The 66,251-nt window shown below is 43.3% G+C and overlaps 1 protein-coding gene and 1 long non-coding RNA gene across 2 annotated transcripts; one reads left to right on the top strand and one right to left on the bottom strand.

Annotated features, from left to right (window-relative positions):
* Positions 1-12,084: 12,084 nt before the first annotated feature.
* On the bottom strand, positions 12,085-52,717 carry SNF8 (SNF8 subunit of ESCRT-II). The gene is made up of 8 exons (XM_077459790.1): positions 52,565-52,717; positions 42,363-42,413; positions 38,830-38,968; positions 32,439-32,543; positions 21,897-21,969; positions 21,674-21,815; positions 18,309-18,383; positions 12,085-12,667 (listed from the first exon to the last, which is right to left on the bottom strand). Exons 1-8 carry the CDS (start codon positions 52,625-52,627, stop codon positions 12,530-12,532), a joined length of 786 nt encoding a protein of 261 aa, XP_077315916.1. The 5' UTR covers positions 52,628-52,717; the 3' UTR covers positions 12,085-12,529.
* Positions 52,718-52,738: 21 nt separating this feature from the next.
* On the top strand, positions 52,739-63,339 carry LOC143935714 (uncharacterized). The gene is made up of 2 exons (XR_013263575.1): positions 52,739-52,839; positions 62,729-63,339. It is a non-coding gene; the product is annotated as an uncharacterized LOC143935714 (long non-coding RNA).
* Positions 63,340-66,251: the final 2,912 nt, after the last annotated feature.

Raw genomic sequence — 66,251 nt, 5'->3', positions numbered from 1 at the left:
CGCATAAGATCCGCTGTGTTTCCCTGCATCCCACTGCTTGGAAGTCGCATGGCATAAATGCGATCTGCTGCGGGTGTCAATATTAGATTAATGACATCCCAAAACACATTGCAAAATGCAGTGCGATTGCCATACAAAGCCCAGGTGTGAACACCCTTGCAATGTGATTTCAGGTGCGGAGAAAAAAAGGGGCCTGCACCATTTTGGCACGGATGCGATTTGAGCCATACAAAGTGTGAATCACATGCAGTGTGAACCAAGGCTAGCACAGCACCGGCTTGCCTTTTCCCATGTCCATAACCCCAACATCTGCACCACTTCAGCGCCCGTACCTTCTATATCTCTTATTGACTTGAGCAATTTTGACATTTCCACTATGGGGCCTGTTAATTTGGTGATAACTTAAAGGTGAACTCCAGCCTTCGCTTACATCTTGCCAAGGCTCCTCTCCTGTAATAACACTGCTTATGCTGATTTCATCGCACACTGTTTCTCACAGGGTGCAGCAACTTGGAGCCTGTCTCATTTCCTGGATGGAACACATCCAGCCTCTTCCTCCTCCACCTTTCTGTTCCTGGCCCCACCCCCTCTCAATTATTGGCTTTCGGCTGTTTCAATCATGGAGGCTCAGAATCGCATGTGGACGTTACCTATTTTCAGAAAGCAACAGGCAGCACCACATCAACTATGACCTGCCAATGTTGCATAGAGAAGCACAAAGACCTAGTGATCATATCACTGAGCCCCAATATAAAGTATGGCATCAAAACAGGTTTTATTTAATAATTAATGAGAGAGGAGTAGGAACCAGGCAAAATAGGAGCAGATTAAATGTCAGCTTTAAGATAATCAAGTAATACGTACATTTCTTTTGGGGGGGGGCTTTCTTTTGGCAATATTGTTTTGCAAAAATTAGAATTGTTGTAAATAAAAAGTATACATTTTATACTATAATGTCTCCCCTTTAAAACAATGTTTCTTGGTACAAAGCATGATATTTATTTACTGATAGGTTTTTGTTTTGTTTTTTGCACTTTTTTTTTTTCTTTAACCATTTGCTTACTGGGCACTTAAACCCCCCCTCCTGCCCAGACCAATTTTCAGCTTTCAGCGCTGATGCACTTTGAATGACAATTGCGCGGTCATACAACACTCTACCCAAATGAAATTTTTATCATTTTTTTACCACAAATAGAGCTTTCTTTTGGTGGTATTTAATTACAGCTGGGAGTTTTATTTTTTGCTAAACAAACAAAAAAAAGATGCAAAAAAAAATCATGTTTTAATGGTTTGTTATAAAATTTTGCAAACAGGTAATTTTTCTCCTTCATTGAAGTGCGCTGATGAGGCAGCACTGATAGACATAGTTAAGGCGCCACCGATAGGCACAGATAAGGCAGTACTGATGGGCACAGATAAGGCGGCATGGATGGGTGGCACTGATAGGTACCACTGATAGATGGGGCTGATGGGCACTGATAGGTGGCACTGGTAGATGACACTGATGGGCATGGATATGTGTCACTGGGGTGCAGCACTGTTGAGGCAGATTGTGGGCACTGCTGGGTGGCACTATGGGCACTGATGGGGGGGCACTTATTTATTCATGAGGTGGCAGGGGGCAGGTGGGCACTGGTAAGCTGGCCGTGATCGGGACTAATGTCCCGATCACGGCCGCCCGTGTTTGGCTTTTTTTTTCTCCTCGTGCTGACAAAATAGCCGATTACCGGCTCCGTTGTATCACATGATCAGCTGTCATTGGCTGACAGCTGAACTTGATAAAAATGTTCTTCAGCAAGCAGCATACATTCCACATTAATAATTAGCTACCAAGATTAGTTTGTGCTGTAAATTGCCTCCAGAATTGCTTCTTTCTTCTTGCCAGAGGCTGCCTTTTTGTGGAAGTTCAGAGCCCCTGAGCAACAGTAAATCTTAGGCTGTCAGCAGATTGGCCTCTAGTGGCTCTGATTTTCAGCACAATGCCAAAAAAATAGAAAGCAACTGAGCATGTGCAGAACACGGTGAGACAATTTATTACTGGTTAGTACAGTATAAGCATTTATTTTTAATGTTTTACATAGCAATACCTGTGAACAGGCCCAGCCTAGCTGGACTTAATTTTCTGACTAAAGTTCCACTAATTAGTGATAAGTGGTTAAATTGGAATGCATTTTTTTTTTTGTAAGTTTACTTTTACTGATCTCCATGCAGAGCAAAGGTTATACCTTTGATATAATATATCTGAAATAGAAAATGTAAGGCTCCGCTCACCTCATCGTGTAGCGGAATGAATGATCCTGCTTATACAATTTTGGGTGTCACATAGGGCCAGCCCATTTGAATGGGCTGCCCGCCGCGCCTTTGTCGCCCAAATAGAAGCCCCTGCTGCTTTTCGGGTGACAAGCTTCACGTGATTTTGAAAGGTGCGGTTTGCCAAATTTTGCACGTCGCATAGAGCCAGATCATTCGCTTGAATGGGCTGCCTGCCATGCCTTTGTCGCCCATAAAGAAGCTCCTGCTTCTAGGGTGATGAGCTTCACGCAGTTTTGAAGGGCACCGTTTATTACGCGACAATCTTGGCAAAATCGCATCGCATTTACTGTGCCATTAAGGGATAGTGGCACTCAATTGCATGTTGTGCAAAGTATGAATGGAGCCTGAAGAGACAAATGCATTGCATTACTTGCACAGTGACATTTGCAGACTATTAGCAAGTGTCATTTTACACAGACGGGGCTTCATTATGACTGCCAAACCTGCTACATGATGCATAGCAAGTTCCAACCATTGGAAGAAGAGCTAGTGGTATGTACTGCCGGTAATAGCTGCGGTTATAGGCAGAGAGGATCAGGGCATAGGAGATGCACTTTAAAAACGTAGTTGGAATTTTTTTTGGAGGAGATGGAGCCTCTTTCCTGAGTCCAATAGCCTACCATTGCACAGACTAGCAGCACAACCATGGTAAGGTACAAGGCTGGGTCTACACTAGCTATAGCAGGGGGTCCGGTGCGTGTCAGTTCACTGTTACACTGAATCAGGTCCAAATCTTTGCCTGAGTTTGCACTCAATGGTGCCAAAGATGCACAGGACCCAACTGCGATTTGGACCACGGCCGCCCTGGAGCTGTGTGAACTGGCTCTATTGAGAGCCGGTCATGCGAATTGGATGCGGAGAAAACCCCTGCATTCAATTGACATTAGTGTGAACCCAGCCCAAGGCTGGGCCTGTCATAAAAAAAGATATAAAATAAAGCAAAATTATTCAAAACCTAGCTAAGTATTAACACTGCTGGATCCACAAATGAGGCAGCTTGCTGGAATAAAAAAAAAAAGAAAGAAGCTTGCCTCAAATATGTACACGGTCATTATAAATTTAGAGGGAAAGAACCACTGTCAAGGTTTACCCATCTCTATAACGGAGGGTAGAAAAACAATTGGGGCTATTTACTAAAACTGGACAGTACAAAATCTGGTGAAGCTCTACATAGAAATTAGTGGAGGGCTCCCCCACCAGATGATGGCATTAAGTGCTCAAACCTTGTAGGACTCTATGGCCCCTTTCACACAGGTGGACTGCTCAGGTCTGCCTGTCAGTTTTTCAGGCAGGCCGGAACTTGACGCTCAATACAGGTCTATGGAGCGACAGATGTCAGCGGTGACATGTCTGCTGACATCCGACCCGCTCATATCCACTAAAGTGTGATGGATGGAAACCCTATTTTTCTATCCGTCTATCGGATCGGATGAAAACTGACTCTACGGTCCTTCTTCATCCGATTCCCCCATAGAGGAGAGCGGCGATCTGACAAGACTTGTCATCTGCCTTCTCAGCTGGGATCGACGGAGAGATCCCTGCTGAGCAAAGCAGAGCCCGTACAGGGACACCTACATGTGAAAGGGCCCTTTAAAGTGGCTTTTGTGTATAGCTCTACATAGAAACAATTCGGCTTCCGGGATTTATTGGCAAAACTTAACTGAACAAGCTGAAGTTAAGAAGCAGATTGACCACCATGCATAGCTCCCCCAGGTTCTGAGTTCTACAGTTTTTGTAAATCTCTCCCCAATGGCTTTGGACCCTATCAGTGGTAAAAGCTGCACGTGTTCTTCCAGAATAAGAATGAGGCAATAAGAGTCAAAAAACCCAAAGAAGTCTGGTGGCAATAGCAGGTCCCTGGCAACTGTCAGTAGCTTTCTCTGAGGCGCCTACAAGATGGGGCTTCAGACAAGGTCCTTTCGGCTCAGAGCCACTAAGTCACACGCAGAACATACAAGGAGACATGCACATTAGCACTGTTGCTATTTGACCATACAAACCTGCACCTCCTGGGATAGAGCTGAGGCGGAAGCCATGCTTAATGATGCTAGGGAAGCTCTAATGATGCCAGATTCCACCTGCTGATGTAACTGGATGTACTTTACATGCATGCTATCAACTGTAAGCAGTCACAGCATAGAGTGAAACAAGAGCCCAATAGAGACCGAAGAGACGTAATAGCCAGATCAATAGAGAAGGGAAGAAAAATTAGGCAAACTCACCACCCCCTGGGTCCCTGCTACAGAGTGACCCAGTGTAAGGTGGTGGTCCATGTATTATGTCACTCAGCAACCATCGCTTCAGAGCATGGGTAGTAGCCCAATGTAAACTTGGCTGCTAAGGCTTCAGCTCACGTAGGCCTTAAAGCTGCAGCCAGAAGGAGTGGAGTGCTAGAGTCCACACCAATGGTGAAGAAAGTCACCTAGACTCCTAGTAAGAGCCATACGCTCCTCTTAGTCTCAGGTCAGCACTGACAACCTAGGAAAAGGGGAGTTCATGCTGCCATCAGGAACCCTCAAAGCATTTTACATGTCAACAAGCCAGCCCGAGCTAGTAGAGTCCCTAAAGCACCAGTGTTGCAGCATGTACTGTGCCATACGCCATCAACCATGTCCGGAGATGCTATAGGCCTGGCAGGTCAATACAAAGCACCTGTATAAGATACAGGACACAGGGAAGCAAGGAGAATAAAAGTACCCAGAACCTATTCCTATCCCTCCCACGAGAGACAGGATGAAAGGGGGGTGTAAACACCACATCTCCAGGACAATTGGGGTTACCTTCTCTAGTCAGGATGTCTCCCGCCAGAACAGGGGTGCTGTCTGCCTGGGGGAGATTAACAGAGCACTCAGCCATATATGCCCCCCCCCCCCCCCCCTCCCATGAGCAGGGCCGGTGCTAGACTATTTTAGACCTTAGGCAAAAGCAGCTACTTGCAGCCTCCAGACTGTCTTGGCCATCTCCACGTCCCTGACAGTGCTGTCCGGACTCCTACAGTGTCCTCCACTGTGCAGTGGCGACCATTCCAATGGTGTTTAATCATTGATGAGCCTTCCTGTGTTTTACATTAAGTGAGTTGCTACAATTAGGAGTTTATTAACCACCTTAATACAGGGCACTTTCATCCCCTTACAAAAAAAGGTCAATGCCCCCACCTATAACTGGTCGTCACGGCAAGGAGCACTGGGAGGGCAAACACATGTCAAATAAAACCAAAGAATTTCCAAGCTCAACTTACCAACCAGCCTGCAACCAACCAAATTAACCTGTCTAACAGTATGTGTATAAAAACAGGGGTTTAGTTGCACATGATTGCAAATACATGTGTAAGCTGCAGGCCCCGGCAAGGCACCTTGTATCCTGCAGATCCTACCTCTAACTTTTAAGAGTCTCCACAAATGTGGGGGAGCAAATGTAATCTGATGGATAGAGGAAGGGCAGATAACTGGAGGGAGCCCATCCCTCCATAGGGGCAGGCACACAGCGAAAACCCAGCACACTGCACAATGCCAGGAAAGTGTGTTGCCTAACCAATATGTCAGCAATACAAAAAAAGGTCACTGCCCCCCACCTATAACTGGTCTTCATAGCAAGGACCACTGGAAGGGCAAACGTATGTCAAATGAAACCAAAGAATTCACCCCGCTCCTGCCCAGGCCGTTTTTCATCTTTCAGCGCTGTCACACTTTGAATGACAATTGTGCGGTCATGCAACACTGTACCCAAATTAATTTTTACATCTTTTTCTTCACATAAATAGAGCATTCTTTTGGTGGTATTTAATCTCCGCTGGGATTTTTATTTTTTACAAAAAAAAGAAAAAAGACTGAAAAGTTTTTCTTGCTTTCAAAATTTACTGACAGAAACAAAGTCATTTTTCTCCTTCACTGATGTGTGCTGATGAAGCGGCACTGATGAGGTGGCACTGATAGGTGACACTAATGGGAGGCACTGATGAGGTGGCACTAATATGTGGCAATGATGAGCACTGACAGGCAGCACTGATGAGGAGGCACTAATATGTGGTACTGATGGGCAGCACTAATGGGAGGCTTTGATGGGCACTGATAGGTGGCACTGATGGGCAGCACTAATGGGAGGCATTGATGGGCACTGATGGGCAGCACTAATGGGAGGCACTAATATGCGGTACTGATGAGCACTGATGGGTAGCACTGATGGGCAGCACTAATTGTAGGCATTGATGGGCAGCACTGATGAGTGGGCAATGAAAGGGTGCACTGACTGGCATCACTTATGGGCACAGATTGGTGGCGCTGATGAGAACTGCTAGGGCTTTCCTGTATATAGTAAAAGTAGGGAAAACTACTCAAGAGACTCATCAATGAGGAGTAAAGCGGGTTTAATAAAAATCAAAAATTGCTTTAGTACATAAACATACATAAAAATACATAAAACCCCAATTACCTTCACAATTTCATAGTAAAAATTGACAACGTTGTCAGTTATGCCGCGTACACGCGATCAAACAATCCGGTGGAAAAGTCCGCCGGACAATCCCCCCCCCGCGTGTGGGCTCCGGCGGACTTTTTTTTTTTACCCAAAAGTCCGGCGGACTAAGAAAGTAGTTTTGCACCAAAATATGTCCGCCAGCTTATACGGCCGTGTGTGCTAGTCCGCCGTACTTTTGAAATGAACGGACTTGCCCACACACACACTCTTTTTCACCTTTTGTCTTAACACTTATAGAGTAGGGAAACCAGTGGCCATGTCTGCATCCTAGGCAGACGAGGCTGAGCTGGGGGGGACTACAAGAGTCTATTTTATCTAACTTAGTTTAGCAGTTGATTTAAAGCAGGAGTCTCCAAACTTTCTGAACAAAGGGCCAGTTTACTGCCCTTCAGACTTTGAGAGGGGCCAAACTGTAGCCAGTGTGAGTAGAAAATGCCCTGGCACCAACGGGAGTAAAGAATACCCCATCATTGACATTAGTGGGAGGAATATTGCCCCGTTACTTGTATTAGGGGAAGAAATGGTTTATTGGTGTCATTGGGATGAATAGTGCACCATTGTTTGTATCAGGGGAAGGAATAGTGCCCCATTATAGGTGCCAATGGGAGGAATTAGTGCTGCATTGTTGGTATAAGGGCAATGAATAGTGCCACATCATTGGTATCAGTAGGAAAAACAGGGCCCTTCAGTTGGTGCCAGTGGGAGGAATAGCATTCCATCATTAGAGTCAGTGGGAAGAATAGTGCCCCATTGTTAGGGTCACTGGTTGTATTAGTGCCCTTTTTTGTTATCCATGACAGGAACTATGCCCCATTGTTAGTGTGGAAAGACTAGTGTATCAGTGGGAGGAATAAGTGTCCCAAGGGCCTGATAAAGGCAAGCAAAGAGCCACACCCGGTCCCCGGGCCACAGTTTGGAGACCTCTGATTTAAAGAGCAAGTTTGCTTCTGGAACATGTTACAAGTTCCACCCCTTTTTCGGGTGGGTCATGTACCAGCATTTGCAACTCTCCCCTACCTGTGACAGTTTGCCAGGGATCATTCTCCCTGCATACGCTGTCACTATTTGAAAACAGCCTGTCTGTGCAGGACTCCGCCCACACGGCTGTGTCATTCATTCCCTTTCTGCGTATGAATGCCTAGAGCAGTGTTTCTCAACTCCAGTCCTCAAGGCGCCCCAACAGGTCATGTTTTCATGCTTTCCATTACTTTGCACAGGTGATTTGATCAGTTTCATTGCCTTGGTAATTACCACAGCCAATTCGTCTGAGGGAAAGCCTGAAAACATGACCTGTTAGTGCGCCTTGAGGACTGGAGTTGAGAAACACTGGCCTAGAGGCACCTTGTAGTTCATTGATTCTTCCTGCTCCCAGGTAACTGTCTGCCCCATACAAGGTACAGTCAGACAGTTATGCTAAGAGTCTGCAGGAGCTGGATATTGCACCCTAGATCTGCTGATGGCAGGTGCAATGCTCTCCAGGCTTCTTGGAGAAAGAAAAAATAATTAATGCACATTTTTTTTTAACCTGCAAAAAAATGTGCATTTATTTTCATCTGTAAAAAAAGTGCATTTATTTTTATTTTTTTTAAAATGAACTTATACTTTAACCAGTTGTCGACCAGCGGGCGCGGCTGCGTGAATCGACATACTGGTACGTCACTTCTTTCACTGGATTTTGCGGGCGACAATGATCACTTACTGCACAACATCTATGGAGGAGCAGCATTGTCACCCTCATACAGGACTACAGAAATTCTACTCCATCTCCCCTTTTTTAATAACATAGGAAACGGTGTTCTGTAGTTCTCAGAACAATATAACTGATAAGAGTTTAGCACAGACAGCAAGCACTGTAAGGGCCGGTTCACACAGCGGGCGAGGCGACACGACTCGCCTCGCCTCGCCTCGCTCCCGCAAGTCGCCCCCGTTCTGTACAATGGAACCGTTCTGAGAGGAGCGACTCGAGTCTCTCCGACTCAGAAAAAAGGTTCCTGTACTACTTTTGGGCGACCTCGGGGCGACTTGCATTGACTTCTTTACAGAAGTCATCTGCAAGTCGCCGCCGCAGGTCGCGGCGAGGCAAGTCGGAGACGCCTCGCCTGCTGTGTGAACCGGCCCTAAGTTAACAGATATCTGGCAGGATCAATGGATACTTTTTTTTTTGCACTTTTACCAAAGGGGAACCAATAGGAAAAAACAAATTGTTATATGTATAGCAGTATTTCTTGGATGATATGTTATTGTGTAGGAGACTAAAAATGCATTAACCACTTGACCTCCGTAAGATTTACCCCCCCCCCCATTCACGACCAGGCCATTTTTTGCGATACGGCACTCCGTTACTCTGACAATTGCACGATTGTGTAACATTGTACACAAATAAAATTTATCCCACAAATAGAGATTTCTTTTGGTGGTATTTGATCACCTGTACAGTTTTATTTTTTACACTATAAACAAAAAAAAGACTGACAATGTTGGTGGAAAAAAAAAAACACTATTTTTAAAATTTCTGCTATAAAACATATCCAATAAAACAATTACATTTCTTCATAAATTTTAGCCAATATGTATTCTGCTACATATTTTTGGTAAAAAAAAAAAAAATCCCAATAAGCGCATAATTATTGGTTTATGAGCACATTATACAAACTATGGAATATATTTTAGAAATTTAATTTTTGTAATACTAGTAATGGCGGCAATCAGCAACTTATAGTGAGACTGTGATATTGTGACGAGCAATCAGATAATAACTGACACTTTTTGGAAACCATTGACACTAACACAGTGATCAGAGCTAGAAATATGCAGTCACTGTACTAATGACACTGGAAGGGGTTAACATCTTGGGTGAGCAAAGGGTTACTTGTGAGCTTAAAGTGGTGTTGCCACCAAAAAAAAAAAAAAAACAAATAGCTTAAAATTCATAAAAAAAGTAAAAAAGAAATAATTGGAAAAAAAAAAATTTTTTTACTCACCTCTAAGCGCCACACAGTCACCTGGGACCTGTCACGTGTCCCAGATAACTGTGCGGCGTATCACGGCGCACGGCGCCACTTCACGCACAGCCAGGTGCCCACAGTAAGAATACAGGCACCACGAGCGGAGCGGGGAATGAGGGGGGGGGGGGCTTCGCTCCCCCGCATTGCTGGACCCTGGGACAGGTAAGTGTCCAATTATTAAAAGTCAGCCGCTGCAGTATTTGTAGCTGCTGACTTAATTTATTTTTATTTTTTTTAGGGGGCACCCCACTTTAAGCCTGTGTTTTTGTGTACTGTGTGTGCCACTTTAACTAGAAGAGATGGATTCCAAACCCTGCTTTGCAGGAACACAGAATGCACCCCTTGCCCCCTGTCAGAATGGAGATCTGCCTTGTTTACACAGGCAGAGCCCCGTTCCGTGTGGTTTACAAATGATCTGGAGGGTGAAGGACATCAACTGCCTGGCACCCGCAGATCGGCTTCTGCTGTGAATAAATCAGTGTGTGTGCCCCCTGCAGGATCACACACTGTGTGTATATATATTTATTTTTAGACACACAGTATCTAAAAGTATATATAACTTTTATATACACAGTATATAAAAGTGAGTACACCCCTCACATTTTTGTAAATATTTTATTATATCTTCATGTGAGAACACTGAAGAAAGTACACAATACATTCCATTAATCCTACACAGGCTCACCCAACACTCTGTTTAGCTGATTAACTGCTTGCCGCCCGCCCACCGTCAAATGACGGCGGGGCGACTCTCGTTCTGGGGTGACGTCATATGGACGGTGTCCCAGAACGAGCACGCGGCGGCCACACCGTGTTGCTATGACACGGCGCGACCCCGATCTCTGGAAAGAGCTGCGCCCGCGGCTCTTTAACCATGTGATTGGCTGTGTCCAATCACAGCCGGTCACATGTAAACACGGAGATGCCGGTAATCAGTGCTCCTCACCTCACACTGACAGTGTGTGCCGAGGAAAGCCGATCAGCGGCATCTCCACGCAGGGGGACATCTAGGAATGTAATTGGAGCACTGATCAGTGCCCTGATTACAATAATTGTAATTGTCACAAATCAGTGCCCACCAATGCCAGCTATCAGTGCCCATCACTGCCCACAAATGCCACCAATGCCCATTAGTGATGCCAGTCAGTGCTAGAAATCAGTGCTGCCCATCAGTAATGCTCAGTGTTGCCCATCAGTGCCACCCATCATTGCCCATCAGTGCAGCATATTATATTAGTGCCTCCTCATCAGTGCCCAAAAGTGTCACCTCATCAATGCCCACCAGTTCAGCCCATCGGTGCCGCCTCATCAGTGAAGGCGAAAAATTACTTAGTTTCCAAAATTTACTGACAGAAAAAAAAAAAGTAAAAAACATTTTTTTCCAAATTTGCGGTCTTTTTTTTTGTAAAAAATAAAAAAACCGAGCAGTGATTAAATACAGCCAAAAGAAAGCTCTTTTTTTGTGAAGAAAATGCTAAAAAAAAAATTGGTACAGTGTAGCACGACCGCGCAATTGTCATTCAAAGTGCGACAGTGCTGAAAGCTGAAAAAAGGCTTGGGCAGGAAGGAGGTGTAAGTGCCTGGTAGGCAAGTGGTTAAACACACTGCTCCATTACTTGTGCCTTACTTCCTGGTCAGTCTTTAGGTCATGACACAGGAAGACGTTGACTAGCTGATCTCATTAGCGCACACACCCTGCAACACCTACCCTCAGCTGGTGAACTCCTTCCAGTGTGATGACCTAAAGTCTGCCCGGGAAGTAAGGCACAAGTAATGGAGCAGCGTGTTTAAAACAGCTAAAAAAAAAAAAGAGTTAGGTAAGCCTGTGTAGAAGCCTATGTAGAATTAATGTAAAGCCGTTTTATTTTTGCAATACAAGTACATTAATGCCATACTGGGAGCTGGAATTTAGAAGAAAAAAAAAGTGAACAAAAAAAGTGAACTTCGACTTTTTAAAAGTTATACAATGACAGACACATTCCAGCACTACTGATGCCATGGAGGTCACCATCACGTCATGCCTGGAACATCATAGGTGTGCCATCTATTTTTCTGTTTTGAATGTTAAAGGCTGCAGTACATCTGCCAAAAGGAAAACGCTGATGAGGGAAATCTTTCCCCGAGATACATATGGGAGCATGATTCAACTTGCTGACAACCAAAATATCACTTTGGGGAGGAGTTGTACTTTTACTATGTAGAGCCCCAACATTTAATTACAGACAAATATGGTGTCCTAATCTGCAGGCTGTGCACCTAGGTTCTCAGTAACCAATAATAATTAAAAAAAAAGTTTTATTATTACAATATTTTATTGTAGAAAGTATAGTACAGTGGAATACAAGTTTTTTTCTTTTCTTTGTGCAGACTGATGGGGGGACCAGTTTCTTCAGTAAACTGTATACATTCCAGAACAATGAATTTCCAAGTGGCCCTGCAGAAGGTACACTTCCGATACGTGGCTGGTTCAGTCTGTAGCACAGTAATCATTACATAGGAGAAAGGCCACTATTTGGCTGTGATTGAACTCCACTAATAAAATGTCCTCTGTTCTATCAGTTAAACGTCTTATTTGCACATGTAAACAGGGCTGCTAGATAAAAATGTCAGATACATCTGCTCCAGTCCCAGTCAAAAGGGAGAACACAAAAAAAAAAATCTGCTTCCTTCAGAGGCGGTTTGTTTTGTAAGACAGAGGAGTATGAGGTAGTGGAGATTTCAATGCCCATTTGCAGGTGTCATGGTGGTCCCTCGCTGGACTCCTCTGGAGTACTTCGGTCAGAATAAAGTTCAGTAAAGAGACCTGGTAGCCAATATTGGGGGTCTCCGGCCGCCTGCAAATCTAGCCATGCCAAGCCTTCCTTCAGTAAGTGTTCCTAAATGGTGACAAACAGTAAGATTACATTACCACAAAAACAATAAAAAAATGTTTGAATCAAATATTTTTTATTAATGCTCTTATACACAACAATACACACATCATACAACCCAAATACATATTAAAAACACACAAACACACCATAGTCGCTTACAATCATTAAATCATACAATTCTTAGGCCACAGCCACACAGATGTTTTTTTTTAGTAAATGCTTTTTCAATTGCACGCTAAAAAAAACTGAGAAGAGAGTCGCTTGTTTGGAACCTCCTCTGTTTAAAAAATATCTTCATTTAATGAATACTAGGGATTCTCTGACTGGACAAGGGTATATTTTGATATCCGCTCTTCCTCTCCAGGCCGTCCAATCAGAAAGAGAAAGAGCTTTGTATTAACTGAAAAAAGATACAAGATGTTTTCTAAATGGAGGAAGGGCCGAGCAAGCAAGTTCTTAGAGACCTGGCACACCAAAAGCTGAACTGCATTCTCTGAACTTGGAAGCACTTTATATTAAGACAGCCAGATATGGAGAAACATGAAAAAAAACCCTAGAAAAGAAAGAAAACAAAAGTCACATTTCAGGAACATTCATGCAGCCAGTAGTACTGTACAGGGGAGGTTAGATACAGCCATGTAAATGCCAGCATGATGCAGGCCTGATTGCCCCTTCATAAAATTAGTCTGGAGGGAATGGGTGACAATGGTTTTGCACAGAACAGCCCAGGTCCTCCTCCTTCTCGGATCCCTCACCAGCAATACTGGCCCCTCTCTCCTGTTGAGTACCCCTAGAGCAAGCAGCTTGCTCCCGAACTGAGACACAGCTCCCTGTCTGTTCAGACATGGAGCAGTGGCCCACCGCACCCGCTTTCTCTCTCATTGGCTGACTGTGATTGATAGTAGTGGGGGGCCAATGGCGACACACTGCTATCTCAGCCAATGGAGGAGGGGATCCCAGGCAGCTGAGAAACTCCTGCAACATTGCTGGATCTAGATGGGGCTCAGGTAAGTATTACAGGGCCTGAGGGGAGCTGCTGCACACAGAAGGCTTTTTATCTTAAAGTAAATGTAACTATTATTTTTTTCTATAAAAACAACATACATGTTACACTTAGCTCCTGTGTACAGTTGGTTTTGCACAGAGCAGCCCGGATCCTCCTCTTCAGTGCTCCTGACCCCTCCCTCCTGTTGAGTGCCCCCACAGCAAGCATCTTGCTATGGGGGCACTGGAGCTGAGTCACAGCTCCCTGTGTCCATTCAGACATGGGGCTGTGGCCTGGCCTGTCCCACCTTCTCTTTCTTCTGATTGTTTAGTGGACTTTGAATGACAGCAGCAGGAGCTAATGGCACCAATGCTGCATCTTAGCCAATCAAGAGGGAGAGTCCCGGATGGCCGAGACACTCGTGGACATCTCTGGACAGAGATAGGGCTCAGGTAAGTATTGAGGGGGGGGGGGGCAGCTTCTGCACACAGAAGGCTTTTTATCTTAATCCATAGAATGTATTAAGATAAAAAAAAAAAAACCTGACTTTACAACCCCTTTAAGAGTGCACCCTGCATTTGGCTAACATATTACATCGAGCTCTGAAGGTTGCTGGAAAGCAGAGGTTGGTAAGTGAAGGTAATCAACCAGACTAACTGCATTCTATGCAGAAGCCCCCTAATACTTACTTGAGCCTCGTCTCGATCCATCAATGCTGCAAGAGAGTCTCAACTTTCTGGGACCCTACCTTCTCACTGGAGACAGCAGCGGGCACCATTGGCTCCATTTCTAAATGGACACAGAGCAGCAGCTCAGGTGCCCCCATAGCACGCTGCTATGAGAGGGGCCAGGAGGGCCGACAAAGGACCTGGGCTGCTCTGTGCAAAACCATTGTACAGAGCAGGCAAGTATGATTTTTTTATTTTATTTTTTAACCACTTGCCGACCGCCGCACGACGATATACGTCGACAGAATGGCACGGGCAGGCATATGGGCGTATATATACGTCCCTGCCTTCCCGCGGGTGGGGGGCCCGATCGGGCCCCCCCCCCCGGTGCCAGCGGCGGTCGGTATCCGTACAGGAGCGATCCGGGATGAGGGGGCGGCCATTCGTTCATGGCCACCCCCTCTCGATCGCTCCTGACGAATGGAAGTGAGGCGTGACATCACTTCCTCTCCTGTAATGTAAACACAGGCAGAGGAAGTGATGTAATCTCTCCTCCGTGTCGGTATTTTTCGTTTCCGGCACCGAGGAGAGAGGATCGGTGAGTTGCACCAACACGACACTACACAGTAGAACATGCCAGGCACACTCACACCCCCCCTTCACCCCCCAATCACCCCCCCAATTACCCCTGCCCCCCCAGTCACAGTGACACCAATTGCATTTTTTTTTTTTTGCATTGGTGTCATTTGTGACTGTAATAACTGTTAGGGCAGTTAGTGTTAGCCCCCTTTAGTTCTAAGGTACCCCCCTAACCCCCCCAATAAAGGTTTAACCCCGTGATCACCCCCCCGTCGCCAGTGTCACTAAGGCTGGGTTCACATTGCAGCGGTTTATGAGAACGGATGTGATTCGCACCGCACTGCAGTGCAAATCACATCCGATCTCTGTGCGATTCGAGTTCAGCCATACAGATAGTATGGCTGAATTTGCGTCGCACCCGCCGCAAATTCGCACGGGACCCTTTTTTTGGTCCGCAGCAGAATCGGATCGCATGGGTGTTCACACCATGCGATCCGAGTTTGCAGATCGCACTGCGATATGCGAACTGATCTGGGGGTGTCATTAACATTTCACTGACACTCCCAGCAGTTCGCATAGGGCAGTGTGAACTGCCGCCGGGAGGCATGCGATGCGGGAACCCGCCGCGGATTCGTGGCGTTCCCGCATCGCTCCAGTGTGAAGCCAGCCTAATAAGCGATCATTTTTCTGATCGCTGTATTAGTGTCACAGGTGACGCTAGTTAGGCAGGTAGGTATTTAGGTTCACCGCAGCTTTTTATAGCGCCAGGGACCCCCATATACACTACCGCATAAAGCCCCCTGATTGCCCCCTAGTTAACCCTTTCACCAGTGATCACCATATAACTGTTACAGGTGACGCTGGTTGGTTAGTTTTTTTTTATAGTTTCAGGGCACCCGCCATTTATTACCTAATAAAGGTTTAACCCCCTGATCACCCGGTGGGTGATATAAGTTTGAGGGTCAGATAAGGTCTGTGTCGCCCCAGGCAGCGTCAGGTTAGTGCCAGTACCGCTAACAGCCACACACAAAGCATACACCTCCCTTAGTAATATAGTATCTGATCAGATCTATATTAGCGTCGCCAGCAGTTTAGGTTTCCCAAAACGCATTGTTAGCGGGATCAGCCCAGATACCTGCTAGCACCTGCGTTTAGCCCCTCCGCCAAGCCCAGACCAGCCCACCCAAGTGCAGTATCGATCGATCACTGTCACTTACAAAACACAACACACATAACTGCAGCTTTCGCAGAGTCAGGCCTGATCCCTGTGATCGCTAACAGATTTTCTTGTAGCGTTTTGATACAGTCGCTGACAGCCTAGGTGCTTTTTTACCTGTGAGTCTCACTAGTGTACCCCTAAATTTAGGGGTGTCTACTTTCCAAAATGGGGTCATTTGGGGGGGGGGGGGGGGGGGGGGGTTTGTGCCATCTTGGCATTTTATGGCCTTCAAAACTGTAATAGGTAGTGAGGAGTGAAGTCAAATATTTACGCCTTTAGAAAACCTGAAGGCGGTTCTTGGCTTTCGGGGCCCCGTACGCGGCTAGGCTCCCAAAAAATCCCACACATGTGGTATCCTCGTACTCAGGAGAAGCAGCAGAATTTATTTTGGGGTGTCATTTCACATATGCCCATGGCATGTGTGAGCAATATATCATTTAGTGACAACTTTGTGAAAAAAAAAAAAAAAAAATTAAAGTTTGTAATTTTCCCGCAACTTGTGGCAAAATATAAAATATTCCATGGACTCAACATGCCTCTCAGTAAATAGCTTGGGGTGTCTACTTTCTAAAATGGGGTAATTTGTGGGGGTTTTGTGCCATCTTGGCATTTTATGGCCTTCAAAACTGTAATAGGTAGTGAGAAGTGAAATCAAAAATTTACGCCCTTAGAAAGCCTGAAGGCGGTGCTTGGTTTTCGGGGCCCCGTACGCGGCTAGGCTCCCAAAAAGTCCCACATATGTGGTATCCCCGTACTCAGGAGAAGCAGCAGAATTTATTTTGGGGTGTCATTTCACATATGCCCATAGCATGTGTGAGCAATAGATCATTTAGTGACAACTTTGTGTAAAAAAAAAAAGGCAATCAAATACCATCAAAAGAAAGCTCTATTTGTGGGAAGAAAAGGATGCAAAATTTTGTTTGGGTACAACATTGCATGACCGCGCAATTACCAGTTAAAGCAGCGCAGTGCCAAATTGTAAAAAGACCTCTGGTCATTGACCAGCAAAACGGTCCGGTCTGAAAGTGGTTAAATAACAGACTAATATCACTTGAAGTGCGGTTATAGCTTTTAAAGCAAGCAATACTGAGAAAATAACCTTATGCTTCATTGATGACAACAGTAAAGACTGGGTCACACCAGCAGTAATGCTAGATTTGGAGGGAAAAAAAAAAAAAAGCTCTGTGGCCAACTAATGCAGTACACAAGGTCTAGAAAACACCACAATGCAGAACTCAATGTTTAAGGCTAGGTTCACATATATGCGTGTAGATCTAGCGCATTCCTGCACCAGCACGCAAACTGTGCCGCTATTTAGCAAACCTGCTGGGATGCCATTCAATTCTTAATGGCACCCGCACACATCTACAAATGTAGCACGTTTTCCGGTGTGAAAAGCATCACGTGATTTCCATGAAGCTTCGATTTGAAAAAGGTGCAGACACCTTTCTCCTGCGTTTCCTGCATGTACAGCAGCTCATTTCAAATGATAGGGCTGCTGTGCCCCCACAAACGCTAACTGCACCAATTGCATAGGTGTGAATCTAGTCTATAGGTGACAAAACCCATCTCAAAACTCCTGAACAGACTGAGCTAACTGGCAGACTGGAAAGTAATTTAAAAGAATCCATGTACCAAGAACCAGTAACAATGGACTGACAAAGACTGCCTCCACTACACCTCCGCTGTCACGAACATTGACGAAAAGATTTTCGTCAATGAAATTACCACTACTTTAGTCGACTAAAATGCAACTAAAACAATTCAGGTGACTAAAATACAATTAAAACGGCATTTTAGTCAAAAGACTATGGGGGTCATTTACGAAAGGAAAATCCACTTTGCACTGCAAGTACACTTGGAAGTACAGTCACTCTAAATCTGAGGGGTAGATCTGAAATGAGGGGAAGCTCTGCTGATTTTATCATCCAATCATGTGCAAGCTAAAGTGCTGTTTTTTTATTTTCCTTGCATGCCGCCCTCGGATCTACAGCGACTTTACTTCCAAGTGCACTTTCAGTGCAAAGTGGATTTTCCTTTAGTAAATACTCCCCTATGACTAAAAGTAAATCTAAATTTAAACCTCAAAATTAACAGCGGTGACAGGCACACTTCAGTACAGGTCTGGGGATGCCCCGTCATGCTACCACTGTCAGTCTGCCTAGAATCTTATACAGTACAGATTCAACTCACCAGCACATGATTTGCTCTTTCTTTCTCCCAATTCAGACTTGATTGTATTTCACCAACTGTCACATAGCCCTTTTTCTGCAAGAAATAATAAGAATGGTGATTTTCGGGTAGCACTGAAATCAGGAGTTTAATTATTACCAAGAAAACAATCTGCATGGAGTTTGTATGTTCCCCTGCTATTGTGTGAGTTTTTGTCGAGCAGGCAGTAGCCTCTGGAACAAGGAACAATATAAATCCTTGTATTTACTGTGTAAAGAAGTGCATTATATGGTTTTATAAATATAGGAAAAAATAAATAAATAAGAAAAACCAAAAAACATTAAAGTACATTTTTAGCCCTTGTTCGCATTGAAATCGGATGACTTCATCTGAAATCGCACAATTTCAAAACTGCATGTCAGTGCAACTTCTGTGCAAGTCGCACCCGAAATTGGCAAAAGCAGTGCAGGAACTACTTTTTCAAATTAAATGCTGCACCGCAAAGTCGGCATCACATCTATTTGAACAGTGCCACTGCAGACAATATGGTGTGACTTGTCATGCAATTTGACCTGTCAGGTCAAAGTTCAGGGTTAGTATATTTTGGAGAGGAGTTTTTTTTTTTTTTTAAACATTTACTTATTTTTTTTTAATTAGTGTCGGTGTGTTTTAGGCAAGATAAAAAAAAAACCCACTACGGATACAAACAACACATATATAGTATTGCTGTGATCGTCAGGAGCAGGAGAATTTATTTTGGGTTGTTCTTTGGTGGAATGTTATGGTAACAAGAAAATTTACAGCTAAAAAAAAATAAATAATAATTATATATATATATATATATATATATTAAAAAAAATTCTACTTTGGGACAGTTTTCCTTTTATAAAGACGATTTTATCAACTGTCCTTGATTTCTGTATGGACCTATTTTATTTAATGAAGACATTTTCACTGGAGTGCCGCTGTCTGGATTTGCTCTATTGGATGCACAAAGTAGTTGTGACGATATGTACGGTTTTACTAAAACGTGTCAAAAAATTGTGCTTAGGCATTAAGATTTGTTTTACCCTTAAGAGCAAAGGGGTTAAAAATAAGTCGGCAATAGTAGCTGCCATATTCCCACATGGTCCTTTTAAAAAGGTGTTACTGTCAGTTAAACACATTCAATTATTTGTCGCCCGCAGGCTATTTATTAATGGCCCGGATACTTAAAGTAGTTAAAACAAGCACAGGGCTGCAGCCATGAACTTGGTATCAATTTTTTCAGCCAGCGACCAGCTTTTCAGTAAAAAGGATTACTTTTACTACACTGTGAAGTGCAGTTTGGCTACGTACTCTATGCAACACCACTGGTTATAGTTTACCAAAAAATATGGCATTCGATTTTGTTTGCGTGCTCTAAATATTCGTTTTAGTGCATTTGTTTACTGAAAATGTTTGATAAAAAGTTGTGCAAAAAATCATATAATATACAAAATAGGGTTGCACCGATACCAGTGTGGGTACTAAGCATTTGCACAAGTATCGGTACTCATGCAAATGTTCCGATACCCGCAACTTTTAGGCTCAGTTCCTTCAGCTGTCAGTGAGATTCCCGCTCTGACAGCTGAAATTAAAAACAAACAAAAAATAAGTTGGCAATTATCGGTTGTTCAGGAGCCGGGCTGCTGTGTCCTGAACAACCGATAACCCATTCAGCTGTCAAGTGGGGGTCCCCTTTTGACAGCTGAAGTGTAAACTGAAGTCCTGGCAAATGGAGCGGTCAAAAAATAAATAAATAAAAAGCAGCAGGGTAATGTTTATCAACAACATTGCTTAGCTAAAAGTTTAAGAAACATTGCTTCTTTTTGTATCTTACCGTTTTCTTCATCTACAGATCAAAAAGGGATGAACGTCTATCTGCAGATGAAGTCAGTTTAACTACTTGTGAACCGTCCACCATATAATGATACGGCGGCTGTTTAATGTGGAATCCAGTTGTTATGGCAGCAGATAGCTGCCATAACTCAGGTATCGTTTTAAACAGCGGTCCGCTTTCAGAGAAAAATGGTCTCTGCGGAGGATTCACCTCGAGATTACTTTTAATGGGTGGTGGGAATGGTGCCCCCCAATCCCCCCCGCTGGTCTCCGCTGCTTACCGGAGCCATCGGTAGTGTGGCGACAATCAGGTCCTCTCCCCTCAGTAACATTGAGCAGAGTGAAGAAAGCAACGTCAACCATCAATTAAGCCCAATGGTCTTAAAAGGGGATATTATTTATTTTTTTAAGAAACAAAAACAAGACTTTTTTTTGTTGCATTTAAGTGTAAATGTGAGATCTCACATTAAAGAGGTCCTGTCATGCTTTTTTTCCCCTATTACAACGGATGTTTACATTCCTTGCAATAGGAATAAAAGTGGCTTAAAAAAATAACATTTTTTTTAAATGGACAGTGTAAAAATAGAAACATGAAAAGTAAAACAAATAAAAAAATTTAAAAGCGCCCGTCCCGCCGAGCTTGCACGCCAAAGCGATTGCATATATAAGTCGCTCTCGCATATGAAAACGCTGTTTAAACAACACATGAGGTACCTCTGTGATCGTTAGAGAGAGAGTGAGAGCAATAATTCTAGCAAAAGACTTTCTCTGTAACTCAAAGCGGGTGCAATTTTTAAAGCATGGCATGTTAGGTATCAATTTACTCAGTGTAACATTATCTTTCACAATATAGAAATACAATTTGGGATAACTTTACTGTTTTCTTATTTTGATCTATCACACACACACTGATATATATTTATTAATAATTTTTTTCAGACACCTAGAGAATAAAATGGTGCTTGTTGCAATACTTTGTCACACCGTATTTGCGCAGCGGTCTTACAAATGCGAATTTTTGGGGGAAGAGGCCCTTTTTTTTTTAAATTAACAAAATAAGAAAACAGTAAAGTTATCCCAAATTTTATTTCTATATTGTGAAAGATAAATGTTACACCGAGTAAATTGATACCCAACATGCCATGCTTTAAAAATTGCACCCGCTTTAATACACACACACTATAATCATTTTATGTTTGGGGGTTCTAAGTAATGTTCTAGCAAAAATAAAATATATATTTTAACTGAAAAATAAGCCTGGTCCTTAAGTGGTTAAAGCAACCTGTCAAGTATATAACCTTTTTATATAATTGTTTGGAGGTTTTAAAGTGACATTCTAGCAAAATAAAAATCAAATTTTAACGTGTGTGAAAAAGTACAAAATTGCCCCATACACAAAGTAGGTAAAAAGGCAGTTTGTTTTTCACTTCCAGGGTCCGTTAATTGATTATGTGATGATCACATTTTGATACAATAGAGCCCAGTACTGTAAAAGCTGCAAGACAAAGCCATTGATTTGTACGAACCTCTGCCAGCTGTAGTACCACGGTGTGATCCATGTTCAGCTCTGCAGGAACCGACTGCACCAGGTAAGATCCACCCACAGGGATGATGCCAAAACCACTACCTAGGACTTTGAGTTTTTTGATCGCTCTGATGATATCGTCTCTGAAATAAGAAAGTATGCCAATGACTCTGCTGTATTGGCTGCCTAGGGCTCTCTGTGAAAGAGGGAGGAAGGATGCTTACTGACTGACGTCCTGAGCGAGCTTTCCTCTTCCCTTTAGAACTTGCTGGTGCAGTTCACCTAATGTGATCAAGCCTAGGAAAAAAATAAAAAATACACAGACTAAACATTTTTAATAAAGGAAGACTAGAGCCAGTCAGTGGCAACTGGTGACGTTTTAGGATGGGGGGGGGCGCCAGACCCACCCCTCCTTTCTGACCCCTCTCACAAGGTATCCACCCACTCCGTCCCCTGTATTCCACCCATAGTGTCAAGAGCATACAGCCCCAGAATCACAGGACAGAGCATACAGCCCCAGAATCACAGCATACTGATCACATCATTAATCATCACATTGCATTACTGATCACCGACAGGCCGCCACTGGAGCGATCTGCCAGATGCCATCTTCTATTCTTCAATCTGAACAAGTAAATGACAGCTGGAAACGGATTGGTCCCAATGAATTGTTCCTGTACTCCAAGCTGATCAGGACAGCTGGGGAGCATACGCGAGGCTGAGGATGGTGGACGCTTGAATCCTCAGCTCCGCTCCACAACGGCACATCTCAGCTAACCTATGCTCATATTGATCCCGCCCCCGACTCACCACAGACCCAAACCAGCTCCCCACAGCACTGGGACCCGACCTAGAGCAGTAGATGGGCTGAAACCTGCCTCACGGCCACCGCAGCACAGAGCCCTTCAGAGCTTCCAGGCCGCCGAAGGACACAGCAACTGCCACAGCTTCAGCTTTACTCTCCAAATCAGCTGGGACAGGTGAGCTGGTGGATTATTTCACACATGATTCAGCACCATCACAAGCAGGGTATTCGTTTTCCTCCCAAAACTCTGACATGGATAAAGCCTTATGTGACACAGTGCTTAGTCAGAGGAGCATGGAAGACAGCCCTCCTCCCACACCTAGTCTCTGCTGCTCCACAAGAGTACCCACAGGGGACCCCCCGCAATCACAGCACGTTTCTCCACTCTATTAGACCAAGGGCTAGAGAGGGTGACAAAATGCATTACATCTGATCTGATCTGATCTGAAACAGGAGTTCCAGGATTTGGGAACTCATAGGGACCATTGAGTCCAAATTAGATCAGACTATCGCCAGAACTAATCAAAACACTAATTGCATTGAAGTAGTACGATTGGAGAAAGCCCTTAACAAGATTGACGATTTGGAAAATCGCTCACACCGTTATAATTTCAGAGTATGGTGTATTCCTGAGTCTTTTAGAGATAAAATGGTGGTGAGCAAGGAACGGATCTCCCACCTACTACCGGATCTTCCTTCACATAAATTAGAGTTGGATAGAGCTCACAGGTCCTTGACTGAACCCATGCTGATAGTCTGCCCAGAAACGACATCAAGAAACCACATTATTATTCAGTTAAAGAACGGGTGATGTCCGAAGCCAGAGAAATCATGGACTTACACCTATGAGAGCACCCTATCCAAATCTTTGTGGATATTTCCCCCACTACCATGCAAAAAACACAGGGTGCACAAACCATTACTTCAGCCTCTTATAACAAATGGAATCAAGTATCGCTGGGCCTTTCCTTTTCGCCTGGCCTTCACTTACCAATGCAGAAAGTTATTTTTCCACTTTCCAAGAGGGCAAAGTAGTATTGAAGAAGTTAGGCTTAATTTCTGTGGAATCTAGGGGCTCACAGCATCCCTCGCAATCTTGTACTCCTCCGGGCAGATCACACCAAAGCTCTCTCACTGGTTTGGCACTCAACTAGAAGCAAGGCCAAGCTGAAAGCTAGACCTCCTTGAGGTCATGTACTTTAAGTTTCACACACCCACCTTTTGTGACGGTTGTCACCCCTTTTTGCCTATCCTGATCCGTGGGCGGGATCAAAGTTGGATCTTCTTAATGATCCTTTATATAACTTTATGATGTTAGAGTTACGGAATTTCCTTTGTTCGTTGGAGGCCGACTCTATGGGGAACCCCTCATTAACAGTTTGTCGCTTCAAACAATATCAGTGACATGTTGGCTCTTTATTACACTTTATCCCCTAGTTTACGATTATGGATTACTTACTTCCTTAACATGATGTTACTTTAGGTTATGCATATTTGAATAAGCATTACGGGGTTTAGCGGAGGCTGGTAGTGGTGGCCATTTGCCTCGTTTTCTTTCGGTCCTCCCACAGCTTGACGGGACCGAAACCAAACTGGGCACAGGGTCCTCCCGACTGTGCCAGTTCCAAAAGGAGTAGGGGGATTTCACTCCAATGGATACCGTGTTTAAAAAGTTGATATTAAACGCGACTGTATATTATACTCCAGCTCTCATTGGACGACTCTCTTCAGTTGCTTTTTCTTTTTTCTTTCCTTCACTGCTTTTTTTTTTTTACTAACTCATCTGCTTTCTTTCCATTTTGCTGCGATCCCTCGGTTCCAGACTGACCGTCCTGCTGGTTCCGACTCTTGAGGTACTGTATCCTGTGACCACCAGGGAAGTGGTAAGCAATAGCTTCTTTTCCCTTGTGCACCATGGCGACAGCTAATCACGGCCACCCTTTCAAGCTGGTTTCCCACAACGTACAGAGCCTCAACTCACTAGTCAAATGCAGGATGGCCTTTCAATACTATAAATCTTTGAAGGCTGATGTGCTTTTTCTCCAGAAAACACACTTCTCCCCAACTTACAACCCTACATTTTTACACTATTACTACCCCCAAATTCTACCTTTGCGAATGGACCCAGAAAGACTGGAGGGGTGGCCATTTGCTTCTCAAGGGTGTCCTTTTCACTGGAGAAGCTTGTGGGTAACCCATATGGTAGCTACCTTTTGGTGGTGGGTCGTCTGGAGGTCACACATGTAACTTTAATTTCTTACTACTCTCCGAATATGGGTCAATTGCCCTTCTTTAAGAAGCTTTTGCACGAGGTTGCCCTAGAATTACAGGGCACTGTCCTGTTTTGGGGGGGGGGGGGGGAATTGCAAAGTGGCCCTAGACTCCATACTTGATAAAACGAGACGACCCTCATCCCCCCCAGAGGCATTTCCCAAAAATTGTCTCCAAGTTGGCAAAAATGTTACATTGCCATAATTTTATTGATCTCTGGTGGGAACTTAACCAATCCAGGAAAGACTACTTTTTACTCGCATGTTCATCGCACCTATTCTAGAATAGATCGCTTCTTTATGGTTCTGTCAGCAGCCTCCTTGTTTCACACTAGCAAAATAGTAGAGGTGATGTGGTCAGATCATTCAGTGGTTTGGACAGCATGCGATTCACTACAATGTTTTTCTGGCCCGGCCCCCTGGAGACTGAATGATTCCTTGTTTAGCAATCCCTCGATAGGTTTCGATATTGAACAAAACCTTAAGCAGTACTTTGCTCAGAATGATTCTTTGGACACTTCTGTAGAAAATACCTAGGCAGCACAATAAGCAACTATTAGGGGACATTTCATTCAGATTGCATCACGGCTGAAAAAAAACCTATCTCGCTGAGCAGCCAAAAATAACACAACCTGTCCAACTTGCTGACCCAACACAAGGACAATCCAGAATTAGACCTGAGGGCTCAGATTTATTCGGTTAGATTGGAACTGAATCTTTAACGACCAGAGTGGAAAAAAAACCTTAGATTGACACAGGCAAAATTTTACACCTGGGAGGATAAACCGGGAACATTGTTTGCTCGCAAACTGCCACCCAGACCCCGCCGCAGGTCTGTCCCTAAGATTAGACAGCCTGATGGATCCTTCACACAAAACCCACAAATGATATCGGATCTTTTTCATTCTTACTTTACCAACTTATACAAAGAGCTGTCCCCCCTCTACATTGTAAAGCGCTGCGTAAACTGTTGGTGCTATTTAAATCGTGTATAACAACAACAACAACAACAACTTCATAAAAGATCTGCCTCTCCCATACCTTTCTGACTCCCATAGGAAGATGATGGATGAGACTATTACTATAGAAGAGGTAATGTCTGCAATTAAACAAGCCCATGCTTCCAATTATGAGAAATTTTCCCAGATATTAGCACCCCATTGGTTAGAATTTTTCAAGGCCCTGGAGGGAAGGGTCCCTAAATAGAGCTAACATCTGTCTAATACCAAAGCCTGGAAAAGATCACAGTGAGGTGATGAATTACCGACCTATATCACTTATTAACGTAGATTTGAAATTATTAACAAAAATCTATGCTAATAAACATAATACGTCTATGTGGATCAAGTGGGCTTTGTCCCATGGTGACAAGCGGCAGATCTTATTCATAGCGCCGTAGACATATCTTTACTCCGCTCTAATTGGGATGGCTTAGGATCCAGACGGGGAATGATGTTAACATTGGACCTTCATAAGGCCTTTGATTCCCTCTCTTGGTCTTTCCTGTTCCATATCTTGAGACACTGGCCCAAATTCCTTTCACTACTAAAATGTACTGTACTCCTCAGCTAGCATTGTAGCTTTTGGCAACAAGCCAGACTTATTGCAAATTAGGACAGGAACCAGAGAGGGCTGCCCCCTCTCACCACTCCTATTTATAGTCGCTATGGAGACAGTGTTGGTTGCCATTAGAACCAATACTAATATACACAGTGTCTTGAGTGGAGGCAGAGATCATAAATGTGCATTATTTGTGAGTGATATTTTATTATTTATAGCAGACCCTGTTACAACCTTACCTAATCTGGTTTCAAGTCTATCTAAATTTGGAAAAAGGTATCAGGCCTGATGGTCAACCAATCTAAATCTGAGGCAATGGACAGCAATTTCTCAGCCTCGACTCTGACCGCTATACGTGTTTCCTTTCCATTTCGGTGGTGTAAACAGACCCTTCCCTACTTAGGAGTAAAACTCATCCTGAACGTTTTTACCCTATATAAGGCTAATTATGTCCCTCTTCTGTCTTCTACGACAGAAGATTTAAAGAACTGGCAGAATCATGGTCTGTCTTTCTTGGATTGTCAGAATAGGCACCACTAAAATGGTGACTCTTCCCAGAATTCTTTACTATTTTAGATCCCTGCTGATACCAGTTCCCACACCATTTTTTTTAAACAAATTCAACCATTAATTTTCAAAATTATCTGGAGCCAGGGAGGTTGCAGAGTGGCTCGATCCCTATACGTTTCAAAAGTGCAAGGTGGACTGGGGGTTCCACACCTATTGCGTTACTAAAGAGCGGCCCGGTTGGTACAACTCTATCAAATTTTTTCTACAACTTATCAGCCTTGATGAGTAAAACTGGAGGCTCAGACAAGCCCTTCACTCCCTATGGACCTTCTACTGTGGTTGCCCTCTGGGGAGCATAGAGCCAGTCTGAGCCCCTCTCTCTCTCACTCCCTGGGTCTCTGAGATAGGGTGTCCAAGATATACCCCCTAAAGTCGCCTCATACCCCAGTATTCCCCGTACTTTCCCCCAGGACGACATCTGCAACAGTTTCGTGGTGGATTATAAAAAGGTTTATACAGAATAGCAAATTTTATAGATCATAAGGGCATTATTTTCGAGATCGTCGGGGGCATTTCCAGAGTGAGTCGTTTTGACGCTGGCGGATTACCCACTATTTACAGTCCCTATGCCAAGACCAGGGGGACATTACCACTAGAACTTTTTATGAAAACAAATGCCTGGGCGGTACTAGGACACGGGGTGTATCTCAGAGTTGTATATCCTATTAACGGAACAAGGCTCTAAACTCCCCTATCAATTAGCCTGGGAGGCAGATTAGGGGGGAGACTATTGACAAGGAAGTTTGGTCCAAGTGGTCGACCATGGTGCACAAGGGAATTTTGAACACTTCCCTGGTGGAGGCGAACTATAAAGTTTTGTCACGATGGTAGATTGTTCCAACAAGGCTTAGTAAAATCTACCCAGACGCATCTCTCTGTTTCGGGGGTATGGCCAGGAGGGCACCATGCTCCACATCTGGTGAACGTGCCGGAAAGTCAAATGGTTTTGGATAAGAATTTTTAACTTGGTTTACTCAGTGACTGGAGTGAATATACCCAACAATAATAAGACTGCCTTATTTTCTGATCAGGTGAATATCAGTTAATTTTTCTGGCAGCCAAGACCAACAGCGCGAGCAAGGAAACCCCCCCCCCCCCCCCCCCCCCCCCCAATAAGTTTAGCACTAGTGAAAAACAAAATGAACTGGATCATGATAAATGAAAAATTGGCTAGTATCCTCCGTGATCAACAGGATTGGTTTGAAAGGGCATGGAAACCCTGGATTCATCCCCCAGTCAAGAAGTGGGGCAGGGGAAAGGGACAGCAGTTTGGAATGTGGTCATCAACCATAAATCTCTTCTTTTTTCCTGCTTACTTACCTTTTTTTTTTCCCTCTCTTCTCTTACTCATCCATTCAATTCTCACTTTGCCCTACTTTGGGTTCCCACACGACTGATAGTGGGCTCTAATATTATGTTAAGCCTAGCCTATACTAGACAATGAGTTCTCCATCACGGACTTATGCTAAGAAGTTTGGTTCCACTACACGAGAGTCCTCCTGCGGGGGAATTTTCTCTATTCTCCGTTTTCTCCCATACAATGCCTCTCAGAATTATATAAGCATAATAGCCTGGGCTTGTTATAAATGTTAATAATAACACTATTTGACATACAGTGGTTTTCTATGATCTGTGAGTTCTAGATATCTCATGAATCATCACCTTGCTCTCAGGAAAGGGACGATCATGGTTGATAACTTTCGATCTGGTATGGTTGTACAATGATCCAACTACACTGACCTGACACCCACCATTGTTGACACTGTATTCATGTTACGGGGAACCTCTGTCTAAAAAATGTATTTCAATAAAAATCATTGGAACGGGAAAAATGACAGCTGGAATCTGACTGATTGGGATCAGCAATGCATTACTTCCCGCTTTGATAAAACATCCCCTCTGGATTCTCTTCAAAAGGTGGAAAGAGGAAGCATTGCTACCTGTTCAGCTTCCAGCTGTTATTCTTCACACCTGTTAGATAATCAATGAAAGCAAACAATGATAACATGGGAAAAAGAGAAAATAAAACAAAAAAAAGTGTATAAAATACTTATGTTACAGATAATAGTGGAAAGATGAATGACATTGAGCATAAAATAGATAAAAGCAATATATATATATGCACAATATAACAAACATTAGCACACAAAAAAGCCTACAGTGTAAAAAGTATTCTCCCTGTAAGCAAGCAGTTACATTTCCATTCTTAAAAATAAATTCTAATAGCATAGGTGTGACATGAGAATAATATTGCTGTTTAAACAGCTGTCAGATATACATCATCTCTGTGTATTTAGTGGTTTTCCTAGAAGCCAGCTTTAAAAGAGAAGTGTGGGATTATAAAAAAAAAAAAAAAAAAAAAAAAAGATTAATAAATAATCATAAATCACCTAGGTAGATGCAGAATCGATCAATGCTGCATCTGTTCATCACCGCCTCCAAGACCAAGAACTTGGCGATCAAAGACCAGTAAATCGCTCCGTTCTTAGTCTTCAGTGAGCCGGTGACTGTTACCCCACTATCGTCTGAATCTGGACTAAGTGCACTCCTGTGAACCACAGAATAAGTAGGAGAGCTTTGGCCCTACTCCTCCCTTAAAGTCAAACATCTATAAAAACAGAAATCTGGCATGGAAGCAAACCAGTTCTAAAAAAGGTACAACAACTCCCACATAAAAAATAAAAATGGTTTTAACCAATGACAACCAGAGTAAAGCACCTTTCAGGGGCTCCATTTATAAAGTAGGTCATACCACAGTACAGGCAAAAGCACCACACATTCACAACGAGTGGGAAAACGTATGCATCAATCATATCATGCTTAAGGGAGTTTAACCTATTCAGCCATTGTCTGGCATAAGAGTACTGCCAGATCCAGATGCAAGGCAGAGTGTCTTGAGAACATGGCCCTAGAAGAAGAAGAATAAAAAAACAAACAAAACACACACACACACACACACACACACACACACACACACACACACACACACACACAAAAGCATATTAAAGTTAGGTTTTAAAAGGCCTTAGGCCTCATTCACACCTATGCAGTTGTCTTTTGGTCCATTTTACCAGTGCTTTTTGTGGTACGTTATTTCTCATTTGTTTTTTAATGCATTTTTTATTTAACTGCTTAAGGACCAGCCGCTGCAGTTACACTGTGGCAGGTTGGCTCCCCTGGGCGAATAGGCGTAGCTGTATGTTGGGCACTTTAAGAGCTGTAAGGGGCACCCGTGCCTGAGGCGTAATGACAGAGCCAATGCGTGTGCTCAGTGGTCGCAATGTCCACCGGCCACCTGAGAAAGACAGAACGGAGATCTGTCAATGTAAACAGACAGATCTCCGTTCTGTCAGGAGACGGATCTGTTGTTCCTACTGATTAGGAACAGCAAACGGTCTCCTCCTCCACTCCAGGCAGTCCCATCCCCCCTTCCCCAGTTAGAAACACTCCCTAGGAGACACATTTAACCCCTTGATCACCCCCTAGTGTTAACCCCTTCCCTGCCAATGATATTTATACAGTAATCAGTGGCTATTTTTAACTCTGATCACTGTATGAATGTCAATGGTCCCAATCTGTCTGCCGCAATCCCGAAAAAAATAAATAAAAAATAAAATAAAAAATAAAAAATAAAAAAGGAATAATAATACTAATAATAAATCTATTTTGTAGATGCTATAACTTTTGCGAAACTAATCAATATATGCTTACTGCGATTTTTATTTTTACCAAAAAAACATGTAGAAGAATAATAATATCGGGCTAAACTGAGGAAGACATTTGTTAAAAAAAAAATTTTGGGGGATAATATAATAAAAGTAAAAAGAAATTGCTTTTAAAATTATTGGTCTTTCTTTTATAGCGCAAAAAATAAAAAACGCAGAGAGGATCAAATACGACCAAAAGAAAGCTCTATTTGTGGGAGGAGGACAGAAATTTAAATTATTTATTTTGTTTTCCAGAAAAAAAAAAAAAAAACAACACACACACACCAAAGTGCATGTCCAATGAGGTCGATTGAATCAAAAATCCGCTGCGTTTAGTCCCTGACTTTTTCCAAAATTGCAGCGGCTGAAATACGCATAGATGTGAACACGTCCCATAGGAAACCATAGTAAATTTACTGTAGTGTATTTTGCTGCAAAATAAATAAAAAAACACACACACACACACACACACACACACACGTGTGTGAACCAGGCCTAAGACAGGCAAGGTGGTGTGAATTTGTTTCCTGCAACCACAGGTTGCAGGAAAGAAATTTGCATGATTCCCCCATCAAAACAGTCAGTGCTGAATCCCTACTGCTGAGCAATTGTTTTAGCAGCCACTTGCGATAATCGCAAGATAATCTGGTAGACTGGTTGTACGCAAGTTGATCAACTTGGTACAGTCTGCCTGCCTATTAATGGTTCAAATCTCGTCCGGTTCCTGCTGAATCAGCTGAGATTTCGAACCATCTATGCCCAGCCTTAGTGGCCCTGTAGGAGCCAAAGCCAGACACAGCACTAGAAAATTGATCTTCCACATTTTGGGTGTAGTGCACTTCATCAATAAAAGCAAAACTACTAATTTAAGAACAATAGCAGAAGATCGTTCATCAGTCAGTGATTTGGTATTAGACAAAGTTTCCACAGCCAAAGGCATGGCAGCAGCCAGAGCTACAGGTAGCTCAGGTGCTGCAGGGGAAAGGGAAGTAGCATGTGTGCAGCCTCTACAGTCAGAGTTTAACTGTGGCAAAGTCTTACATGACTGTGGAAAAATAACTCCATAGAGTGGGTAACAGGCTGAGCAACACCCAGGGAAGCCAGAGAAGACTCTGAAGAGGGGGATATACTCCAACAAGACATATGATTCTACATTATGTAAAACTGGCTCATCAAGGGGCACACTGCAGGATGACCCTGATCCCAGTGTGCTGGGGACACATGGTACAGCTCGACTGTCCCACTGTGTCTAGAACCACAAGCGCAGTAATCAACAGATGGGCTCAAGCTAAGAGACTGGGCTTCTGGCAGACAAGTACTGTGGGTGAAGCAGGAGGTGACCAAGGAGCAAAGCAGCCAGGAAGTAGGAACAGATTTTAGATCAACGTTCCATGTTGCTCTCATAGCAGGAGCAGCAGCAGAGAGATGCTTCCTTGCTGGTGGAAGAGAGGCCGGAATGCATGCATTACACCCAGAGCAATTACATCATCAGTCTGCATTAACTTCTTTTGCAGTAAGTCAGCAGGAATGTAAATGAGGTGCACAGCATTTAATAAAAATAAGAACTCCCAGAGTTCAAATGGCCTACTCACAGGAGGGAGTCCTCAGGGACAGAGCAAGTCCAACACTAACGGCTCTGAACCTGTAAAGTGCTCTGCAGATACCTTTGTTTGGCAGTGTCCAATCCTCCTGATGGTGGAAGTATAGCCCAAAGGTTTATCATTTGCTGCGTCTCTCAATAGACAAGAAATTACAATGCATTTACTAATTCAAGTGCTGACTACTGGGATAGGCACTGCAATCAATTATCAATAAATTAAAAACTTTTTACCAAACACTCCTTCCTGCACTCACCTCCATTGTGGTGCTTTAGAGCCAGGCAGACTTCAACTATCTGCACACCCAGCTCATAATAAAAGTCACCCACGCCAAGCATTTCGGACCAAAATCCTTTCCCAGCTGAAAAGGCAAAAAAAGTATGAATTAATAACAAATTTAAAAGAAAAATCCTTTAAAACCATGGTCACTGCTTTAACCATTAACAGATATGTGCACTTATTGTTTCCCCCCTCTTCCCCTGGCCTAACCTAACACACCATTCCCACAGATGCAAACTCACCTCGATCTGTTAAGAACTGCACATTTCAGCTTATGCGAGTTAAATGGAATGTTTAGGGGTTTTGTATACGTTTTTAATTTTATTACTGTTATACGAAAAACAAAAAGTTTCAAACTATTACTGACAGGTAAACATGAAATATTGCATATACCGTGTATTTATTGCATTATGTTTTGTATTCTTTTTAATTTTAAGGATCAGCACTATTAACATGACCTATTCAATCCCTTTAAATACTGTAAAAGTACAATGTACTAAAGTGCAATAAATATTTAAACCAGTGTTCTCCCTCCACTCCTCAAACCACAGCAAACAATGCCAACCGCGCAGCACAATATATCAAAAAAGTTCTCAGGTGCTATGCAAGAAGGAAATATAAGATTATATATATATATATATATATATATATATATATATATATATATATATATATATATATATATATATATATATATATATATATATATATATATATATATATATATATATATATGCACAAAATTAAAGAATACATACTGTATTATTGATTTTATGCACAGCATATTATATAGCATCTCAAAAAAGTGAGTACACCCCCTCACATTTTTTGTGTAATTTCAATGTAAAGTAGTAATTTTCTGTCGCCTCAAAATAACTCAAACAGCCATTAATGTCTAAACCACTGGCAACAAAAGTGAGTACACCCCTAAGTGAAATTATCCACATTGGGCCCAATGAGCCATTTTCCCTCCCCAGTGTGCAACACCGTTAGTGTTACAAGGCCTCAGGTGTGAATAGGGAGCAGGTGTGTTAAATGTGGCGTCATCGCTCTCACTCTCTCATACTGGTCAAAAAAAAATAAAAAAAATTGTTGCTCTACATAAAGATGGCCTAGGCTATAAGAAGATTGCCAGCATTGCTGCAGAGGTTGAAGGGGTGGGGGGCAGCCTGTCAGTGCTCAGACCATACACCGCACACTGCATCAAATTGGTCTGCATGGCTGTTGTCACAGAAGGAAGCCTCTTCTAAAGATGATGTACAAGAAAGCCCGCAAACAGTTTGCTGAAGACAAGCAGACTAAGGACATGAATTACTGGAACCATGTCCTGTGGTCGGATGAGACCAAGATAAGAGTGTCAAGCGTGTGTGGCGGCAACCAGGTGAGGAGTACAAAGACAAGTGTGTCTTGCCTACAGTCAAGCATGGTAGTGGGTGTGTCATGGTCTGGGGCTGCATGAGTGCTGCCAGCACTGGGGAGCTACAGTTCATTGAGGGGACCATGAATGCCAACATGTACTGTGACATACCGAAGCAGGAGTATGATCCCCTCCATTCTGAGACTGGGCCACAGGGCAGTATTCCAACATAATAATGACCCCAAACACACCTCCAAGACTACCACTGCCTTGCTAAAGAAGCTGAGGTGATGGACTGGCCAAGCATGTCTCCAGACCTAAACCCTATTGAGCATCTGTGGGGCATCCTCAAATGGAAGGCAGAGGAGCGCAAGGTCTCTAACATCCACCAGCTCTGTGATGTCATCATGGAGGAGTGGAAGAGGACTCCAGTGCCAACCTGTGAAGCTCTGGTGAACTCCATGCCCAAGAGGGTTAAGGCAGTGCTGGAAAATAATGGTGGCCACACAAAATATTAACACTATGGGTCCAACTTGGACATTTTCACTTAGGGGTGTACTCACTTTTGTTGCCAGCGGTTTAGACAGCCGTGTGCTGAGTTATACATTTTACATTGTAGCAATATAATATAATATTTACAAAAATGTGAGAGGTGTACTCACTTTTGTGAGAAAATAATATATAATTTCACACACACACACACACACACACCTCTTGCAAAAATAGTGTGTGTATTTGCATTATTTCCTTCTTTCATAGCACCTGAGCACTGTTTTATTTTATATAAATTCTATATTGTGCTGCAAGGTTGGCATTTTGTGCACACCAATATACGTGGTTTTAGGACAAGTGGGAGAACACAGTTGCAAATACTTACTGACCTTTAGTACATTATACCGTCACAGTATTTAAAAGGCATTAAATAGGTAATTTTAATAGCGCTGTCGCTTAAAATAAAATTGTATTCACTGAGAAATATATTATATAGATTAGATATTATAATTTTATACAGGCTGTTATAAAAGGCCCATTGAGGTTTATCCGCATCCGATGCGCATGACAGGAGAGTGTGACTGACTCTCAATGGAGCCGGTTCACACAGCTCCGGGGGCAGCTGCAGTCCGAATTGCAGAAGGGTCCTGTGCATCTTCTGTTTTTTTCAGAGGCAAATCCAGCCAAAAACTCGGACCCAATTCGCACCTGAACAGACACGCACTGGGACCCCTAGCTAGTGTGAACCCAGCCTTACAGAAAACCATAACTTAACCCCTTCGCTGCTGGACAAATTTTACTTTATTATTTTTCACATAGGCTTTATTTATGGTTTGTTTACACATCAAATGTGCTTAAAACCCCCACAAAACAATATATACACTTCAAAAAGTAGGAGGTCCTTATAGTATAATAAAGTGATGGCAGTTGCAATTTATGTTGCACATTGTTTATGAACCTATCTATTCAATATAATTTTCTTTTAGGAACAAACATTTAAATAAGTTTTAGTGAACACAATTCAAATACCATCTTTACTTTTTTTTTTGTTATATGCTTTGAGCTAATATACACCAAATATGTCAAACCTCAACATAGTGTGCAGCTACTATAAATGGCTATACCCAAATTGTCCATTGGCAATACTCAACCAACAATATCCATTATGTGTTGTGATAATAGTTGCTTCCTAGTTTCTGACCTAGGCCAATATAATAATATTATTAATAATAAATATCATACATCCCGGGAGTCTCCATGGGCATTTTTTCTTCTTATAACTGGAGGGGCTTTCTAAGCTAAAGCAGACCCTCTTGCCAGCATGCCTAAGCTAAGGGAAGATGAATTTCAGGAAGTGCTACATTAGTGATCTTCACTTACTCAAGGTGGCTGTGGCCCAAAAAAAAGGGGGGGGGGGGGGGGCAAGGTGTCGACATGGATAGATGGGTACGTTTTTTCAATTTGTGATGCTCAGATACAGGTTTAGTTCCATTTTAACTATACTACTATCACATATCATTTAACTATACTACTCAAGGGATATATAACACTGCAATAGTAAATACAGCACAACAGGTTCAGACAGCCCTGAAAGTATCACAGGAGCGATTTGGAAACAAATGTTCCCTGGTCTCTCCATCCTGATTACGACCAAGGATGTGCCTGGCTCCTACAGGACACAAGCGAGTGGGGTGGGAGGGGGTTTGCCCTTTTTACAATATCATAGAAGTAGAAAAATATAAGAGGAAAAAAAAAAAAAAAACTATAAAATTATACATTTTTTCCTCTTATATTTTTTACTCAATCTCTGTTATTTAAAAAAAAAAAAAATATTGTTTATTTTTATTTTTTATTTTAGATTTACTTCATGATTTTGCTCCCGATGAGCCGTTGTCGTGCCGCGAAACGTATCGAGCCTTTATCCATTTTTTTCTACTTTAAATCATGGAACAATAAGATATCATTTGATTTTATTTGTATTCAATATATATTTATTATGACCTTGTGTACTATATGCATTAAATTGTTATTGCTGTTTTTTTCAAATGTTAAGGTCTATCGGATTGTGATATATTTTTATATATTATATGCTTATCCAAGATCCACCTTATAGAGGCTTGATGCCCAAAATGTTTTATGGTGGATTATGAAATATGAATAAATATAATTTTTTAGTCGCTTGGCCAACTTTTTTACTTGCTGTATGCTTCATTTAAAGTCCCACTTGCTTGCTTTCTCCCTCCCCCCCCCCCCCCTCTACTCATATTTTTTATATTTTGATAGGGATGGAGGAGGGCACCCCTTGGACGCTCGCTTCATTTAAAGTCCCAAAACTGTACTCTATTTATTAGTGAGGGAACGATGTCACCACAGACAAGAAGTCAGTTACTGACAGGATGAGCAGGGGAAAACAAAGGACGTTTTTGTTCTTAGGTTTCATTTGGAGTCTAATACTAACCCCTTACTCTATGGTCCCCAGCACACAACTCTCTTAAACGCCCTTCCTCCTGGCAGCAGCATTTTGGCAAAAAAAAAAAAAAAAAAAAAGCTTGACTCATGTAAACTCGTTTAGGCACATCAAGCGCTTGGGTGTTCATTTCATTGACCCAATAATAATTTAAAACAAATGCAACGCATGCTTATATGCATTTACACATGTCAATATGTTTTTTCTGCCAAAAAGCTGTTGCTCTGGGATGCACTGGCAGTGGGGTTTTTTTCCTGCCTCTAAAAACACCTACATGTGCATGGACACTTTACGACTCAGTAAGCATGAGGCCTAAACTACTGAGCCTTGAAAAAGTATTCATACCCCCTTGAAATTTTACACATTTTGTCATGTTACCAAAATTCAGTAAATGTATTTTATTGGGATGTTAGGTGATAGACCAACACAAAGTGTCTTTTTTTTTTTATTTACAAATAAATAAGAAAAGTGTGGGGTGCATTTGTATTCAGCCCCCCTGAGTCAATACTTTGTAGAACCCCCTTTCACTGTAATTACAGCTGCAAGTCTTTCTGGAGATGTCTCTACCAGCTTTGCACACGTAGAGAGGGACATTTTTGCCCATTCTTCTTTGCAAAACAGTTCAAGCTCTGTCAGATTGGATGGAGAGTGTCTGTGAACAACAATTTTTAAGTCTTGCCACAGATTCTCAATTGGATTTAGGTCTGGATTTTGACTGGGCCATTCTAACACATGAATATGCTTTGATCTAAACCATTCCATTGTAGCTCTGCCTGCACATTTAGGGTCGTTGTCCTGCTGAAAGGTGAACCTCTGCCCCAGTCTCAAGTCTTTTGCAGACTAACAGGTTTTCTTCTAAGATTGCCCTGAATTTGGCTCCATCCATCCTCCCATCAACTCTGATCAAGTTACCATGCTTCTGCTTCTCCAATTAATGCTCTCCTTGCCCGGCCTGTCAGTTAGACCCCTTTCACACCACACCGCCCATTGCATCGGCGGTAAAACGCTGATATTTTTAGCGGCGTTTTACCGCCGGATTTGCGGCGCATTTCGGCCGCTAGCGGCCGCGAAAGGGGTATTACAGCGCTGCCCCATTGATTTCAATGGGGAGCAGCGGTAAACACACCGCTCCAAAGAAGCTGCTGGCAGGACTTTTTTCGGACGTCCTGCCAGCGCACCGCTGTAGTGCGAAAGCCCTCGGGGCTTTCACACTACATACAATGGTGCAGCTTCTTTAGGGCAGATTGCAGGCGCTATTTCTAACGCTATAGCGCCTACAAAACGCCCTGGTGTGAAAGGGGTCTTTAGGTGGACGGTCATGTCTTGGTAGGTTTGCAGTTGTGCCATACTCTTTCCATTTTTGGATGATGGATTGAACAGTGCTCTGTGAGATGTTCAAAGCTTGGGATATTTTTTGTAGAACCTAACCCTGCTTTTAACCTCTCCACAACATTATGCCTGACCTGTCTGGTGTGGTCCTCGGCCTTCATGATGCTATTTGTTCACTAAGAGTCTCTAACAAACCTCTGAGGGCTTCACAGAACAGCTGTATTTATACGGAGATTAAATTACACACATGTGGATTCTATTTACTAATTAGGTGACTTTTTGAAGGCAATTGGTTCCACTAGATTTTAGTTAGGGGTATCAGAGTTAAAGGGGGCTGAATACAAAATGCACGCCACATTTTTTTAGATATTTGTTTGTAAAATATTTTAAAAACCATTTATCATTTTCCGTCCACTTCACAATTAAGTACCACTTGTGTTGGTCTATCACATAAAAACCCCGATAAAATACATTTACGTTTTCAAGGGGTATGAATACTTTTTCAAGGCACTGTATAATAAAGACAAGATTACCACAACAAACCTTGCTAATAATACTGACATATAACATCACTATTTTCTAAAACCATAATCCACAAAAAGGTTAGTTACAAAATCTAGAAATGTTTTTTTATTGACAACCAATGCTCAGTTCAGAATACATAGTGTGTGTGAAAGTAGGAACTGAAATGAAAAGGACAGACAGACAGAAAGTTCAACTTACAGGCCAGAGGATCCACTCCAATTGTCGCACACATATCTTGGAACTGGACCCTGAACTGAGGATTCTTCCGGATTTCTTGCTTGTGTTTACTAGCAAACTCTTCTAGATTTGTTTTAAACATCTCTAACTGTTTTGACATCTGTAACACAGAAAAGAGCGGATTAAAACATTATTATTTTTTATTTATTTATTTTTAGAATAAATCCGACCACACTGGTTCCCTATCATTCATTTTGAAGAAAAATTTATAGCGAGTTTTCATCAAAATTGGAAACTTAGGACAAACATATGGTAATACTTAACCTCTGAAAAGTGATCCAGGGCATCTTGCTTTTCAGAGGATAGTACAGCAGCAGCTGGCAGGCACTTAGGAGGTGCTACCGTTTTTTATGGCAGAACAGCAATTTTCAATTGCAAGGAAGGCACCACACAACCCCAAGCCAGTTTGGCTCATGGTTTCAGTGCGTCCTACACAGATCAAAATGGGCGAGTCAAACTCTGCTGCCCGAGCTAAAATTTCTACAGCGACGGCATATGTACAGCCCCCGATGGGCAATTAGAGGGGGAGGGGAGCTCCCAGCTGCCAGTGTTAAAGTAGACCTTCACTCTCCCAATCAACATTGATTATTTGTAATCCTCATGCTCCTAGCATTAAAAAATTGTTAAGAAAGTATATCATATTCCCTTGCTTTTAACTTGTTTAACCACTTCAGGACCGCCGTATTGCCATTGTACGTCAGCACAATGGCACAGGCAGGCACAATCACGTACATCTACGTGATTGCCTTCCAGCGGGTGGGGGGTCCGATCGGACCCCCTCCCGCTGTTTACGGCGGTCCGATTCGGTCCAGGAGCGCTCCGTGATGAGGGGGATGGCCGTTGGTTTTCGGCCACCCCCTCTGGATCGCTCCTGGCCAATGAGAAGCTTCCTCCCCTGTGTATTGTTTACACAGGAAAGAGGAAGTGATGTCATTCTCCTCGGGGCGGTCTTTTTGACCGGACTACGAGGAGAAGACTAATAGTAAGTGTGCACCAACACAACACTGACATGTAGGTACACACAGGCACACAAACCCCCCCCCCCCCCGATCGCCCCCCGCCCCCCCTCCCCCCCCAGTCACAGTGTCACTGATTGCATTGATCATTTCTTTACTGATCAATGCATTCAGTGTCAGTTGTGACAGTAAAAACTGTCAGGACAGTTAGTGTTAGGTCCAGGGTAGCCCCCTATCACCCCCCAATAAAGATTTAACCCCCTGATTGCCCCTAGAGTTAACCCTTTCACCCCCTTTTGCCAGTGTCACTAAGCGATCATTTTTCTGATCGCTGCATGTGTCGCTAGGTAGCTAGTTATTTTTTTAGGTTCACCGCCAGGTTTTTATAGCGCTAGGTACCCCGATATACTACCCAATAATGGTTTTAACCCCCTGATTGCCGCTAGTTAACCCTTTCACCCCCTTTTGCCAGTGTCACTAAGCGATCGTTTTTCTGATCGCTGCATTAGTGTCGCTACAGTCGCTAGGTAGCTAGTTATTTTTTTAGGTTCACCGCCAGGTTTTTATAGCGCTAGGTACCCCGATATACTACCCAATAATGGTTTTAACCCTTTCACCCCCTTTCACCAGCGATCACAGTATAAGTGTCACTGGTGACGCTGGTTAGCCAGTTAGTTATTTAGGTTCCCCGTCAGGTTTTTATATAGCGCCAGGGACCCCCATATACTACCTAATAAAAATTTGAACCCCCTGATTGCCCCTAGTTAACCCTTTTACCACTGATCACCGTATAAGTGTTACGGGTGACTCTGGTTAGTTTGTTTTTTATAGCATTTTATATTCAAATCCGGAAGGCAGTGCTTGGTTTTCGGGGTCCCGTACGTGGCTAGGCTCCCAAAAAGTCCCCCACATGTGGTATCCCCGTACTCGGGAGAAGCAGCAGAATTTATTTTGGGGTGTAATTTGACTTCTGCCCATAGCATGTGTGAGCAATATATCATTTAGTGACAACTTGGTGCAAAAAAAAAAAAAGTTTGTAATATTCCCGCAACTTGTGGCAAAATATAAAATATTCCATGGACTCAACATGCCTCTCAGTAAATAGCTTGGGGTGTCTACTTTCCAAAATGGGGTCATTTTGGGGGGTTTTGTGCTATTTTGGCATTTTATGGCCTTCGAAACTGTGATAGGTAGTGAGGAGTTAAATCAAAAATTTGCACCCTTAGAAATCCTGAAGGTGGTGATTGGTTTTCGGGGTGCCGTGCGCGACTAGACTCCCAAAAAGTCCCACACATGTGGTATCCCCATACTCGGGAGAAGTAGCGGAATATATTTTGGGGTGCAATTCCACATATAACCATGGTATGTGTGAGCAATATATCATTTAGTGACAACTTTTTGTAAAAAAAAATTTTTTTTTTTTTTGTCATTATTCAATCCCTTAGGACAAAAAAAATAAATATTCAATGGGCTCAACATACCCATCAGCAATTTCCTTGGGGTGTCTACTTTCCAAAATGGGGTCATTTGGGGGGGGATTTGTACTGCCCTGCCATTTTAGCACCTCAAGAAATGAGATCGGCAGTCATAAATTAAAAGCTGTGTAAATTCCAGAAAATGTACTCTAGTTTGTAGACGCTATAACTTTTGCGCAAACCAAAAAATATACGCTTATTGACATTTTTTTTACTAAAGACATGTGGCTGAATAAAATTTGCCCTCAATGTATGACTAAAATTTAGTTTATTCGATTTTTCTTATAACAAAAAGAAGAAAATATCTTTTTTTTTCAAAATTTTCGCTCTTTTTCCATTTATATTTATATATTTATAAAAAAAAAAAAAAAAAAAAAAAATCGCAGAGGCAATCAAATACCATCAAAAGAAAGCTCTATTTGTGGGAAGAAAAGGACGCAAATTTCGTTTGGGTGCAATATTGCATGACCGCGCAATTACCAGTTAAAGCAGCGCAGTGCGAAATTGCAAAAAGACCTCTGGTCCTTAAGGTGTTTATTGGTCCGGAGCTGAAGTGGTTAATTTACATTTATTCAGTTACTTCCTGGTTTCTTGCCTAGGCAAATGATGTCATACATCCTAGGAATCTTCAGGAAGGGAGGAGAGGAGGAGGGGTTAGTGGCCGTTTGTGGCGTTACCAGCGCGCAAACGCGGGAGTGCCATCATCGCAGCTCCGGCCAGTCACAGCACCGGAGCCACGATACCGGGAGTCACTCCGGGATAGATGGCGGCATCGGAGGAGGCGAACGAGGGTCACTTCAGGGCCTTCGATCTCAGGTAATTTATTCATAATGAGCTAGTATCCTATGCATACTAGCTCATTATGCCTTTGCCTTGCAGGGTGTATTTTTTTTATTTTATTCCCCCCCCCCCCCCCCCCCCAAGGCTTTACTTCCTCTTTAAACACAAGAATTTGACTACTTGTTTGGCCAATAACACACTTCTCAGATTCCAGACACATGAGGCAATTGTGTAGTGCAGAGCGATTAATATAAAGGAATTGTTAAACATCAGTCTTATTCACCTGTACAAGCTGGTCCTCAGCCAAGACATTCCCTCGCTCTTTGTACTTGGCCTGAAAAATAAAGTCATTTCAGTTAAACATTTGAATTGAATAAAAGGTTGAGAACTGGAGTACCTTGTTTGTCTTAGAAAATAAGATAAAAAAAAAAAGAAGTATAGTTGACTCGATGACTGAAAGCTGCCCAGACCCAAAAGTAGCAGATCATCCTCACCACCATGCTTCACACTTGTGAGTCTCTTCTCCTGAGATGCTGACTTTAGTTTACACCAAACACATACTATTACTGTGGTCAAACAAATATTTGTGATTCATGTAGGGCTGAAACAATCAATATTAATCTTAAAATGACAAGACTAATCTGTGTACCACATGAGCACATACTGTAGCCAGTATTGTTGGTTGGTAGGGGATCAAATAATTATTTTACTCACTGAAGTGTAGGGCTGTAACTAACGATTATTTTCATAATCGATTAGTTGGCCGATTATTGCTTCGATTAATCGATTATTTGGTTAATAACCTTAAACAAAAGTGTGGTGTATAATTTAGTTAATATGTAACATAAAAAAAAAAAAGCAATTTATTCTTAAATATCTCTATGCAGTGGTAAATATAAACAACCAACTATATGGTTAGAGAGCAAAATCCCTAATCCACTCTGAGAACAACAGACAGAAGAGATATACTGTATATACTATCAGAGGAGATCTTCCCTCAAAAAAAAAAATTTTAATTTTACGAATGTTTGTTTGATTTTCTAATCATTAGTGGGGGTCAAATCGATGTTCATTTTCAACCACAGTGACAGGAAAATTTAGAAATAGAAAACTGCTTGGTGAACGGAATTTTCAGACAGTGTATGTGGTTTTCGTTCAGAAATTGCATTCATTTTAAATTTCAAAACAACTTTTTCTTTCGTTCAGCCAACGTACAAAGATTTTTCGTCTAAAAATGTATCAGTGTGGCCAGCATAAGCCTCGTTATGCAGTTTGCTTTTGATCTGTTTCTGCAGTGCTTTTTGCTGTGCGTTTTGATTTTTGCGCTTATGATTTTGCTGTGATTTGAGTTTTTGCATTTTTTTTTGGCCAATCTGTTGTTATGCAGATTAAAAAACACAAATTGCTGCAAAACCCATTACATGCTTTTCTGCAGGTTCTCCATCGAAGTACATTGAGCCAAAAAAGCATTGTTTTGCGTTAAAAAGTCCCTGACCGTTTCCAAATACACAGCGGCTGAAAAAAGCATAGATGTGAACGTGTCTCATAGGAAACCATGTAATTAAACTGTAGTGTGTTTTCGCAAAAAGCACCAAAACATGTGAACCAGGTCTAATACATTTAGTAACATAATGGGGTTAAAAAAAAAAAAAAAAAAAAAAAAACTACAACAAAAAGCAGATAATCACTACTGTGAGGGGTTAATTTTTTTTTTTTTTTTTTTTTTTTTACTGTAGAACTGTGAAAGTGGCATTTACAGTAGCGATTATTTGCTACTTTTGTACTATAAAAGGTATCATTTTTTTTTTTACCCCATTATGTTACTGGCCAAATAATAGATTATGAAAATAGTAATCGATTAATTTCATAATCGATTAGTTGTTTCAGCCCTACTGAAGTGCAACTCAATTTATAACATTTGTATTGTGTGTTTTTTCTGGATTTTTGGTTGCTATTCCGCTGCCTCATTTCAAATACTTCCATGAGAAAAATGATAGCCCCTTAATTTCTTTATAAGTGGGCAAACTTACAAAATTTTGCAGGGGATCAAATAATTATTTTCCCCACTGTATTCAATTCAAAGTCCAGAATTTATAAAGCTTGTATGAGAGTTGAGGAAAAAGTACCAGTTACTTACCGGTAACTGTCTTTCTGGGAAATCTTCCAGGACGGCACACCGGAGAGATGAGAGGCTCCTCCCTACAGGAAACACAATCAATCAATCGACAGCTGTTTTAAGTCCCCACCCTTCCCCTTGATCCTCAGTTTGTAGAGAAGTAGCTCCTGAACCAGGTTCACAAGGGAAATCATTCCTCATAGGTACTCACCTTCTAGTGTTCTAGAATTTTCCCTCCTCCAACGGGCGGGAAGTAGGCCTGCCGTCCTGGAAGATTTCCCAGAAAGACAGTTACCGGTAAGTAACTGGTACTTTTCTCAAGTCATCTTCCAGGACGGCACACCTGAGAGGATAAACAAGTACCTCAGGCCTACCTTAGGGTGGGGCCACTGCAAAACCCTCTTGGCGAACCTTGGCTCTGCAGTGAGCTTTACCTCCACTCCATACGCTCATATGCTTGATGAAGGCATCTTAGCTGGATCATGCGGCTGATCTGCAGGTCTGCTCCACAGATGTTCCTGCCTTTTCCGCTTCAGATGCAGTATCTAGGTGAAATGGGCTCTTAAAAATGGAATCAGAAAACATGTTAAACTTGTAGGTTAGCAATGTTGCCTATCTCACACATCTAACAACCATGGCCTATTATGCCTGTAGGTGCTACTTAGAACCACTAATAAGATAAATAAGAGACCTGTGTAAGACAAGGACACTACATTAATCAATAAGAGGGCCTGTCTTAACACTATCCTGTTGAGGGAAATAAAACTGCTTCCCTTTTATCTTTATGTCAGCAAAAGACTAAAGGGAAGCCTACTTAAGGGAAACAGATTAACAGAAGCTTGAACCCTGGGTTTAAGGCACGCCCAATCTATGTCCTTACTTACGCCTGAGAGCCTTCTTCAGGAGATTAAAGTCCCTAGCAGGAGTAGACTACCCATATTGCTACGTCTAGTTTTGCTAAAAGGGCAAAATGAAGGCCATGCACCGAGCCGAAACCTATTCGATCGGGTATACATCTTTATACTTCATCCTCAGGCCCTAATACTCCTCTGAACAGAACTCTCCAAGTTCTTACTAAACAGGGCGATTCATTATCCCCTTCCTCCAGTGTCCCATAACCCTACAGGGCTTCAACCCTAGGAAATGGTTCTGGCATCCCTGAATGCAAGTGGTCAAGGTTTTCTGACATGTGGCATCTGCAGCCCGAACTCCTGGCCCCTCCATGGAAAAGAAGGCTGAAATACAAAAAGGTGATACATGTATTATTAATATCACAAATAAAATGATCATAGATTGTGGGCACGGCACAATAGATTTAGACAGAAAGGACACAAGCATTGACAACAATGTTGTGTGCCTGAGTGTGAGTAGCTAAACCAATATATCAAATATGGGAAGAGACCCAAATCTGAACCTCAACGTAGATGTAGACAAACAGTCCTCATAGTCTGGTTTTCTGATGTGCTGCCAAGATGTAAAAACATTAAGACACAAGCAAACCCTAAGTGCTGCGTATTTCTTTAGTGCAGCTAGCTAGGTCATAACTGATATATAAATACGGAAAGGACAGGAACCCCCTTTACTGTTGTGCTTTACCTATGTACAGCAAAACAAGGCTATAAAGACAGAAAGACCCAAACTTCTATGTTGTGTATTTCTGACAAACCACCACAGTTATAAGATTAATATGAACACCAACTCCCGTGTTGTGCATTTCTGCTATGCCACAGGGAAAAATATGGAACACAAGACAATCCTTTCTGTCATGCACTTCTGTAGTGTAGTTCAGATAGAACCAACACTGAGAAAGGACACAAGCAACCTGCAGCATTGTGTTTTTCTGAAACAGAAAGCACCAACAAGCTTCAATCTTGAGTATTTCTGCTGTGCAACAACATAAAAGCAGACACTGAGGAAAAAGACAGACAGCCTTTACAGCTGCAATCTTTCTGGTCCGCTGCAAAATAAAACAATAACGCCATGATGAGTATTCCTGCTGTGTAGCAAAACCTCAATCAGAAGGGACAGATAAGTTTAGGGTTCCCACACCCGTGCGACCCAACCTGCGACTTGGGACTGCAAGACGCATGAGAAGTCATATACTATGGCTTCCAATGGGTACCATTTGTGTCTGTGCGACACCAGCAGTCCCTGATTCCTGGATCCACAGACCTCAAGATTACACAGGTCTCAGGGAAAAAAACAAATAGCAATTTTCAGGTCGAACAAGTAAGGGGTCCCCAATGCTGTGACTTCCTGGAGGATTGCAGCCAACAAACCCCTGCTGTGTATCCCTAAGATGCAGAAAGGTAGATCCATGAGAAACACTGCTTAGCCTGATATACAAACGATTAGGCAGTAAATATAGGACATACAGGACACAAACATTCAATCTTTGTGCATGTCTGATGTGTAGCAATATACCAATACTGAGCAGAGAGGCCACCATCCTCAATGTGTCTCTCAGCTGAGCAGCAAAAACAAAATCAGAAAAAGACAAGCAACCTTCACTGCTGTGTTCTTTCTGATATGCAGCCAATAAGGCAGTATATGCAAGACATAAAAGGACAGACAACCTTCAATCTTGTATATGTCTGATGTGCAACAATATAACAATTCTGAATAGAGATAGCACATCCATATTGAAGCGATTTGGCCTTGCGACTCAACATGTCAAATCGCATGGCTAAAATCAGCACAACACCACTTTGTGGCGCTACATGGATTACCAAAGGCAGTATATGTACTACACCTGGCAGGGGTTCAATTTGTATTTCTGCTATGTAGCCCAACATATTCAAACCATCAATTTTCACTGCTGCCTTTCTGATAAGGCAGTAATACAGGACACAAAAACCTCACAGACCTTAATGCTGTATAAATCTGATGTGCAACAATAAAACACTATGAATAGAGATAGCACATCCATATTGAAATGATTTGTCATGCGACTCAACATGTCAAATCGCATGTTTAAACTCGGCAGCCATTGCTGTTAATAGCACTGTCTGAATCAGCACAACGCCACGCAAATCAGGACCATCAGACTTCACTGCTGCCTTTCTGATAAGTAACCAACAAGGCAGTAAAACAGGACACAAAGCCCCACAGACAGACCTCAATCTTGTGTATGTCTGATGTGCAGCAATATAACCATTATGAGCAGAGATGTCACCAGACTCAATGATGTGCATTTCTGCTGTGCAACACAAAACCAGAAAGTACAGATCACCTTCACTGTTGTATTTTTCTGATCTGTAGCCAAACAAAGCAGTACCTTTAGTATATAAAGGACAGCAAACAAGCTTCAGTGCAGTGCATTTCTGATGTACAGCAATATAGTCCTTATGAGCAGAGATGTCACAAATCTCAATGTGTATTTCTGCTGTGCCACAAAAACATCCCAGCAAGCACAAACCTTCACTACTGAGGTCTACTGGTGTGCAGCCAATGAGGAGTCATGGTCTATCCCTTTATGAAATAACCAACAGGCAATTTCATAGGCATAGCCTGGGCTGTAGATACTAAACCTTCACCACCAGAGAAGGAACAGATCCTAAAATGGTTGGACACCCTACTATTAGTAGTAGTTGTTGTCCTACCTTACCTCCATAGACTGAGCAAACGCTAGCCAGCACATATCCAGGTGGTGCTGATTAGCAACTAAAGTCTCAATGAGCCCAGCCCTAGAGACCAATTTAAGACCTCTCTATAAGAGGTGGTTACCAGTTTAGCCTGGGAGGTAAATAGCTATTTGCAGGCTTCAAACAATCAATTATGTAGCTCTTGCATAGGTTTGCACAGAAAATCCTCAATTAAAAGGATGTAGGGAGCGATCTATGGTGAATCGCCTTTAGATCTGCCACTGAGTGGATTGTAGCCCAAACCAATAAAAAAAAAAAAGTTTCTTCTTACCTCCTACACTATAATATAAACACAGTGTAAAGGTGGAGTGGGAGGTTGGAGCTTATGAAAGTTAACTATAGCAGGCAACCCCCAAAAGGAGGATCTGTGACAAGGGAACCCCTACTGTGCCACACAGTAGCTTGGTCTCTGCCCATCCTTGAATGTTAGGTCAGCTCTTAAACATTGTGAAGCAACTTCAGATTCCTAGCAGCTGGGCTAATAGGGCCGGTAACCTAGTGCACCTGCTGACCAGGGGAGCTGCTGAATCCACCAACCACTGCCCAATTAATAACTTGTTCAGTGGTATACCTGGCCTGTAAGTAACTTTGTATCTACCAGGTCCCCTCTGTATGCTATATTCATCCCTACTAATGTACCACACCTGGGCATGTAGGGAGAGGCTGGCAACCTACTGCTGTGATAACCACAGTGTCTCTGCTGTAAGAGGGAGCTGTGGCTGGTGGTTTTAGCAGTGGTGTCTGCGCTATTTGTATCCCGACCCCAAGTTCTGCACTGCACCAGTCAGTATATACACGGGGAAGGGGGAGCAATGGCCTACCTACCTCTTTCTCATCTGAGGTGGTTTAGGCACACTCGTTCCTCTGCACCACCTGTCCACCATACAGCTTCTCTGATGTAAGAGGGGCTGCAGCTGGTGTTTTTAGCAGAAGCTTAAGGGCTATTTGAATCCAGACCCCAGGTGAGATCTCAAATGCCCAGAAACCCTCTGGCTGGAATTGGGGATTTTGCAGCTAATTTCCCACGGCAAAAGGAAAGTAAAGTACTCACCGTTGTCGTCTTCCTCTTTTTGCCACAGCCAGCAGGCTTGCTTTTCCATCCTTATGGTCCACACGCAAGGAGGATAGCCGCCAAAGTGCTCCCCCCCCCCCCCCAACTGCTGTCCCCATAGGGAGGTGCTAGGTTAGGCTGTGTCCTGCACTGTACCAGTCAGTCAGTCTATATACATGGGGGGGGGCAATGCCTTCCATTCCTCATTCCCATCTTCATATCTGAGGTGGTTAAGGCAGACATCCACCGTAGTAAACTGGTGCCTCCTCGCTCTAGAGAAAGGAGGATGTGGGCGCCTGCTCCTACTGACTCTCAGCCTTCCCTCCTGGGTAAGAACGCCGCTGCCATTTTCCCGAAGTTTGAAAATGACGCGGGTGCTTGTTGCCACGCCCTCTCCGGCAGCCCACGCGAGCTACCGGGGACCCAGGAGTCGGGGACAAGATCCCCCTGGAAAGAACCGATGGCCAGCACCCCCGTCTGAACAGCCACCTGTACAGGTAAGGAGGGGGAGACAGGATAATGGCCCCTGAAGTTCTGGGTACACCACTGTACCCAGGGTCCTTCAGCTCTCAGGGGGGCTCTTCCAATTTCTGCTGCCCGCCCTGAGGAAAAGATAGGGGAACCCCCCAGGAAGGACAAGAATATCCTACCAGACCCAGAGGCTTCCCAGGCTTGTGGTCCGGCTCCCAGGGGGAGACCACCAGCCCCAGGCTTTGGGTCATTTGGAAAAAAACAAAGTTTCGCTGTGTAGGGAGAAACACAATCAAAAACTGAGGATCAAGGGGAAGGGTGGGGACTTAAAACAGCTGTCGATTGATTGATTGTGTTTCCTGTAGGGAGGAGCCTCTCATCTCTCCGGTGTGCCGTCCTGGAAGATGACTTGAGAAAAAGGGTGCTTAAGTTACACTCTGCAGAGCTTAGTGAGGAGACCTCTGAGAGCTGATTGGAGGGAAGGGACACACCCCCTTTACACAGCACACATGAACACACTATAGAGGGATATGCTTTGTTCATATTTCTGATCTGATATAGGAACTAACTTTTGCTTGTTCTAATATGTTAAAAAAGTCAAAACATTTCCATGGGGTGCATACACTGTCACATGACTACGTGTGAAGTGTTGTACCTGCCACAGGTTTTGTATATGTAAATAGTCTTATGATTCACACTCCTCCAGGCAGATAACAATACATTTGCAATTCTAGTTTTGCAACTTCCTGGAGACTTAAGAAGTCTTATGTATGTTTTTTAACTATGCATAATATTGAGCACAGTCAGCCCCTTCATGGATCACAATTAAATGGCTGTGCCTCTTAACTGGTCTCTAGATCAGCATTGTGCTATGGCAATGGAATGCCCATTTATGACCCAGAAGTGGCCTACGATGGCCATACATGCAACACTGACTGAATGATCAATCACATAATTGATAGTTCAATTCAAAATGATTGTCTAATACAACAAGGAAAGTGCGGATTTGGTAAAACAATCAATTTTCCACTACGGCAAATTTCATTTTTTATAAAAAGCCATCCTAATACACATACAGGTTATAAGTGGGGGCAGCAGTACTGATGCCAAACGTGGCACAGTCAAGTGAATGGGGCTGCACAGTAACTGAAAGTGAAATGATTGTGGAGCAGCGACACAGACTTATAGCTACTTTCACACTGAGGTGCTACAGCGCTAAAAATAGAACCTGTATAGCACCTCTCCTGTGTCTTTAAGGGTTTTCACACTGGAGCGGTGCACTTGCAGGATGGTACATAAAAGTCCTGCAAGCCGCATCTTTGGAGCGCTGTATTCACCGCTCCTAAAGTGCCCCTTCTCATTGAAAACAATGGGGCAGTGCAGTGGCACTATGCGGGCGGTTTTAACCCTTTTTTGGCCGCTAGCGGGGTTAAAACTGCCCTGCTAGTGGCCGAATAGCGCCATTAAAACAACGGTAAAGCGGCACTAAATATAGCACCACTTTACTGCCGATGCCCACCACGCCCCAATCTGAAAGTAGCCTTAGGACCCGGTCACACCACTTACGGTGCGGGAAACTTGCACATGGTAGGCAGTGGCTAAGTTCCCCTTTCAAACCATGTTACACTTGTGTTTAGGGTATAACATGTAAAGCATCCACCACCTCTACCCCCTGTTATAACAGCGGGTGCGGGATCTTCTCCCCCAACGCTCTGCCTCCTCGTGGCAGCGAGTGGGGGATCCTCTCCCCCGCCTCCTCCTTGTGACTGCGGGTGGGGGGGGGGGGGAATCCCGTCCACCACAATCCACCTCCTCCTTGTGACAATGGGTGGGGGATCCTCTCCCCCAATCTGCCTTCAATTTGTGACAGCGGGTAGAGGGATCTTCTGCCCACTGATCCGTCTCCTCCTTGTGTCAGCGAGTGGGGAACCTCTGCCCACTGATCCGCCTCTTGCTAGTGACAGTGGGTGGGGGATTCTCTCTCTGCTGTCACAATTTGTAAACACTACGGCTGTGCAGGGCTCCGCCTACATAGCTGCAGCATTCATTCACAGATTTCTGTAAATAAATGAACTATAAATACAGTCAGCCACTGCAGCTGATGGCTTGTAGTTCTCAATGACCTCTGCAAGAGTGCTGGCGATCGTCTTCATAGTCCACTGAGCTTCCCGGACTTCAGTAACTGCTTGCATAGAAAGTACGAGCAGATCGCTCTACTGACAGTCTGCAGGAGCCTGGCATTGCATCCATGATCTGCCATGATCTGCTGATCGTGGCGCAATGCTCTGCAGCCTACTAAGAAAAAAAAATGATTGCACATTTAAAAAAAAAAAAAAAGTGCAGTCATTTATTTTTTAAGGTGAAATGATTCTTTAATGCAGCAGGATTTTAAAAATCATGCCCGACATACTTTTTGCTTGTTCAGTATGGTTTGCCAGCCTGGTGAAATGAACGGGCTGTCGGGAACACGCAGGAACACACAGGTTATGGTGTGACCGATGATGTGTCAAATACTGTCCCCCGTCGGATAGTGTCTGCCCTGTACTGCGCTCGTGCAAGGAGACGCCGAAAGTCTCCGAAGATGAACAGCGCCTGCGCACTGAATCCAGGTCCAAGCCCCACCATCCAAGTGGACATAGAGTCAGAATAAAAAAAAATTGGCGAGCGAAGCGAGGCTGTGCCCAAAGCGTGGCGAGCGGCCCTGTTACTAAGTTCTACCGTATGTCCACTTGGATGGTGGGGCTTCAACCTGGACTCCGTTCATCGGCAGGCGCCGTTCATCTTCAGAGACTTTCAGAGTCCTCTTGTCTTCCGTCCTGCGCAGTACAGGGCAGACACTATACAATGGGGAGGGGGGGGGGGGGCAGTTTTTGGCAGAACACTGGCCCTTGAGGGTTCAAACGCAGATTGCTTTTCAGAGCAGCTGCAAATGTAAGCAAGTCCTGAAGGGAAAAGCTGTGTCTGCAGATCCACCATAAGGAGAACCTGTCACCCTGATCTGACCCTCGTATAAAACGATTATCTGCTCAGTGCTGACAGAAGAGGATCTCTCGACAGAGACAGACACATCTCCCACAACTCTCTCTACAAAACACAGACACCCCTCAACCAAATATATTATATATATATATATATATATATATATATATATATATATATATATCCTGCTGGACAGCACCCCTCCCCCACACGGGGCCCTTCACCTCTGCCAGCTTCTTCTTGGCTATGGCCCCCGCTCCCACCCCTCTCCGGTGCATGGCTGACATAAACGCCGCTTCCTGGTCTTCAGAAAGTCTCCGGTGATGTCACATCCATTCCGCCGCACACTCACTTCCGGCCTCCAGGGCATAGAGCGACCCGGCTAGAGCGGCCATAAGTGCAATAGAGAAGGCGACCCAGACCGTCTATTTACTTCCGCCACACGGCAACTGCGTACACTTCCGGCGGAAGTACGCTAGACAGGACACTATGGTCGCTGGTAAGTTGCCATTTTGTTGGTTGGTGTTGTGAAGCTTTCCAATACGAGCCTTCTGTTCACACAGCTGGTGATTAAATTACCTTAAAATTAGATCTTAGTGGGCAGAGCTGAGGAGGTTGTCATCAGATGATCAGACTTGTGTATGATTACAGGGATGGATCATGTTAGAGCGTCTGCCATCTGATGTCTTCATTTATGGAATATGGTGGAGTGTCACTCTGGTTTACAGATCCTGATGTGTCATGTTTCAGTGAAAAAGACAATCGTGTATCAGGTCAAGAGAGCTTGACAGAGATTATATATAATTTTTTTTTATATAAATATATCTCATGCATATACATACCTCCCAACTGTCCCTGATTTGGAGCAATGTCCCTCTGTCCCTCTTTCCTCCACATTTGTCCCTCATTTTTGGTCTGATCTATATAGTTGTATATAAAATGCACTTTTTATCTTTCAAAAAGTGTTTCCCAGAGCTAAATCTTTCATCTTCTAAATTGCTGCATTTCTAAATTCCAAAAGCCAATATAAAGGAATATTAGTGGTAAAAAAAAAACACTTGTGGGTTTAACCAATCTTGTTTTTTTTTGTACAATTCTCGTTTAACCAGTTGCCGACCGCCGCACGACGATGTACGTCGATAGCATGGCACGGGCAGGCATATTGGCGTACATGTACGTCCCTTGCCTCCCGCGGGTCGGGGGCCCGATCGGGCCCCCGCCCGGTGCCTGCGGCGGTCGGTATTCGTGCGGGAGCGATCCCGGACGAGGGGACGGCCATTCGTTCATGGCCACCCCCTCGCGATCGCTCCCGACGAATAGGAATCCCCCGTGACATCACTTCCTCTCCTGTAATGTAAACACAGGAGAGGAAGTGATGTATTCTCTCCTCCGTGTCGGTATTTTTCGTTCCGACACGGAGGAGAGCGGATCGGTGAGTTGCACCAACACTCTACACACACAGTAGAACATGCCAGGCACACTCACACCCCCCCTTTACCCCCCGATCACCCCCCCAATTACCCCTGCCCCCCAGTCACAGTGACACCAATGTCATTTTTTTTTTTTTTTTTTTTTGCATTGGTGTCATTTGTGACTGTAATAACTGTTAGGGCAGTTAGAGTTAGCCCCCTTTAGTTCTAATGTACCCCCCTAACCCCCCCAATAAAGGTTTAACCCCGTGATCACCCCCCGTCGCCAGTGTCACTAAGGCTGGGTTCACATTGCAGCGGTTTATGAGAACGAATGTGATTCGCACCGCACTGCAGTGCAAATCACATCCGATCTCTGTGCGATTCGAGTTCAGCCATTCGCCGCACCCGCCGCACCCGCCACACCCGCCGCACCCACCGCAAATTCGCACGGGACCCTTTTTTTGGCTCGCAGCAGAATCGGATCGCATGGGTGTTCACACCATGCGATCCGAGTTTGCAGATCGCACTGCGATATGCGAACTGATCTGGGGGTGTCAGTAACATTTCACTGACACTCCCAGCAGTTCGCATAGGGCAGTGTGAACTGCCGCCGGGAGGCATGCGATGCGGGAACCCGCCGCGGATTTGCGGCGTTTCCGCATCGCTCCAGTGTGAACCCAGCCTAATAAGCGATCATTTTTCTGATCGCCGTATTAGTGTCACAGGTGACGCTAGTTAGGCAGGTAGGTATTTAGGTTCGCCGCAGCTTTTTATAGCGCCGGGGACCCCCATATACTACCGCATAAAGCCCCCTGATTGCCCCCTAGTTAACCCTTTCACCAGTGATCACCATATAACTGTTACAGGTGACGCTGGTTGGTTAGTTATTTTTTATAGTTTCAGGGCACCCGCCATTTATTACCTAATAAAGGTTTAACCCCCTGATCACCCGGCGTGTGTCATTTGTGACTAATAACTGTTAGGGCAGTTAGGGTTAGCCCCCTTTAGTTCTAAGGTACCCCCCTAACCCCCCCAATAAAGGTTTAACCCCGTGATCACCCCCCGTCGCCAGTGTCACTAAGGCTGGGTTCACATTGCAGCGGTTTATGAGAACGGATGTGATTCGCACCGCACTGCAGTGCAAATCACATCCGATCTCTGTGCGATTCGAGTTCAGCCATTCGCCGCACCCGCCACACCCGCCGCACCCGCCGCAAATTCGCACGGGACCCTTTTTTTGGCCCGCAGCAGAATCGGATCGCATGGGTGTTCACACCATGCGATCCGAGTTTGCAGATCGCACTGCGATATGCGAACTGATCTGGGGGTGTCAGTAACATTTCACTGACACTCCCAGCAGTTCGCATAGGGCAGTGTGAACTGCCGCCGGGAGGCATGCGATGCGGGAACCCGCCGCGCATTCGTGGCGTTCCCGCATCGCTCCAGTGTGAACCCAGCCTAATAAGCGATCGTTTTTCTGATCGCTGTATTAGTGTCACAGGTGACGCTAGTTAGGCAGGTAGGTATTTAGGTTCGCCGCAGCTTTTTATAGCGCCAGGGACCCCCATATACTACCGCATAAAGCCCCCTGATTGCCCCCTAGTTAACCCTTTCACCAGTGATCACCATATAACTGTTACAGGTGACGCTGGTTGGTTAGTTATTTTTTTATAGTTTCAGGGCACCCGCCATTTATTACCTAGTCTCACTAGTGTACCCCTAAATTTAGGGGTGTCTACTTTCCAAAATGGGGTCATTTGGGGGGGGTTTGTGCCATCTTGGCATTTTATGGCCTTCAAAACTGTAACGCCCTTAGAAAGCCTGAAGGCGGTGCTTGGTTTTCGGGGGCCCCGTACGCGGCTAGGCTCCCAAAAAGTCCCACATATGTGGTATCCCCGTACTCAGGAGAAGCAGCAGAATTTATTTTGGGGTGTCATTTCACATATGCCCATGGCATGCGTGAGCAATATATCATTTAGTGACAACTTTGTGAAAAAAAAAAATAAAAGTTTGTAATTTTCCCGCAACTTGTGGCAAAATATAAAATATTCCATGGACTCAACATGCCTCTCAGCAAATAGCTTGGGGTGTCTACTTTCTAAAATGGGGTCATTTGTGGGGGTTTTGTGCCATCTTGGCATTTTATGGCCTTCAAAACTGTAATAGGTAGTGAGAAGTGAACTCAAAAATGTACGCCCTTAGAAAGCCTGAAGGCGGTGCTTGGTTTTCGGGGCCCCGTACGCGGCTAGGCTCCCAAAAAGTCCCACATATGTGGTATCCCCGTACTCAGGAGAAGCAGCAGAATTTATTTTGGGGTGTCATTTCACATATGCCCATGGCATGTGTGAGCAATATATCATTTAGTGACAACTTTGTGAAAAAAAAAAAAAAAAAAAAAAGTTTGTAATTTTCCCGCAACTTGTGGCAAAATATAAAATATTCCATGAACTCAACATGCCTCTCAGCAAATAGCTTGGGGTGTCTACTTTCTAAAATGGGGTCATTTGTGGGGGTTTTGTGCCATCTTGGCATTTTATGGCCTTCAAAACTGTAATAGGTAGTGAGAAGTGAACTCAAAAATTTACGCCCTTAGAAAGCCTGAAGGCGGTGCTTGGTTTTCGGGGCCCCGTACGCGGCTAGGCTCCCAAAAAGTCCCACATATGTGGTATCCCCGTACTCAGGAGAAGCAGCAGAATTTATTTTGGGGTGTTATTTCACATACGCCCATAGCATGTGTGAGCAATATATCATTTAGTGACAACTTTGTGTAAAAAAAAAAAAAAATTTTTTTTTTTGTCATTATTCAATCGCTTGAGGCAAAAAAATAAAATATTCAATGGGCTCAACATGCCTCTTATCAATTTCCTTAGGGGGTCTACTTTCCAAAATGGGGTCATTTGGGGGGGTTTTGTACTGCCCTGCCATTTTAGCACCTCAAGAAATGAGATAGGCAGTCGTAAACTAAAAGCTGCGTAAATTGCAGAAAACGTACCTTAGTTTGTAGATGTGACAACTTTTGCGCAAACCAATAAATATACAATTATTGACTTTTTTTTTACCAAAGACATGTGGCTGAATACATTTTGGCCTAAATGTATGACTAAAATTGAGTTTATTGGATTTTTCTAATAACAAAAAGTAGAAAATATCATTTTTTTTCAAAATTTGCGGTCTTTTTACGTTTATATCGCAAAAAATAAAAATCGCAGAGGCAATCAAATACCATCAAAAGAAAGCTCTATTTGTGGGAAGAAAAGGACGCAAATTTTGTTTGGGTACAACATTGCATGACCGCGCAATTACCAGTTAAAGCAGCGCAGTGCCAAAGTGTAAAAAGACCTCTGGTCATTTACCAGCAAAATGGTCCGGTCTGAAAGTGGTTAAGGGGCATGGCAAGGGGCGTGTCCTATGCCTACATACTTTTTCTGATAGGTGTCCCTCATTCCCATCTCAAAAAGTTGGGAGGTATGTATATCTCAAATAGAGATGAGCTGAGGTGTGTTTGGGCACAAGTCTGAACCCACCTGAGCTATCTCGCCGCAAAGCCATCAATGCCGACAGCCAATCATAGCTGGCGGAGGTATTCCCTGCCCTTCAGCTTGTTTTGTCAGATTAGTTGACCCATCAGAGTTCGTAACTGAAGTGACGTTCCGTCACGGCCATCTTGGTACACCCTGCACTTGCCCACACTAAACCTACAGTCTGAAGTTACCAAGGGGACATCTTTTTACACCCACTGCAATCTTGCATTTCACACTTTTTTTTTTTTACCACTAAACTGAGCTTATATCATAAAATACATGATTTAGAAGTCCGTGAGACTGTTTTGATGTTGAATTTTAAAAGCAACGGCAAGTCTGCTGATCTCACACGTTTGCTAATCTGACATGTAGCACTGACCCCCGTAGGAGCTGCTGGTTTTATTGGGCTTACCGTTACCTTCTTGACCTTGTCTGCGTCTAGGGGTTTCCTGAGGTAGATGGGCCCAATGAATCAGCAGAAACTGACAATGAATCCTCTTTTTGGGATATTTATTGAAAAGATAACACAATTTCTCAATGAAGGGTAGAGGGTTAGGAAGAAAGTTCAGGTACTTTTTGGAACTGCAGGAATATTTAGTCTCTTGCAATAGAAATCCAGAGAATAACCGTTTCACAACAGGATTCTCACAGCTATCGGATAGACCTTCTCTCACTAGGCCTAGCAGCTGATAGAGTGTTTAAATAGAGCAAAGTCTCTGCCACAGGCTTGGTTATAGAACACTTGTGAACAGTCTCTGCCACAGACTTGGTTGTAACTGAGGGTTATAGATAAATTTAAAGATCTATCATATGGTACCAGTATCTAACAGCTGGTCCGGCAATAACGTATGAGTGTAGATCCATTTGGTGTCCTTCAACTGAGCCTCCAGGCACCTAGAGGCGATTCAGTTCGCATTGTGCGCTATACAAGTATTTCATTCATTCATTCATTCAATACGCCTAGCTAAACTGCATTCTCACACGTGACAGCGCCACCTATTGCCAAGGAGAACCCCGTGCAATCCAGCTAGACTGGTACTGAAACCACAATTTAGCATAATTAGCCCAAAAACCCAACTGTGCTTTTAGGAATATTAAATAAATAAAAAACATATAGCCCATGCTCATCAGGAGCCGACGCTACAGACATAAGAGCGCTGATTTTAAAATTCAATATCAAAACGGTCTCACAAGCTTCTAAATCATGTATTTGACAATATAACTCAGTTTAGTGGTAAAAATAAGTGTGAAATGCAAGGCTTGGGTGGGTGTAAAAAGATGTCCACTTGCCGACTTCAGACTGTAGGCTTACTACGGCTGAGTGTGGGGTGTACCAAGATGGCTGCAACACAACGTCACTTTCATTACAAGTTTTGATGGGTCACCTAATCTGACAGAACACAGCCACACATATACTCGCATGCATGCAGCTGGGGGCTGGGAATGCCTCCACCACCTAAGTTTGGCTGTTGGCTTTGACAGCTTCCTGGCGGGATAGGTCAGGCGGGTTCAGACTGGTGTTCAAACACACCTCAGCTCATCCTTGAGCTCAAGCTCCAGCATCACTGGGGTCCTTTGTAAGGATGAGCTTACATTTAGGACAAACCTAGAAGGAAGCTTTCACTCTTGCCTAATCATCTGCAGCCAGGACATGCGGGTGTGTGGTGGGGAATGCTCTGGCTGCAGTTGATTAGCGGGAGTGACAGCTTGCTTACAGATTTAGTCTGAACCCAAGCTTATTCCTAGTAGGGATGAGCTCCGACGTATTTGGATCCTAATCTGATCCTGCCAGCAGGCTGTCTATGTACTAGGCCTATTATATACCCCAGTCACATGTATACAGGCCCATTGTGTAAATGCCGCTACACAGCAGAACATGACCCGGCCACAAATCATTGGCCGAGCACAGTGACCGCTTCCTGGTGGGCTTGGATTAGGATTCAAACTTGTCTAAGCTTATCCCTACTAGGGATGAGCTTGGGTTTAGACTGAAGCTGTCACTCCCACCCAATCAACTGCAGCCAGAGCATTCCCCACCATGCTGCTGTACACAAGGGGTGGGGATTCTTGTGACATTGACTTAAAGTGGTTGTAAACCCTTACAGACCACTTTGACCTACAGGTAAGCCTAGATTAAGGCTTACCTGTAGGTCCAAGAAAACATACTGTGTAGGTTTAGGAGATATTTGCAAATGACAGGCACCGCTGTCTACGGCGCATGTGCCATAGACAGCGGCACGCAGGCGCACTAAGCATGCCGTTAGCCGTTAGTGGCGGCTCCCGCACGCATGTGCGGGAGTGACATCCTTGCGGTTCCGGCCAGTCACAGCGCCGGAGCCGCGATACCCGGAAGTCACTCTGGGTATCATGGCGGCGTCGGAGGAGGATGACGAGGGTCGCTTCGGGAGCTTCCATCTCAGGTAAGGATGTCTCTGTACATTGCTGTATTCATTTTTCCCTCGATCCTGACTAGTCTCCCAGTTCCTGCCTCTGGAAAACATTGCCACAGCATGATGCTGCCACCACCATGCTTCACTGTAGGGATGGTATTGGCCAGGTGATGAGCGGTGCCTGGTTTCCTCCACACATGACGCTTGCCATTCAGACCAAAGAGTTCATTCTTTGTTTCATCAGACCAGAGAATTTTGTTTCTCATGGCCTGAGAGTCCTTCAGGTGCCTTTTGGTAAACTTCAGGCGGGCTGTCATGTGCCTTATACTGAGGAGTGGCTTCCGCCTGGCCACTCTACCATACAGGCCTGATTGGGGGAGTGCTGCAGAGATGGTTGTTCTTCGCTCTAGACGGCCACTCTAGGAAGAGTCCTGGTGGTTCCAAACTTCTTACACTTACTGATGACGGAGGCCACTGTGCTCATTGAGACCTTCAATGCAGCAGAAATTTTTCTGTACCCTTCACCAGACCCGTTTTGGAGTGTCATGGCAAAGGCTGTGAATACTTAGGTGCATGTGATTTTTTTTTTTTTTATAAATTTGCAAAGATTTCAAACAAACTTCTTTCACATTGTCACTATGGGGTATTGTATGTAGAATTTGAGGAAAATAACGAATTTAATCCATTTTGGAATAATGCTGTAACATAACTAAAAGTGGAAAAAGTGAAGCACTGTGAATACTTTCCGGATGCACTGTAGGTCAATTCATGTATGTGCAGCTACAGAGCGGGGAATCACACAGCCACAGATGTCTGGCACAGTGACAGCTTCTTGGCTTGCTCAGACTAGGATCCAAACACGTCTGAGGTCACCCCCGATCCCTAGTTCTCAGTTCGAGTCAGGAAACTACCTAAACAGAGTTTGCATGTTCTCTGTGCTTGTGTGAGTCTTCTTCGTCTAGTCTGGTTTCCTCTCGCATTCCAAAGACATGCTGGTAGACTAACTGGCTCTTGTCTAAAATTGTCATTAGTATGATATTCTAATGTGCATGCTCAGTAGTGGTGCAAGGGATCAAAAAACTCACGGATCGGATCGTTCCTCAGATCAGGGTCATGGATCGGATCATTTTTCAGATCAGCAAATAATAAATGAATTTGCAAAAACCTGTGAAAATTCCACCACCATATAGTCCCCACTGTAATATGCACAATCTCCCCCACTGTAATATCCATGTCATCTCCCCCACTGTTATATTGGCTGAGTATGGCTGGGTACGGCTGGGTATCGCGAGTATGGCTGGGTATCACCGAGTATTGGCTGGCTGGGTATTGGCAGGGTATTGCAGAGTATTGGCAGAGTATGGAGGGATGGCCGTGACTACAGATCCAGCCCACAGCGCTGCTGCCATCCGATCTCTCCCCTCCACTGTACAGATCAGTACACAGAGGGGAGAGAGGAACCTGACGCCGGTTTGTTTACAAGTGATCGCTCCGTCATTTGATGGAGCGATCACATTGTAAACGGCCGCCTGGTGTACAAAGATGGCTGCTGCTCCGGAGCTAGGCTGAAGCCACGGCCTTTCCTAAGGCAGAGGCCGTGGAGCACTCTGCGGATCGCGATGTGTGCCAATCCGAACAGGGTGATCTGTTCGGATCATAGATCGGTGACGTTCCGTTGCACCCCTAATGCTCAGGATAATTTGTCCCACCATCTGCCCCAGTAGCAAATACCAGTGCTTTGAGCCCCCAGAGTAAAAAGCACTCTAGAAATGTACATTTAAAAAAAATATATATCATAGCTGGTGCCTTTGTGTGGGGGTGTTGTGTCTTTTACAGGTATGGAGAAATCTTGATGTCAAAACCTTAATGGGCACCAAGTCAGCCTAACATCAATAGTATGTGAGGTATTACACTATAGCCGGTTTAGGACTGTATAGGCCATATTATTATCATTTTTTTTCCTCAAAGGGGGTTACCCTTTAAGGTTTACACATTATGTATGTTTACCCTTAGGGCTGGTTCACACCAGCTGTGCAGTGGCTGGTGCATGGCGCGATCCGACTGAGAGTGATGATTCGCTGAGCTCGGCAGATTGCACTGTTTTTTTTTAAACAAACTTTATTGAGCTGGAGAAATGTAAATAATAAAAATATATCTTAGCTGGCACCTTTGTGGGAAGTGGGGGTGTTAAGTGTCTTTTCTAGGTATGGAGAAACATGTCACACCCTTATTTCCCACAAAGTAATGCTTTAGTGGTTCATATGTCCTTACACGATGGAGGGCGCTAATACTACACTCCTGTGGTATTGTACAGATGGGGAATATGAGTCTCTGAGTTGGAAATTTCACATGAGCACCCTACCAAGTCAAAGAACTCAGATAAAGCAATGCCACCTGAATTGTCCAGCTTGTCATTCAGAACGTCTGTATAACACTGTTGCATTGAAGGGTTCATTCACCCTTTGTAGTGAAATGTACTATACAATAAAGAGGCCCCAGTGTGTTATATAACCTTGTTTAGTGGAGAGAAAAAAAGAGTTCACTTTGTGTGATATTCTTTGAGACCAGGCCAGAAAACATCCATTGACAAAGATCCACTACGTCCTGCAAAGAATCTGTATTTCCAATGAAACCTGGTGGACAGATCTTTTCTTTCTTCTGTAATCTTCCTGTTCCTAGACTCGGCGCCCTGATGACACCATCAGCATAATTTAGTAATCAAATGCAGGAGTGGGTGGGATTTCTCTATTGATGTCAAAGTCCTAATGGGCATCAAGTCAGCCTAACATCAATAGTATGTAAGATATTACACCATGGCCTGTATAGCAACTGTGTAGGCATTATAATTATAATTTTTTTTTCATTGCAATTTTTTTTTTCCTTCAAAAGTGGGTTACCCTTTAAGGTTTACACATTATGTGTGTTTACCCTTAGTTTTAATGCATTAGGATTTTTCTTTTGCGGTACCAAATAATGTAAAAACCAGAATACTCGAAAGCTTGAAAGCTTCATAAGGTGTTTTATGGAATTCAGAGTTTCATATATGTTTTTTTTTTTTTTTCTAGGGTCCTACAAGTGATCTTTGTTTGCTTGCCCTGAGACCACGTAATAGTTAAACTTCAGATGTTGAGGAACAGCTTGAAGAATGTTATGTAAACTGTATTTGCTCTCCAGATATTGACTTCTCTATTTAAAGCCCAGTAATGTAACTTCAGGCATGTTACATTTATGGAGAAGATGAACACCGGATCCATAGATGACGTTGCTAATAAACCCCAAACAGAGGGAGATGACAATACTCATGATAGTGACAGGCCTGAAGAACACACCGACCACACATACTCTTCATCTTGTCATGAAATGGAAAATGAAATTCCTTACTCAGCACTGAGTCCCAATACCCTGATGCTTACAAAGAAGATAAGACGACTACATCGCAAAGCCCAGAGACAGAAGCAGAAGATAAAGACTATGAAAAGGCTGATTAAGCAGTTACGACCCTGCAGTTAAACAATGCCTAGTGGATTAAACACCTGAATACAGCGTTTGCACCCTGGTAACTGAAATATAAAGGCAGTGTTTGTTTTCTTTTCTAGCACACATTACTACATACAGTATCTACTTAGTCATTTTATATGGACTGGATGATTGATTCTAATAAAATATGAGTCAATAACATGCTTGTCTGTCTCCTGTAACTGTATATAAGTAGATTTAAACCCTTCTATGTGTATTCACAATGGTCTAGGGCTGAAACAACTAATCGATTAATCGATAACTAATCGATTATGAAATTAATCGATTACTATTTTCATAATCGATTAATCGGCCAGTAACAAAATGGGGTTAAAGTTAATGAGTCTGATGATATTTACCAGATTGACCCTTTAATGGTATATCTCTCATCTAATAGTATATGCAGTATATATCCTCTAATAGTTTATACAGTATATCTTTCCTCTATTAGTATATACACTATATCTCTCCTCTAATAGTATATACAGTATATATCCTCTAATAGTTTATACAGTATATCTCTCCTCTAATAGTATATACGGTATATCTCCTTTAATAGTTTATACAGTATATTTCTCCTCTAATAGTATATACACTATATCTCTCCTCTAATAGTATATGCAGTATATATCCTCTAATAGTTTATACAGTATATCTCTCCTCTAATAGTATATACACTATATCTCTCCTCTAATAGTATATACACTTTATCTCTCCTCTAATAGTATATACACTTTATCTCTCCTCTAATAGTATATACACTTTATCTCTCCTCTAATAGTATATACACTATATCTCTCCTCTAATAGTATATACAGTATATCTCCTCTAATAGTTTATACAGTATATCTCCTCTAATAGTTTATACAGTATATCCCATCTAATAGTATATGCAGTATATGTCTCCTCTAATAGTATATAGAGTATATCTCTTCTAATAGCCTATAGAGTATATCTCCTCTAATAAATATATATATATATACACACACACAGTATATACAGTATATATCCCTCTAATATATAAAGTATCTCTTCTGTCTGTTATTCTCAGAGTGGTTTAGATATTTTGCTCCGTAAACATATAGTTATTTATATTTACCACTGCATATAGAGATATTTAAGAATAAATTGCATTTTTTTTTTAAACTTTACATATTAACTAAATTATACACCACACTTTTTTTTTAAGGTTATTAACCAATTAATTGATTAATCGAAGCAATAAATCGGTCAACTAATCGATTATGAAAATAATCGTTAGTTGCAGCCCTACAATGGTCAGTACTGCTTTTTTTTTTTTTCATCAAAACTGCATACAAATTTGTTCTCAGGCTATATTTTCTTTTTAATCCAATTTTTTTTTTACAACTACAATCCCATGTCTGATGACCTGAATTAATCAGTACAATTACATGCCATGTCCGCTGTTCACACAATAAATCTGCAGTGAAGTTTTTTGATGAAGTGTCACCCTCTTCCATACAATAAAAAAAAAAAAAGGTAAATAGTGCCTTATGTTGTAAACGTTGCTTTGGCTCTGAGGAAGAGGGCACGCCGTTGAAATGTGTTAGCCATTCGTGATGCCAGCTGACCCCTCCAGTATCTGGTACGGGTTGCAGGCATTCAGAAGAAACGTAGTCTCATCGACTGATGAGCCTCTTTTACGCGCTCGTTGGTCAGTGATTATTGTGGTTATGGTTTTTAATAAAATTTACCATTGGTAATGCGAAAGTTATTTCTTGGATGCAAAAGAGGATTTCTTTTAACAGTCCTTTAAGGGGAAAGAGGGTTAGGGCCAGGAGACCAGTTACAATTTCAATTGGCAGACTCTGAGACTTTAATAGGAGGACAGCCATACAGGGAAAGACCTCAGCGAGGCGCCATTTCTATACATGCAGGATTGATGTCTCCTATGACAGCAGTACTTAACAGTTCCTAACACCAAGTTCAACAGTTCTCTCAGCTTCACTCCAATGCCTACTTGTAGTCCTTCAACCCCTTAAGCTCCTAGTCTCTCACTGGACTCTCTGATTCACTAACCGAATCCCGTGAGCTCCTCAAGGCTTTTGCAGTGATATCTCCCTCAAGCGTCACCCACGCTTCCCTGCTGGGTCCCTAGCTTGGCATTCCAGATACTCCTCAAGCTTCACCCCTGCTGACCCGCTCGGTCCCTGGCTTGACTCACAAGGCTGCTCTGCAAGCCTGAAGTTTCCCGATTCTCCACCGTGCCTGTTCGGTGAGAATGTTGCTCCAGGACTTGCTTTAGTTACTCACTGTTGTCCCTGGTAAAGGCGATTGGTCCCTCAGTGGCAACAACGTCCCTTCTACCTCTGACTATGACAGGTTCTCCGACCGGCAGAACCATCACTTTTGGTTGGACTGCAAGTCGCAGCCCCAATCCTGCACTGCCCTCTTACTTCTGAATAGGCCCTCACACATCCTGGCAGCCAGATGCCCCTGGGATAAGCCCAATCTCTGGCCTAACAGCCCAGGGGTGTACGACACATGTCCACCAAAATGGCAAGGAGATAGGACGTAGTTTGTTAGGATTGGTAGGGTCCAAGGACGGCTTTTTAAGTATGGGGGATGACCAGTGCATGTTTTAGAGTATTGGGGAAGATGTCAGATGAGAGCGAGAGAATGAAGATGGGGGTTAGAGAGTAGAATAGAGTCAGAGGGTGACCGTAGCATTTGAGAGGGAATAGGATCCAGGGGACAGGTGGTTAGGATGCATTAGAAAGGAGTTTAGCAACTTTGTCTATAGTAGCAGGTTTGAATAAGGGGAGTGTCAATTGTACCTGTTGACGTGAGGTGTTAACTGGGGGAGATAGCTGTAGAATGTAGACCCTCTGTAACGGGGGGTCGCTTGGATCTGGTAAGGAGCCAATTCATTCATTCGGTGATGGGAAAAGCACATTATATTTCTGAAGAAGATTTCTAATTTGTGTACTTCTAATCCTGCTCTCACATGAAGTTTTTCTTCACCGGTGTTATTTACCATATGGACATTTTATAATATTTTGGTTCACAACTATATGGACATTATATAGAGTGTCTCAGAATACATATTTT

This window comes from Lithobates pipiens, unplaced genomic scaffold (assembly GCF_037356315.1).
Source record: "Lithobates pipiens isolate NorthernLeopardFrog02 unplaced genomic scaffold, aLitPip1_a1.2 Scaffold_28, whole genome shotgun sequence".
NCBI lineage: Eukaryota > Metazoa > Chordata > Amphibia > Anura > Ranidae > Lithobates > Lithobates pipiens.
This window is presented reverse-complemented; position numbering and strand designations above follow the sequence as displayed.

What these genes read in the sequence shown, in the direction of transcription:
- SNF8 (XM_077459790.1), bottom strand. Translation starts at nt 52,627, where the DNA reads ATGTCAGCCATGCACCGGAGAGGGGTGGGAGCGGGGGCCATAGCCAAG. An exon ending in CTCGCTCAGGACGTCAGTCA is followed by an intron (nt 21,816 to 21,896) that starts GTAAGCATCCTT and finishes TTCTTATTTCAG; the next exon opens with AGACGATATCATCAGAGCGA. An exon ending in TGGTACTACAGCTGGCAGAG is followed by an intron (nt 18,384 to 21,673) that starts GTTCGTACAAAT and finishes TATTTCTTGCAG; the next exon opens with AAAAAGGGCTATGTGACAGT.